Genomic DNA, 71,481 nt, shown 5'->3' with positions numbered 1-71,481 from the left:
TTGTATTTTCTGAGAAGCATGTTTGCAGGGAGCTCCTTCTGTCCCTCCCCACACCGACCTTGAAAGAGGCCCCCCAAGTCCCTCAACCCTCTGAAAGGAAGGGTGTTTTGTGCACAGGGGTATTCCTGATGACTGCTTCTAAAGTCCAATCTACAACCACAGATTCAACCAAATGCAGGTAAAAAGTATTCTGAAACAATTGCATCTCTGTTGTTCATGTGTAGCCTCCTTTTCATTATTCCCTAAACAATGCACTATGACAGCTCGTTACAGAGAATTTACATTGTCTTTGGTATGTTAAGTAATCTAGAGCTGATTTTAAAAATGTAGGAGGAGGTGCGTAGGTTTTATGCAAATGATACACCATTTTTTGTAAAGGACAAGAGCATCTGAGAATCTTGGTATCCAAGAGAGGTCCTGGAACTTATTCCCCGTGGATACTGAGTATCCCTCAATACTGACTCAGTCCTGTAATGGAAGTTGGCTAAAACTTGTTTCCTTGAATAATGCTTGCATTTTCTCCTTCTCCAAAGTGCTTCTAAAATAAGCCAATCCCCCCAAAACAAAGGTTGAATGTTTTCTCTGATATGTGGATGCTAACCCACAAAAGGGCATGGGATAGAAGTTCAGTGGATTAAAGGGGAATGAAGGAGGGACCAGTTAGAAAGGCCCATTCCAGAGCCTGTAGATGCTCCCAGGTAACACGACCTTCAGAGTGCCCCTCAGCTTCTGATGATGGGGCTGGAAGAGGATAAGAACTTACGCCAGGCCAGACGGCCAGTCCAGGAACAGGAACAGGATTCCAATGTGGAACAGTCCAATGTGGGAATTTTTAAATTTTTCTCTACGATGCTGGGGATGGAACCCAGGTCCTTGCATGTGCTAGACAAGCACTCTACCACTGAGCTACCTCCCCAGCCCTTTTAAGTTTTTCTATGGATGAGTAATATTTTATTGTATGGATTTATTTTGAGACAGGGTCTTGCTAAGTTGTTCAAGGCCTCACCAAGTTGCTGAAGCTGGCTTTGAATTTGTGATCCTACTGCCTCAGCCTCCTGAGCTAATGGTATGACAGGCATGTGCCACTGTGCCAAGCCTGAGACAGGGTTTTGCTAAGTTTTTCAGGCTGGTCTCAGATTTGTGATCCTCCTACCTCAGTCTACCAAGTAGCTAGGATGACAGGCATGAGCCACCATGCCTGGCTCAAACACTCTTCTTATTTTGATTTTTTTGTACCAGGGATTGAACTGAGAGGTATGTAACCACTGAGCAACATCACCTACCCTCTTTTATATTTTATTCAGAGACAGGGTCTCGCTGAGTTCCTTAGGACCTTGCTAAGTTGCTGAGGCTGGGTTTGAACTCATGATCCTCCTGCCTCAGCCTCCTGAGCTGCTGGGATTATAGGTATGGGCCACTATGCCTGGCTCCAGCACTCTTGATTATAGCATGATAACTAATGCACTTTCACATTGAAAACCCCTGGTCCAAACCCAGGCAGGGCCTCAGATCATGGTGAGTCATGTATTGCCCACACAGGCTGAAAGCCAAGCTAGAAGAAGAGCAGCAGAGGCAAGATGAAATTGGCCATGAAAATTGGCTCAGCTCTTCCCAGTTAACCTGTGTTTTCAGTAAGATGGAGAAGAAGTGTGTATACCTGGGGTTGTCTCGAAGCAGGATGCACATCTCTCTTCCAGACCACTGTCTTCCTGGACCCTGCAGATGTCATGAAGCCTTTCACTTAAGAATACTGACAGGTGTAACAATTCCAGATTTGGAAGTTGGTATGGTTTTCGAGCTCCTGTGTATAGGTACCATGACAAATCTACTTCTAGAGGAAGACATTCATTACCCACTCCAAAAATTTGTTCCCCTGCTCAGCGATACCCAGGGTTCTCCTGTCAGGGTCTTTGCTTATATTCAGTTATCTATACTTTAGAAAATATTTCTTCATTTATTTTTAGCCTTTTTATTTTTATTTATTTATTTATTTTTGTCCTGGGGATTGAATCCAGGGGCACTTAGCCACTGGGCCACATCCCCAGTACTTTCCATTTTTATTATTATATTTTTATTTTGAAATAGGTTCTCACTATATTGCTTATGGCTTTGCTACATTGCTGAGGCTAGTCTCTAACTCACCATCCTCCTGCCTCAGCCTCGCAAGTCGCTGGAATTACAGGTACGCAGCACCACGCCAGGTTCCAGCCTTATTCTTTACCCTTCCCTGCCCTACCCTTTACCCTAGGGGTTGGAGACAGGCCATCCATTTGGAACTGCCCCACCTGGTCTTCCTTGCATTCTGGTTCTTCATTGAGTTCAATGGGAGGTACTGGTAGGGGATGGGAGGGAAGCATGGAGAAATCAGGGTATTTCCTCCCCTTTCCTTCCCTCACCTCTGGGACAGCAGCTTGGTTCTGGAACTTCCCCTCCTGTTGCTGGCTACACTTCCATATTCAAACTGTCTGGGACAGCAGATGGGCTGGCCTCTCACCCACACACCTGTCCACTGGAGGCCACCTCTTTGAGGTTGTGGTCTGGGAAAACCACCCCTCTCTGCTCTGGTTGGGAGGCAAGAAAACGAAAGGGCAGCAAACCAGCACTTACTGGTTAGAGACCTGGAAGGGAGCTGGAAGCAGAAGATAAAGGGCCTCCATGCTGGTGTGAATAGCCAGGAGCCTCTGTGGGAAGCCAACCCAACTCTGAGGGACCTGGGCCAGCTAGATGAAGCGGTTCTCCCTCTTCCTCCCTTCCTCCTTCCCCATCTGACCTCCCCCTCCCAACATCCTGGCCCTTACGATTATACATGTACTTGCTCACCTGGTGTCACATGCACTGACATACCCAGTCACATGTCTTGCTCAAGCGCCCCTCCCCCTTGCACAGATATTCACACACTGCCATACACATTCACATGCAGTTGCCAACACTGCAGCACGCACATACCCACCCCTTCGTCTAACCCACATACTCCCTCCTGGAGACATGTGCATTCACATACAGACACCGCAGGCCCACACACGTAGCCTCACAGTCACACACACACAGTCACCTCTTGTGAGTTGCTCTGAAAGACCACCCTTCTTCCTTTGCCCCTCTCCAGGGGCTCCAAGCTGCCTCTCCAGCTGGGGACCAGAACTTTGGAAACCAGGCCTGCCCCCAGTCTCAGCTGAACCCCAGGACCCTGCTAGCTCCTTTGTCCCCTGGAAAGTTAGGAAGCAATTACTCCTGAAAGGGACATATAGATTTCAGACAGAAAAGTTACCTAGGCAGGCAGGGTGATGTCAGATATTCCAAGCTGGAAAAGGCCCGGATGGCCCAAGTGTCCTCCCTGCCCCATCCTGACCACATGAGAAGACCTGGAGGTAGAAGGTCATCTTTTCATTCAACAAGTAATTTGGACTATGCTAGGTACAGGGGGTGTGGTGACTAGCAAGAGATGTGGCTGTCCCCCTTGGGAAGTTCACAGTAGAAGGTGTGATGTGTAAACCTGTCCATCAAATCATTAATGACAGTGATTTGTTGGGAGTCCTTTGATGGGAAAGTATGGGGCACAGTGAGGGCATACACTGGGACCACTTTAGATGGTCAGGGAAGTTCCCCTGTGGAAGTGACAAACTAAGAGCTGAAGAATGAGTAGAACTTTTAAAAACTGGGGGAGAGAAGGATATTTCCAGCACATGAGATAGCATGGGCAAATGCCCTGAGGCTGGAAACACCCTGTGAGAAACCCAATGTGGTGAGAGTATAGTGAGAAAAGAAGGGAGCCGAAGTGGGTGATATGGGACAGTAATGCAAAAGTCAGAGGGTGCGGAAACCAAGGTAGAGGACTGACTTTTTCTAAGGGCAATGGGAAGCCACTGAAGAGCTGCATACAAGGGAGTACTATGGCTTAATTTACATTCCAGAACTATCACCTGTTTCTGTATGAAGGATGGATTGGAGGAAGGTAAGGTCAGACACACGGAGACCAATAAGGAAGGTATATCAGGCAGAATCCAGTTAAGAAAACAGAAATTATTGTATTTATTCCAAACAGAGAAAACTTAACAGGGGTATTGAGTTAAATAGTGGATAAAATAGTTGACAAGCATAACCAAGGGAGGTGGCACACACCTGTCATTCCAGCAACTTGGGAGGTTGAGGCAGGAGGATTGCAAGTTGGAGGCCAATCTCAGCAACTTAGTGAGACCCTTTCTCAAAATTTAAAAAAAAATGAAATAAAATAAAAAGGGCTGGAGATGTAGCTCAATGATAAAGTGCCCCTAGTGTTAATTCCTAGTAAGAAAGAAAAAGAAAAGAGAGAGAGCTGATAAGTGAAACGGGATGGTGACACAGTCCACAGTTTAGCATAAATCAGAAGGCACTATCACCCCTAGGCAGAAGGAGTGGTGAAAGAGGGGTTTTCACTGAACCCCAGATACCATGCCAACCCAGTGGAACCTAGAGCACAGTGGGGTCACCTGAAGAGAAATGGAGCTCGGAGAAGACACAGCTGCTGCCAGAGCCACCACCAGAGGCAGAGCAAGGGGGAGGAAGAGCCAGGTACAGTGGTGCATGCTTGTAATCCCAGAGATTGGGAGGCTGAAGCAGGAGGATTGAGAGTTCAAGGCTGGCCTTAGCAATTTAGCAAGAACCTCAGCAACTTGGTGAGGCCCTGTCTCAAAATAAAAAAATAACCAGGGCTGGGGATGTGACTCAGAGGTTAAGTGCCCCTGGGTTCAATCCCTGGTACCAAAAAACAAAGTGGGAAGAAAACTTGAATTATTACTTTATTTTGCTCTCTAGTCCCCCTGCCCAGTGCCTGTTAGCCAAATCTAAGACAATAGAGTGGAAGAAGGGCCAGCTACAAAATCTGAATGCAAACTTGCAAATTACAGGCACAAAGAGACTAGAATAGCTATTTAGGTAAGAAAAGCAAGTGGCCTGATCCAGGTGGGCTATGTCACTGTATGCAACTCCCCCCACCTAAACATCATGACATTTCCAGCAGCCAGTCTGCTCTGGTTGAGTGTGTCCCCTGATTTCATGTTGGAGGTTTGATTCCTAGTACAGCAGTGGGAGGTGGAGGTTCGTGGGTGGCAGTTGGGTCATGAAGGTGAAGCCCTTGTGAGTGGATCAAAATTGTTATCTCAGGAGAGGGTTAATTATTGAGAGAGTGAGCCTGATAAACTTCTTTTTTTGTTTATAAATTTTGCAGTCTGTGGCATTTTGTCACAGCAACAGAAAATGGACTAAGATACCATCAGTTACGGATGAGTGTCCCTGAGTGTCTGGTGGTTAGGAAGGGAGCAGTAATGTTAAGGCACAGAGAACAGAGGAGCCTCCACTCACAGATTGTCTCACTCCCATGATGCCAAATTCCAGAGTAGAGGTTTTGGGTACTCAGGCTCCCACTGCTCTCTCCCCATCAAATCTACAAAACACGAAGTATCCCCAACTCTTCTGGACATCAAGGAAATGTCAGACTCCTCAGAACACTCTAGAAGAGTCAACTATGACTCTGCTAATCTGATCTTTCTAAAACACAACCGTGGCTCATGACACCCCTTGGCTCACAAATCATCAACGGCTCACCAATATCTTTGGGAGAAAGTCCAAATTTAGCCTGTGAGCATCCTTGATTGTCACTGATCTGACCCCATTCTATATCCTCAATTTGACCTCCCCTTCTACTAAGTAGTACTAACTGTGTTTTGAGTGCCTACTATGTGCTAAATGCTATTTTAATATTTATTTGCATTATCTCATCACATGCTCAGAACATCCTTACAAGAGAGATTCTTTATTATCCACATTTTTCAGATGGGGAAACTGAGGCCCAGACAGGTAAGAAAAATTGACCATGGTTGCATGACTACACAGAGTCAAGCTGCAGTTTTCATTCTAACTGATGCCCCACTTGGGGCTCCACCCACCATATCACACATCTTTGAGCTGCCTCTTTGCTTTCCTTGTCCTTGATTTACCTAGCTGAAATTCTACTTTGAAATTCTTTGAAGAAGTCACTTCAGGACCAATATCCTCCTGAGAGCCTTTTCTGATCACCTGCATTTTTACAGCTTTGAACAGAGCTATCTGGAATTCTCCTGGGTCTCTCATGTGGCATGAACCAAGCCTGGCCTTCCAGACACAGACCTCTCTGGAAATATTGTCTCCACCACCCACAGGCTGTGTGATCTTGGGAAAGTCACTCCACCTTGCTGAGCTGCCTCCGATGGTTCATCCATAGTATAGAGCTAACGATAGCATCTTCCTCCAAGACAACTAGAGAGATTCAGTGAGGCAATGGGTTAAAAGAACCATTTGTGTACATTGAATCAAAATGCAGTCTGTAAAAATTAAAAAAGATTTTAATAAAAAAACAACAAATGCATCAAAAATATAAATGTAAACTTAAAATGTACGTACCATAATTAAAGAGAAATGCTATTAAAATAAAAATAAATATGCATGAAATAAAAAAGAAGGCCTCCAGGCTCTGCTTAGTGACACATGCCTGTAAGCCCAGTGACTTGAGAGGCTGAGGAAGGAGGATCTCAGGTTCGAGGCCACTCCTGGCAACTTCTGGAGATCCTGTCTTAAAATAAAATCTATAAAGGGCTGCGGATGTAGGTAGACATCAAGTACCCCTGGTTTCAGTCCCCCATACTGAAGAGGCTTCAAGCACTGGAATTAGAATCCCTTGACTGAGAGCTGACTTTGAATTGCTGGTGAGCTCATCATGGCGATTGATCTGTTTTCCTTGAGGAGGGGGTGGAAAGGCAAAGGCCCTTGAATGGTTCTGTCCCTGAATAGGGAAGTAGTCAAGCACTAAGGCTCTCCTCTCTGTGCTCTGTGCCCTAGATAACTTCTTTTATTGACCTTGACAGCTACCCTGTAGATGGGTGTCATTATCCCCATGTCACACCTGAGAACCCCAAAGCCTCATAACAGTAAGTAAAGTTAGAAAACAGGGGCCAACGTGAGATTTAAGCCCCTGCCCTGGGGAAAGTCCTCAGTGCATTGTGGGAGAAGCTGCTCTATTGCCATAAAGGGTCTCTATCCCTCCTCCCTTCTGGAGTCTTGGTCTAGAAGAGGCACTCTCTCCCAGCCATGGGCAGCAGTGACCTTGTCCTAAAACCTGAATGTGCCTTTGTAGCATCCCTTATAGTTCTGCCATTTACCACACATTCCCAAGAGGAGACCACCCATGGAGTCATTGAAGCTCCTCATATAAACAGATATGCATGAACTATAAAGATGTTTCAAGATGAAGTGTAGCAGAACCACACATCCTGCCCTGGAGAAGTGGAGTTGGCCTTGAATATGGGGGCCAGGGTAGAAGCAATCCAAGGCTGGTGGCACTTTCTTGGACTATGTATTCTTCTCTCTGGCCCTGTCCATGTACTCCAATTATAATTTATATATAATTTTAAATTTTCTGTGATTGATCCTCCCAGAACTCTAGTCTGTCCCCAGCCTGTGCCAGCCATGACCCTGTGTTGCTGAGACTGAAAGTGAAGAAGAAACCAAGCAGAGAAAAGCTAAGTTTCACCTAAAACCTGAATTTCTTTCGTATCCTGGATCTGTGGGCTGGCACTTATTAGCATGTCTGGAATACTTCCTCACAGCCACCTCTGCTCACTAGCTTCTCTCCTAGAACAATGTATTCTATGGTGTACTTCTCTCCCATCCTCCAGAAAGCTTCACACAGCCTAAGCGCTTAAAATATATACATGCTGATGATCACCCAATTTCTACAATCTTAATACCCACCTACTCAGGAGGTTGAGGCAGGAGGATTGCAAGTCAAAGATCAGCTGGGGCAACTTAGCAAGACTGTCTCAAAATAAAATGGGGATGTAGCTCAGTGGTAGAGCACTTGCCTAGCATGTACAAGGCACTGGGTTTGATCCCTAGTGTTATATATATATATATATATATATATATATATATATATATATATATATATATATACACATACACACACATCTCCCCCATATATACATACATATGTATCTATATCTACGAATGTATGCTACATTTAACAGTTTGGAAGTTGCTTTCACTTAAATTATCTTATCAACCTCCCCAAAGTCCTACCAGACACTTCTTAATCTTCCCATTTGACAGATGAGGAAACTAATGTTCAGAGAGGTCCTAAAAGGAGATGTTAAGTAGAATCGCACTGTAGAGATTTGCTAGAGTTCTAGAAACAAGTCCTGGCATGGCTACTCATTCTGTAGCCTTAGGAAACTTATTTCCTACCTCTGTGCCTCAGTTTCCTTAACTGTAAAATGAGATGATTCCATCAGATCAGAAATGAAATGTTAATTGCTGGTTAGCTGGAGCATAACCTGGAGGTAGGTTCCAAATCACAGCTGGGCTAAGGGGGGAAAGTCTCTGATGGGTTAGGGATGTCTGCCATGGGTGAGCCAGAAGGGAGCAATAGCACAGGGACCTTCATTTGCCATCTTGAGACTAGAAGGGATTTAAGAGCCCATTCCAGCTCTGAGAATGTGGGTGATTTGAGTGGTTTGTCCCCTAGCTCAATGGGAGAGCTGGGACTGTGTTAATACTCTGCCTGATATACTTTCTACTTCCGTTGCCAAGCTCCATTGTGGGGTACTGGACTCAGAATCAGTCCTAAGCATTTAATCTAAATTTGCTGAGTATTTGCTGTACAATTTTGGAATAGGCACTTCCCCTCTTTGAACCTCAAGTTCTTTCCTCATTGGCAAAATGGGGGCTAATTAGACATCGTCATAGACTTATGAGAAGTCAATGAGATAAACTAACTGTTCACACCAACTTCTAGCAAGTCTCTCCAGCCATTTTTCAGATGTGGAAAGAGACTCAGCAAGGGGTAAGGCTCCTGGTGGTGAATAGTGGGGGCTCTCAGAGTCGGACTGCTACCCTGCAAATCCCACCCTGGCCACTTTCTCAACTCATGCAAGTTCCCAGGCAGTGCCCCAGTTTCTCTGCTTGTAAAGTCCAGCTATTAACAGCACCCACCTTATAAGGTGAGGACTCATGCTAATACATTCAAAAAAAGCCTCAAGGAATGTTGTTCACTATATCACCATTCAAGGTAACCCAGCAAGCAAAGGGCAGACCCGGCCTCTAGGCCAAGGGCTCCTTTGCTGCATGGCACTTGTTCTGTCATAGGAATGAGCGAGTAGGTAGAGACTGGAATCCTAGGTCCTGAGCTTTGCTCAGAGCTGGCTTCTGACGTAGTGTGCATAGAGTGGGCCTGCACCAGGGCCTGTGGGCCTATGGGGAGTCCAGCTGCATAACTGGGGGAATATTGGACTCCCCGCTACCCAGCTCCGCAGAGCCTGGGCACAGGAAAAGGGGCATTCTGCTGATGCTGGGGTGGTGGAACCACCCGGGAAAGAAAGCCCTTTCTCTGAGACTGTCTCTTAATCTTTCTCTTCTCCCTCCCGCTTCTCCTTCCTTTTTTTTTCTCTCATTGCATTTTCTCAGACTATAGAAGCAACATGTATTTTTTTTAAGTTAGGATTCATCATGCTTTCTAAAGTAACAGCTTTATTCAGGTATAATTCATAATACCACACAATTTATCCTTTCAAGGTGTACAATTTAATGGCTTTTAATATAGCCACAGAATTCTGTAACTATTAATACAATCAATTTTAGAACATTTTCATCACCCACAAAAGAAACCCTGTATTCTTTAGTCTTTGCCTCCCAACTTCCCTATACCCCCAGCTTTTAATTATTTATTATTTATTTATTGGTACTGGGGATTGAACCCAGAGGTGCTTTACCACTGAGCTATATTCTCAGTTCTTTTTGTTTTTTATTTTAAGACAGGGTCTCATTGAGTTACTGAGGGTCTTACTAAGTTGCTGAGGCTGGCCTTTAACTTGTGATCCTCCTGACTGAATGTCTGATAGTGTCCTCTACTCACCAGGACCATGCACTTCCAATTTCCCCTTGACTTTTCTGTCTTCTCTTCCCTATTTCCCAGCACAGGAAATGCAACAGACAAAATACTGATGGGAGTCTGGACTAGTGGCAGAGCTGGGGTGAGGTGGGGCTCATTGAAAGCTTATGTATACTGACCTCTTTGAGATCAGAGGCTAGAAGGAGACAGTCGACTTGGACTTATTTCAGGAGCTGAGGAGAATGCACCTGGGGAACTGAGGGATTAATTAGCAAGGAATCATAGAAGAGAAACTGAGCAGATAGAGAAAGGCCTCCATCTCCCACCTCTTCTATCCGAACAAAGCCATGCCAACTGCTGACATTCTCATAGCAGTGGATGTCCAGCCATTCTTCTGAAGAGGTGGGGGATCAAAGGGGCCAAGAGTAGCATGGTGGTGAAGAGTGTAAGCCTGGGAACCCAGAAGAATGGCGTGGAATCTTGACTTTCTCCAGGATTGTGAAAGGTGCAGCCAATGTTCAGCAACATCAGGTTTTCTGCACTGCCAGAATCATACTGGAGTATTATCCCCACTCTTTTGAAGGTAGATGTAATCTTGTAACTCCTTCTGGCCAAAGAGGTGAGGCCAGAAGGTACAGAGGTCACACCTGGATCTAAGCATTTAATTGCAGGTCCTTTGACTCTCGAGCTTTTGCTTCCACAGTTTTGGTGATGGTGAAAGTCCATAATGAGATAGTGGCATAAGATGATGGCTGCTCCCCCAGATTGGGTCCTAAAACTGTCCTGCTGTCCCATGATGGACATACAAACTGAGTGAGAGAAAACATTTTTTAAGTCACTAAGATTTGGATGATGGCTATTCCTGCAGCATAACCCTGGCCTATCATCAAGATGGAATCTTAGACAAGTTATTTAACCTCTGTATTTAAGTTTCCTCACTTGTTGAAATGGGATTATAAAAGTTCCAATTTTGAGGTTCATATAAAGATTGAGTGGGTCAATAGAAGAGGAGCTTAGAACAGTCTGGGGCATCTAACAAAGCATTCAATCAATGTTAAATTTATTTCTAGTGTTCCATCCTCTTGCTTACCTAGAAAAATCTTCTCTAACTTCATTGAATTAACCAGAGAGATAAAGAAACATAGGGGGTGAGGGTGTAGTTCAGTTGTAGAACACTTGCTTAGCCTGTGTAAGGCCCTGAGTTCCATTCTCACCACCACAACAAAACAAAAACCAAAACAGAACATAGGGAGGCTAAGGCAGGAGGATTGGCAGTTGAAGGCCAGTGTAGGCAATTAAGCAAGACACTGTCTAGAAATAAATAATAATAATAATAATAAAAGGGATGGGGATGTAGCTCAGTAGTAGAGCACCCATGGTTCAATCCCTAGTACCAAAACTGGCATAAACAATGACAACTCCACCCACACACATACAAGAAATAGACACTTAGGGCAGAGAAGGATTTTAAAGTCTTCTGGTCCTACCTTTCTGTTGCATGTGGCTCTTCAGTGCAGAATCCTTGCCAAGTTGTTTCTAGGGATCTCACACCTGGTTCCAAAGTTGGAGCTGAAACCTGTTCACCCATCTCTTCTCTCTCCCCAATGCCAGTGCATCTATAGTAGGGGTGGAACTCAAACCCAGCTGCCTACCACCTCATCTGGTATGTATATGCTGACACCAACACCATGGAAAACACTAGTTTCTGCTGTCACCAATATAGTCATTGTAAGAAGAAACTGTGGGACCTTCCTCTCAAGCTACATGGAAATCATATTGTTATGGTTTAGATTTGAGGTGTCCCCAAAAATCTCACATATGAGATGATGAAAGAATGTTCATAAGTGAGATGATTAGATTAGAGATTTCATGACCTAATCAGTACATTAATCCACTCATATCGAGTAACTGAGTGGTAACTGCAGGCAGGTAGGGTGTGGCTAGAGGAGGCAGGTCACTGGGAGTGTGCCTTTCAAGTTTTTGTTTTATCACTGGTGAGGGAAGTTTTTTCTCTGCTTCCTTGTTACCGTGCCCTGAACTGTTTTCCTCTGCCATCCCCTTCTGCCATGATGGTCTGCCTCACCTCAGACCCAGAGCAATGGAGCTGGCCATCTATGGACTGAGACCTCTGAAACCATGAGCTCTCAATAAACTTTTCCTCCTCTTTGTTGTTCTTCAGATCTTTTGGCCCCAGAGATGAAAAGCTAGCTAAAACACATATCATCCCCTCTCCTTGTGGAGACTACTACCTGAGTCTGATCCTGAGAAACTCCCTTGACAATGTCCTCCTTGAGCATGCTTCCTGTGCTCAGAGCCCCTCTAAGGACTTCCCTCAGTGGCTCCATCCCTTTTCCTTCTCTTTCAGTTGTTATATTATATTATTATTGCAGTACTAGGGATTGAACCCACAGACTTGCCCATGCTAGGCAAGGACTCTACCACTAAGCTACATCTCAAGCTTTTCCTTAAGTTCTTTTTGAAAGGCTGTTCCTGTTGTCTTCCTCCACCAAGCACTGCATGGATTCATCTCAGACTCCTGAATGTTGGCTGCTTGCCTCGCTCCATGACCTCTCCCTCAGTGGCCATGGATTTTCCCACACACCCACAACTCCAGGCAGGATTGCAGCAGAGACTGTGGGCAAACAAAGCTCACTTAACTCAAACATTAGGAGAAGGACAAGGATCGGTACTTTAGGCACCCCTGTGGTCACCCACATGAAGTACCATCTGAGAGGTGGAGAGGCTGCATCCCAAATGTCACTCCCACCTGTTGCTCACACTGTCCCAACTGCCAACTTTGAGGATAAGGTACGGACTTGTGTTAAATTACAAAGAACATAGGAAGCCTACAGTGCCCAATCATGTAGATGAATTGGGGTGGGTGTTCTCAAAGTCTGGTCTGAGGAACCCCTCATTGAAATCATCTGGGTTCATGTTAAGTGCAGAGATTTTTTTTAGATTGGTTCAGGGAGGTGAATGTCCATTACATTAGCAAAAGGGCTGCTAAGATCTTATCTACAACTTCTGCCATGACAACATGGCAGAGGTCTGAAGTCAGACTATGTCCCCTTGAGTTTCTTTGTTTAGAGTAAAAGAGAGAGTGGGGTCCATAACTCAGGGTCACAGTTAAGTGTTTGGAGGACACCATGTTCTGCCTCAAAGAACAAGGACTTTAAGAGGAAATAGTAAGTCCATGGTGAAGGCAAGACTGCTGGTCAGACAGTAGGAAGAATTTCTGCCAATAAAACTTCCTCCCAGCTGGTGTGGTGGGCACTTCTGAAATCCCAGTGACCTGGGAGGCTGAGGCAGGAGGATCACAAGATCAAAACCAGCCTTAGCAACTTAGTGAGGCCCTAAGCAACTCAGCAAGACCCTGTCTCTAAGTAAAAAAATAAAATAAAGACTGGGGATGTGGCTTAGTGTTAAAGCACCCCTGGGTTCAATCCCCAGTACCAAACCAAACAAAACCAAACAAAAAACAAACAAAAAACAAAAAAACAATTTCCTCCCAGCCAGGCATGGCTATGCACATTTGGACTCCCAGCAACTCTGGAGGCTGAGACAGGAGGATTGTAAATTTGAGGATAGCCTCAGCAACTTACTGAGACCCTATCTCAAATTTTTGGAAAAATAAATAAAATGTCTGCGATGTAGTTTAGTGGTAAAATGTCCCTGGGTTCAATCCCTAGTACCAAAAATAATAAATAAATAAAACTTCCAGGGCTAGGGTTGTGGCTCAGTGGTAGAACATTTCCCTAGTATGTGTGAGGCACTGGGTTCAAGTGCCAGCACATGGGAACAAATAAATTAAGTTCACCAACAAAAATATTTAAAAAATAAAACTTTCATTTGTGTGATGGTTTACAATTGACACAGCACTTTCACCTTCATTCTCTTTTTAAGGGCCCCACATCACGGTGAGTAGATATTAATTATTCTATTTCACATAATTGGCTATTGAGGTTCAGAAAAGTTAAGTAACTTGCCTGAGATCACACAGTTACTAAATAGTGGAGGAGAGATTTGACCCTGGCTTCCTATGCCTATGATAATTATGGGAGATTCTGCACCAGTTGGGTGAATCCTAGCACAGATTTTATGCCTCAGAGATGGCATCCAGCAAGTTGGGGGCTTCAGAGAGTTCCTCATCCACCTTGTGATACCGTCTTGTTCCCTATGGAGGGTCTATGGGACATGGACTCTAGTCTTTATTGATGATTGACTTTTATTACTCTCCATAGGGCAACCAGTTAATAGCAGACATTGTTTGAACAAGGGTGTCCTCCCAGGAAGATCTCTGGGCTGGTTGATAAGGCAGCCATATCTATACTTGAATGAGAGACTATTGGAGTGGAAGGCACCTATCTCCATTCTCCTCCCCTGGGCTGCCAGGGAATGTAGAAACATGATTGATTTACCACTTGTGATGTGATATTTGCCTCTGTGAGAATGCAATGGGAACAGAGGTCAGCCCAATACAACCTTGATCTCAAAGCAGGACATCCAGCGGCAACTGCACAGTGGCTCTGCTGAAGGAGTTGGGAGGAAGAAATTCTAAAACTTCCCTTATGTCTTAGCAGCAAGTGACCACCCTCTCCATTTGCTCCACATCTCAAGACCCATTTTTAGGTCAGAAAGAAGCCACTGTATGTACTTGAACCCAGCCTGGCCACCAGAAAAACCATGGCCTACTTCCCTCTCAGCTATTAGCTCAAAGTGTGACCTTGGCAACTCACTTCCCTTCTCAGGGCCTTACATTCTAAGTCCTTCTATTTAATGACTTTAAAAATCCCTGCTCAAATGGTGCTGTGCTGAGAGCTAATATGTACATCTGCAATTTAAAATTCATAATAGGGAAGAGATTGATAGGAAGAGAATAACATTATTGGATGCTCCAGATAGTCCCTGACTTAGGATCAACTTTATGATGGTATAAACACATACAACATTTCTGTTTTCACTTTCAGTACAGTGTTCAATGAGTTACATGACACCTTCATCATAAAACTTATAACACTTTATTATTACGCTTTATTATCAAGTAAGCTTGGCATTACATGATTTTGATTTGTTTTGTCTTGCAGAGCTGGGGATGGAACCCAGGGCCTCATGCATGCTAGGCAAGCACTCTCACATTAGTTGATTTTGTTCAGATGTAGGCTAATGTAAGTGTTGCATGCACATTTAAGGTAGACTAGGCTAAGCCATGATGTTAAGTAGGTTATGTGTATTAAGTGCAATTTTGACTTATGATATTTTCATATAGGATGGGTTTATCAAGATATAACCCCACTGAAAGTCAAGAAGTGTCTGCATGCAGTTGTACTCAGATGTGCTTAGGAATCTTCACCTGTGATGGACCAGAGAATAACATAATGGTCGGGAGGTGGACAGACAAGCTGATGGCCTCAGAAATATGAGGGAAGAAGCATAAACAAAGAGACTTGGTGGGCATGACAGGGGAGGGGGTGGAAATGATGAAAAGAAGTAGAATCTAAAGATAAACAGGACTGAGCTACTGGAGGGATGTGTTAGCACTCAAAAGTCTACCTGTTGGCATCCCCCCCTTGAACGTCACATGAGCACCTCAATGTCACATGGTCCCAACCCAAATTGGTCTTTCTCTCCTTTGGACCCATGTTATCCAGCTCATTAATTCCCTAGTGCAATGGTTTTCCCCTCCTTCCTATCTCTCAAGTTCAACCCCTCCTCCATATCAGCACTGCCACCACTGGGCCACCATCATCGTTAGTCACTCACCTGGAATACCATGGTGCTTCCTAATTGGTTTCTTTGAGCACATTCTTGCCCCTCCATCCCATGCTCCATGTCACTTAAATAGCCATTGGCAGCTTCCTATTATTCTTCAGGTAACATCCAAGCTCCTCATTATGGCCTCTGAGACCCTCTGCACTCTGACTTCCAGCATCTTCCTCAGTCTCATCTCCTTTATCAGTTGGTAAACTCCTTCTCACCCCTGAAGTCTCAGCTTATCCAACCTCATCTTCTGTCACCCCATCTGGGCTGGGGCTCAGTCCTTCTAGGAGATCCCACAGCCCCTGAGATTCCCTTTTCACAGAACTGATCACACTGACTAGTATTTATCTCTTTAATCTAGAATCCTTCACCAGACTAGAAGCTCCCCAAGGACGGGAGCCATGCTTTTTTGTTCCTTGTATAGCATCTTCAAGATGCTTAATAATTATGTGTTGAATGAAAATCCCAGAAACAGACTGGTACCTTGTGTACAGTAAGCCAATGTTTGTTGGGTTGAATGTTCAGAAAAGAAAAGAGAAAAGATGGAGATCACAATAAAAAAGAGAAGAGCTGGGAAAGTGTTTCAGGTAGTGGAGCACAGGGTCAACAGGAACCGGAAGTTGCTGCCAGGAAGCACTAGGTGAGCTGAAAGAAGAGGAAGCCCATCCAGCCCAAAGGGAGGGATGGGGTAGAAATGAGGGGTGTGACATGGAAGCTCTAAGGACCAAGCCCAGCTTTAGTGCTTCAAGTGGACCAAGGTGGGGGGTTTCCTGCAAATACACCTTACCTTTGCCCATACCACAGCAAAGGAAAAAATAAAGAGTGTGAAGCAAGAGCCTAGAGATTGGGGCCTGATCAGGTACACTTTTGACAGAGAATTAATATTCAGAATATACAAAGAATTTAAAAAACTTTGTAAACACACAAAAATATAACACAATCCAATCAATAAATGGGCAAATGAGGACTGGGGATGTGGCTCAGTAGTAGAGTGCTTGCCTAGCATCCATGAGGCCCTGGCTTCCATCCATCCCCAGCACTGCAAATATAACTAACTAACTAAACAAGTAAATGAACTAAAGAGTCATGTCTCAAAAGAAGAAAAGCAAAGGGCCAACATATATGGAAAAAGTCCTAATATTTAAAAATGAAAAGAAAGGAAAACTCTAGGAAAATAAAAGCTGTATAGGAAGGGGAAATGTTTGCAGAATAGATTATTTGGGTGTAAAAGAAGCACAATACACTTAGTCACAACAATGCAACCATTATTTTCAACTTTTTAAATCAACTTATAGTGCTATTGTGGAAAATTTAATTATGCTTATAGATATACAATCAGCCTAGATGGTGTAACATTAAAAGTATAGGTAGTAGAAGATGGGATGTACAGAGGAAGAGAGGAGCTGAGAAGGGAAGCAGGGCTATTAGTATTCTCATTTCATAGACTGCGGAGTCAAGAAATACTTTCTAGCTGGGTGAGGTGGCACATGCCTGTATTCCCAGCCACTCAGGAGGCTGAGGCATAAGGATCATAAGTTTGAGGCCACTCTCAGCACCATAGTGACAACCTAAGAAACTTAATGAGATCCTGTCTCAAAATAAAAGATAAAAAGGGCTGGGATATGACTTAGTGTTTAAGTGCCCCCACTACCCTCCCAAAAGAGGGAGGAGAGAGAGAGAGACAGAGACAGAGAGAGAGAGAGAAAGAGAGAGAGAGAGAGAGAGAGAAAGGCTGTCTAGACTTGACAAACAAGAAACACAGGTACAAATATATCATCTGAAGCTTCACAGAAAAGCAAGGAAAGAAATAAAGATAATATATGTAGTGCAAAGATTGCAGAAGAGGAGGTTATGTCTTCAACTGATAGATCAAGAAATAGCAGCTTATGCATATTTATAGGGATAAATGAAGGAACTGACTACCAAGAAAAGCAACTAAAAGAGGAGAGGGTCAGGCCAGATGTGGTGGTACACGCCTGTAATCCCAGCTACTTGGGAGGCTGAGTCAGGAGGATTGCAAGTTTGAGGCCAGCTTGGACAACTTAATGAGACCCTGTCTCAAAATTTAAAAAAAAATAATTAAAAATGTAGGGATGTAACAGTGGTAGAGCGCTACTGGGTTCAATCTCCAGTACCAATAAATAAATAAATAATAAATAAATAAAATCTGGCATGGGGAAATTTGGGGCAAGGCCCTGTTGGTTATCATAATAAACACTTTTGCTCTTTGGTTTTTAGCCATATACACATACTAATTTTATTTCAAAAGTACTTCTTGGCCCAGCACAGTGGTGCATGCCTGTAATCCTGGTGATTCAGGAGGCTAGCATGAGGATTGCTAGTTCAAGGCCAGCCTGGGCAACTTAGTGAGACCCTATCTCGGGAGGAAAAAAGGATTGGGGATGTAGTAGCTTAGTGGTAAAGCACTCCTGCTTTGCATCCCCACGTTTTAGTCACCTTTTTCTCTGCTGTGACTAAAAGATTTGGCCAGAAAAACTGTAGTGGAGGAAAAGTTTATTTGGAGGTTCAGAGTTTCAGAGGTCTCAGTCCATAGACAGTCAGGTTTATTCCTCCAGGCTTGAGGTGAGGCAGAACATGGTGGAAGCAGCTCACATGGTGACCACGAAGCAGAGAGAGAGAGAGAGAGAGAGAGAGAGAGTTCACTTTCCAGATACAAAAATGTACCCCAATTCCCACCTCCTCCAGCCATACCCTACCACTTCAGTTACCACTCAGTTAATCCACATTGGTGTGTTAATGCACGGATTAGGTTAAAGTTCTCATAATCTAATCATTTCCCCACTGAACATCCTTGCATTGTCTCATATGAGCTTTTGGGGGACACCTCACATCCAAACCATAACACCCTAGTACAAAAACATTCTTAAACTCTGTAATTGAAACCATGCTGTTAGGTTTAGACCTGAGGCCTCTCCCAATAGCTCATATGAGACAATGCAAGAATGCTCAGAGGGGAAATGATTAGATTATGAGAACTTGAACCTAATCTGTGCATTAGAACACCAATGTGGATTAAGTGGGTGGTAACTGCAGGCAGGTAGGGTGTGGCTGGAGGAAGAGGGTCACTGAGCATGTGCCTCTGGGTCAGCGAAGCTCTTTCTGCCCCCTGGTTGTCATGTCCTGAGCTGCTTTCCTCTACTGCACCCTTCTGCCATGATGCTCTGCCTCACCTCAGGCCAAAGACCTGGAGTCTGCCAACTGTGGACTGAACTTCTGAAACTATGAGCTAAAATAAACCGTTCCTCCTCTTCAGTTGTCTTTGTGAGGTCTTTGGTCACAGGAACCAAAAGCTAACTGAAACATGTGTCCACTCCTGGAATTAAATCATTCTAAGTCTCTCATTGATGGAGGTTAAATTCTGAGGTTTTTCTTTAGTACTGGGGATTGAACCCAGGGTCTGATGCATGTGAGATAATTACTCTATCCCTGAGCTGCGGGCCCAGTCCTAAATCATGAATTCTTTCTGTGCCACTCAAAGCCCTTCAAAATCCTGCCCTGGCATATATCAGCAGCATCATAACTGGCCTCTGCTTAAAGTACCTGAGACTCTGGCCTTGCCAATCTATCTACAGTGCCATAGGTGCCATTCTCTTTTATCCCCATGCTTTTGCATGTTTTGTTGCCTCTGCCTGGTATGCTCCTCCTTCTCCTCCCCATCTCCCTGAAGAACCCATACTCATCCTTCCAGGTTGTTAAGGTCACCTCCCCCAGGAAGCTTTCCTACCACTCCACAGGAAGAGTTTGCTCTTTCCTCTGTGTCCTCTCAACTGTGTGTCCACCTGTCTACTATTACTCAGATCACAAAGAATTTAATTTGATGTGACATGTGTGCTTTTCCTTCTGGATGGGGGGTTCTTGATGACATTGATTTGCTTCTATTCATGTTTGCAGACCCAGGGCTTAGCCCAGGTCTTATTAAACTAAATACATTTTTGAAAGGATAATTGAAAAAAAACCTTACTAAGAAAATAGCCAAACTATGGAACCAACCTATGTACCCTTCAACAGATGAGTGGATAAAGAAAACGTGGTATATGTACACAATGGAATATTACTCAGCCTTAAACAAGAATGAAATTATGGCCTTTGTTAGTAAATGGATGAAGATGGAGAATATCATGCTAAGTGAAATAAATCAATCCCAAAAACCAAAGGCCAAATATTTTCTCTGATATGTGGATGCTAATTCACAATAAGGGGGCAACTACAGAAGAATCGTTACTTTGGATTAGGCAGAGGGGAGTGAAGGGAGGGGAGAGGGTCTGGAGGTAGGAAGAATAGTAGAATGAATTGGACATTATTACCCTTTGTGCATATAATTACACTCCCGATGGGACTCTACATCATGTACAACCAGAAGAATGAGAAGTTACACTCCATTTATGTATGATGTGTCAAAATGCATTCTACTGTCATGTATAACTAATTGGGACAAATTTAAAAAAGAGACTAGGGTAAAACAATGAAGAAATTCTCAGAATTTCCTCTGAGAACTGCTGCAGTGGATTGTAGTACAGCATCACCATAACTAGGAAAGAAGAAATGTAGACAGTTTGGCTGTTCCTCAAAATATGAAACCCAGAATTCACATATGACCTAGTAATTGTACCCCTTGGTATACAGAGAAATGAAAATATATGTGCACACAAAATCTGATACACAAATGTTCATGACAGTATTATCCATAATAGCTAGGAGAAAACAATCCAAATGTGTATCAATTGAAGACTGGATAAATACAATATGGTATATTTTATTTATGGTAATACACCAAAATATTATGTGACCATGAAAATAATGAAGTGCTGACACAGACTATAATATGGATAACCCTGAAGTCATGCTAAGAGAAGCCAGACATAAAAGGTTGCACATTGCATGATGTCATTACAATAGAATATTCTAAATAGGCAAATCTACAGAGGAAGAAAGTAGACTGATGGTTATGTAGGGTCTGGGGTGGAACGGGTGGAGGGAGTGGGAGTGACCGCTGATGAGTACAAAGTTTTCTTTGAGGGGTATGGAATGTTCTATAACTAGTTGTGGTCATGTGACTTTGTGAATTACTAAAAAGACCACTATCTTGTAGACTTTTAAGGATGGACTATAAGATATTAAATTATAACTCAATAAAGCGAGTAAAAGTAAAAGAAAGAAAATCTTGGAACAAAAGTCTGGAAGGAAATACACCAGAAGGTTGACAAGTGGTTAACTTTGGGCTGTGGGATTTTGTGAGTGTGATTGTTATTCTTTTATTTTACCTTACAGCAGTGACTTCCATATCTTTTCTCTTCTTTTCTTTTCTTTTTTTTCTTTTTTTGGTAGTGAGGATTAAAGCCAGTGGTGCTTTACCACTGAGCCACATCCACAGCCCTTTTTATATTTTTATTTTAAGACTGGGTCTTGCTACATTACTTAGGGCCTCACTAAGTTGCTGATGTTAGCCTCAAGCTTGCAATCCTCCTGGCTTAGCCTTGGGAGTAACTGGGGTTACAGGTGTGTGCCACCACTGCTGGCTGACTTCCATATATTTTATGATGGATATGAATTATTAAAAGATACTTTGAAGTCATATGCAGTGGCACACGCCTGTAATTCCAGTAGCTGGGAGGCTAAGGCAGTAGGATCTTGAGTTCAAAACCAGCCTCAGCAAAAGCAAGACTCTAAGCAACTCATTAGACCCTGTCTTTAAATAAATACAAAATAGGCCTGGCGATGTGGGTCGTGATTGAGTGCCCAAGTTCAATCCCTCACAGCCCCCCCAAAAAAAGATACTTTGAAATATGAAGGAGGGGAAACGTTCTAAGTACCTACCATACACTGGCTAAGTATCTTAGTCTGTTTTCTGCTGCTATAACAAAATATCACAGACTGAGGAAAATTATTAACAACAGAAGTTTGATTGGCTCATGACTCTCTAGAGGCTGGGAAGTTCAAGATCAAGGAGCCATATCTGACATGGGACTTCTTTCTGCACCATAATATGGCAGATGGGGAAGAAAGCACATGTGAGACACAGAAGGCAAGAGGAGGCTGACGTGATGGCAAACCCACTCCCAGAATAATAGCTCTAACTCATTCAGGAGGGCAGAGCCCTCCTTGCCTAATCACCTGTTAAAAGGCCACCTATTAATGCTGTAAAATGACCATTAAATTTCAACAGGAATTTTGGAGGGGCCAAACCATAACACTAGATTAATCCTCTAGCATTACTGTGAGGTTGTTGGGTCCATTTCAACTTCATTTGTGTGACAGGGAAAAATGAGATGTCTTCATTCACCATCTTTGCCCCATTTTCTCCTGGCTCCAAGCTTCTTGACTTGCTTTGCTTGATTTGGGGCCTTCAGATTTGTTGACCTGGTCATGACTAAAGGAAAACTGAAGGAAGTCTTGAAAGCCTGAACTGATTTACTATAAAAGTAGTAGAGAGTGACCAGAGGACGGACAGAAAACATCTGGGGAAAGATCAGAGGAGGACAGGGGAAAAGAAGAGATGGCAAAGGCTCCATGTAGGTGATTAACCTTGGGGTGTGAAATGTGAACCTCACGAGGGCGCCTGGCTCTTTTGATCATTCTGATCTCAGCTCAGACATAACTTCTTTGGGGCACCCCCAAATGCCTGGCTTAAAAGGGACCCTGTCCACTCTGCCTCCATCTTTTTCCATTCCATTTTCCTGCATTATCCTCTCCAAAGTACTTATTACTTTCTGTAAGTATCTGTATCCCTGACTCATTTCTTTTTTGTCTCCTCTTGCTGGGCTCTGAACACCATGCCACAGCCAGAAACTTCTCTGGCATTTTCTTTGCTATGCAGGGCTGAGCAACAAGTCTGGCAGCCAGGTGGCTATGAAACGAAAATTGCTGTTGCTGTGCTCAGTCATTGGTTCCTCCCCACTCACTCGTTCCCCTTTCTCAAATGCCATTCATCATTCAGAACCTTGTTCGTAATGCACAGAAAATTCTAGAACTCATATATCTTGTCTAAAATGGAGCTCCTGACTACTCCCACACCTGTCTCATCTCTCCAATCAGATAATGAGCTCTTTGATGCCAGGGTCCATTTCTTGTACTTTGCTTCAACAAATTTTACTGAGCTTTTCAGCCGGGTGTCAGGACTATGGTGCATGCCTATAGTCCCAGCATCTTGGGAGGCCAAGGCAGGAGAGTTGGAAGTTCAGTCAGCCTCAACAACTTAGGGAGGCCCTAAGCAACTCAGTGAGAACCTGTCTCTAAATAAAACATAAAAAGGTCTGGGGATGTGGCTCAGTGGTTGAGTGCCCCTGGGTTCAATCCCCAGTACCAAAAAAAAAAAAAAAAAAAAAAAAAAAAAAAAAAAAAAATTACTAAGCTTTTCTTGTGTATTTGACAGAGAAAACATTTTAAAATGTAAATTTTAGACTTTGATAGGTGTTACAAAAAGTAAAATAAGCTTGGCGTGGGGTACATGCTCATAAATAATCCTAGCAACTTGGGACATTGAGGCAGGAGGATCTCCGTTTGAGGCCAGCCTCAGCAACTGAGACCCTGTCTCAAAATAAAATAAAATAGACTTGCAAATGTAGCTCAGTGGTAGAGGGTTTGTCTAGCATGTGTGAATACTGGGTTTGATCCCTAGTACGGGAAAAAAAAAGGGGGGGAAAAAGAAGAGAGAAAAGGAAGAAAGGAAAAAATAAGAAAGCAAGTTAATGGCCTAAACAATGAGTAGGCACCAATTTAGCCTGGATGATTGGAGAGGGCCCCCTGAGGAAGTGGCAACTAAGTTGAGACCTGAATGATGAGATCTGATTATCTTTCTGTATCTCCCACAAGGCCTTGCATGCGGTACACGGTATATATTTGCTGATTGATCTATCATGGTCTCAGCAAGGTTCCTTAAATATTATCTAATCCAGGTCCAATCCTACATAAGTTAATCTTTTAAGAGTAGTATACTGCTCTCAAGTAGGACAACCTCAGCCGGGCGCAGTGACACATCCCTGTAATCCCAGCAGCTTGGGAGACTAAGGCAGGAGAATCACGAGTTCAAACCAGCCTCAGCAACTTAGCGAGGCCCTAAGCAACTCAGTGAGACCCTGTCTCTAAATAAAATATAAAAAAGGTCTGGGGATGAAGCTCAGTGGTTAAGTGCCCCTGGGTTCAATCCCCAGTACTCTCCCAAAAAAATAGTAGGACAAGCTGCCTAAAGGTGCTCCAAAGTCCCCACTGAATGAAGTTCTCAACACTCTCTACTGGACAGGTAGAGAGCTGCATTGCCCAGGCACCTGCTGTGAGTCAGATACTCCCATACCCAGAATGTGACTTCACCTTTACCTGGTAGTACTATTATGCTCACTTGAGCCACATTTATTTTGCAGTGCTGGGGATTGGATGTAGGCCTTGAGTATGCAAGGCTGCTGAGCTCCATTTATTCCCATTTGAAAGATGAGGAAACTCAAAAAATTTGAGTAACTTGCCCAGGGCCACACTGCCAGCAGGCATGTAGCAAATATGCTTGACTCCAAAGCTGGTGCAGTTTGCTACCATTCTTGGTTCCCTTGATTCTGAAGTTTACACTGCCTACTTCAGGTGTTTTGAATTCTTTGAGACTTCAAACCTCTCAACTGACTTGATTCTTTCTCACCGGAGATATCAGCTCAGTCTTTTTCATACAATGACCCTGCAGTGACATGAAGTTTCACTGTCTTTATTTTTCATAATCCTAATATGAAAACTGAGATCTTGGATGACCCCAAATGCTCCTGGCTAGACAATCCCATACTTCACTCAGGCTCCCTTCTCCAAATCTGGCAGTCATATTTCCTGTGGAGTGGGGTGTGTAATAATCTAATGATGCATACTTGCCTTGTTCCCACGCTAAGAAGTCATTTGAATCCCTTGCATTATGACTTGGTGGGGTATTGGTGATGAAACCCAGGGGTGCTTCCCCACTGACCTCCATTCCCAGCCACTTTTATGTTTTCTTTTGAGACGGGCTCTCGCTAAGTTCCCCAGCCTGGCCTTGAACTTGCCATCCTCCTGCCTCAGCCTCTTGAGTCACTAGGATTACAGGAATTCACCATTGTACCTGGCTGCATTATGACTTCCCTCTCCCATCCACCCGCAAATCTGTTTAGCCTGTCCTGCTTGCCCTTTTACTCTCTCGTGTAGGTCAAAAAAAGGTATCCATTTTTCTGTGTCCCAGAGAGGATTCTGTTAATCTTCTACACCTCTCTCTCTCTTAGGCTCCTTCACAGGGTTGAGTCTGCTGTCTATCCAGAAGAAAACAAGAGAGCGGCGGCCTGAGCCAGCTTGTTGTGAGAGGCGTGCGCCCTCGTGTGTTCACCTTCTCTAACTTCACACTAAGGTTAGCACCAAGGGCATTGCTGTAGGAGCCTTCTCAGTGACTTGACCAAAGATCCTAGCCTTTGCCTGCCTGTGTCATTGGTTCCCTGACATTTGAATTAGTCTAGGTATTAGGAACTTCATCTTGGTCTCACTCCAAACAACGCCTCCTGGTCTCCTGGTTACCCCCCCCCCCCCCCCCCGCTCAAAACTGCAACTACAACAACAGTAGTAATTGTCATAAGCTGGGGATGTGTCTCAGTGGGTAAGCATTTGCCTAGCATGTTCAAAACCCTGAGTTCAATCCTAGTACCACAAAAAAAAGGCCACTGTTTCTATCTTTGCTGAGAATGTAGTACATGCCAAGAAAGTTGTCTAAATTAGCAATTAGCTCATCCATTCTTCACAGTATTCTGACGGGTGTCACCTTCTCAACACATAGTAGGAACTTAGTAAATAAATGGATTGTTTCTCCCCAGTTCATCAGGATAAACAGAAGCCCAAGGTGGTCACATGGGTAATAAGGGACAGAAAGAAGAGAAACCCAAGTCAATTTTACTTCAGAGCCTAGGTTTCCAATAGCAGTATTAAATACTTGTAAAACCGCTGCAGCTCTGTGCACCCCAATCCTCAGGCCTGTTTGAGGGGGAAGCTAAGGGTTGTGCTTAGGGCCATTGGATTTGAAATTGGACAGCAGATAATCCAGGTGCACCACTTCCTAACTGTGTGAATGTAGACAGGTTACTTAATCTCTCTGTACCATAGGTTTCTCATTGGCCAATGGCAGTAAAAATAGTAACAACTCTGATGGTTGCTCTACTTAATGAGATAATGTACATAAAGGGTTTAGCATGGAGCCTAGCACATAGTATTCACTCGATGAATATGTGTAAGGCAAATGGTGGTACCTGAGAAAAACACATCATGACAACACTGTATCTGTTCCTTGTTCTTTATCCTGTGCCTTACAACCCTTTACCCACTCTGCTAAGTGAAAAGCACCCCCAAAAAATGTCCATTTCCTAAATGCTAGAACCTGTGAATGCTATCTTATTTGGAAAAGCATTTTTTAAACAGATTTTTTTTAGTTGTAGATGGACACAGCACCTTTATTTTATTTATGTTAATGCGGTGCTGAGGATCAAACCCAGTGCCTCGCATGTGCTAGGCAAGTGCTCTACCACTGAGCTACAACCCCAGACCTGGAAAAGCATTTTTTTTGCACATGTGACTACGTTAATCATCTTGAGATTAATAGATCATTGTGGATTATCTGGGTACATACTAAGCCCAGAGGCAAGTGTTCTTAGAAGAGAGAAGCAGAACAAGATTTAATTTGAATACCATAAGTATTATACAAATATTGTTAACATTGTGACATTTAAGTGATGGTATATCAGGAGAAGAGTAAATATCACTCAAGGAATTTACTTCCTCTTCCAGGGAAGGGGCTACTGCATTTTTGCTTGTACACAGGATAGTTGTATCATGGTAGTGGAATTATGACCTTGCTATTGTGTTTGGAGATTGAATATGGTTTGAGGAGATGCATGTGGGTACCAACTTGACAAGGGATGGATTTTTGATGGTTACTTTTTCATGTCAACTTGACTGGGTCATGAAGTGTCCAGATGTTTGGTCAAACATTATTCTGGTTTTTTCTGTGAGGTTGCTTTTGGATGAGATTAAAATTCAAATGTGTAGATTGAGTAAAGCAGGTTGTCCTTCCTAATGTGGATCCTGGTTTTGTCCAGTAAGTTGAAGGCCTGAAGGGAACAAAAAAAGCTTACACTCCCTGAGAAATAGAGAATTCTCCTGCCTGATGGCCTTGGAATTGGAACATTGGCTCTTTCTGGTTCTACAACAGCCAACTGGCCTTAGGACTCAATCTAGGCGATTGCTTTTCAGATTTTATTCTCCATAATCACATGAGCTGATTTTTAAATCATCTATCTATTTATCTATATCTATCTATTTACTACACCTCCTGTTGTTTCTCTCGAGAACACTGGCTTATACAAGAAGGAACTTCTTCCCAATTCATTCTATGAAGTATTACCTGACTCCAAAGTCACACATCTGAATGTCAAAACTTACTACAAAAATTCAATAATCAAGAAGTGTCATTGGGCATGATGATGCATGCCTGTAATCCCAGTAACCCAGGAGACTGAAGCAGGAGGATTACAAGTTCAAAGCCAGCCTCAACAATTTAACAAGGCCCTAAGCAACTTAGTGAGACTCTGTCTCAAAAGGAAAAACATAAAAAGGGCTGGGAATGTGGCTCAGTGTTTAAGGGGCCCTGAGTTAGATCCCTGGTACTCCCCCAAAAAAAGTGCATCAAACACCTAAATGTAAGAGCTAATACTATAAAACTCTTAGAAAAAATCATAGGGATAAATCCACATGACCTCAGATTTGGCAGTGGATTTGTACAAATGACACCAAAGCACAAGAAACAAAAGAGAATATATGTAAATTGAGTTTCATGAAAATTTAAATCTTCTGTGTTTTCACATTATTAAGAAAGTGAAAAGATAGCTGGGCTCAGTGGCACATACTGTATAATCCCAATGACTCGGGAGGTTGAGTCAGGAAGATCACAAGTTCAAGGTCAGCCTCAGCAATTTAGAAAGAACCTTGCTCAAAATAAAATTAACAGAGCTGGGGATGTAGCTCTGTGATAGAAATTCCCTGAGTTCAATCCCCCGTACCACAAAGAAAAAGAAAGAAGAAAGACAACCCACAGATGGGAGAAAATATTTGTAAATCATGTATCTCAAAAGGAACTTATATCCATAATATTCAGAATACTTACAAGTCAACGACAAACAATAATGCAATTTAAATATGGATAAAATACCTGAATAGGTATTTCTCTAAGGTAGATTTATAAATGACCAATAAGCATGTAAAAATATTGTCAACATCTTTAACTATCAGGGAAGGCAAATTAAAACCATAATGAGAAACCAGTTCACACCCACTACAATCACTGTAATCATAAAAACAGAAAATAATAAGTGGTTGGGAAAATGTGGAGAGATTAGAACAATCATACATTGCTGGTGGGAATATAAAATAATACAGCCACTTTGTAAAATAGTTTGTAGTTCTTCCAAAAGTTAAACATAGTTACCATATGACTCAGCAATCCCACTCCCAGGCAGGTAACCAAGTGAAATGGAAATGCATAAGTCCGCACAAAAATTTGTACATGAATGTTCATAGCAGCATTATTCATAACAGCCCCAAAGTAGAAATAATCCAAATACCCATCAACAGATGAATACATAAAATTATGAAGCTGGAAAGTCACCAGAATAACCGAAAAAGAATCACAGTATAAGGCTTTTTAGATTTTTGGCACATACATTAATAATTGTGTGCAAAATGAAAATTGAACTGATCCTCAAGAGAACCAATAAAATCTCAATTATTAGAGAAAAAGTACATGAAGTTAGGGGGCATCGCCATGCAACGAAACATTATGTAGCCAGCGATACGTGCTGCAACATGTGGAACTCCAAAAATAAAACTCTGCAGAAAGATCAGGATTGTAGAGGGAAGGGAACAGGGGCGCCAGGCGGGGAGGGAAAGGGGAAGTACTGGGCACGGAGTTAGAGTCAATTATATTCTATGCTTTATAATTATGTCAAAATGAATCCTAATATTATGCATAACTAAAAAGAACCAAGAGAAAGGAAAAAAATGCTATGTGAAAGAAGTCATTCACAAAAGACAACGTAGTATATGATTCCACTTATGTGAAATGTTCAGAATAGGCAAATCTACGGAGAAATGGTAGATGAGTTGTCTCCAGGGACTGCGCAGAGTTAGGAATGAGAAGAGTAGCAACTGTGAATGGATATGGATTTGTCGGGGTGCTGGTGAAATGTTCTGAAATTAGATAATGATGATATTTGTATGACTGTACAAATGTACTGAAACTGCTGATCAGTATACTTCAAAGGGATACATTTTAGGGTATATATTTTATCTCAATAAAGTTTTTCTAAAACAAGGAATAATTTGAAATATGGTAACAGGATAAAATAATTTTGGCTCCAAACCCCAGGCAGTTCTGATGAAAAATGAACATTCTTATATATGAATCAATATATACTGGCATGTATATAATATATATAACTATATTACTTATAATAATATAAGAATATTATATAACATATATTATTAGAAAAAACATATGGGTAAATCCACAGGACCTCGGATTTGGCAATGGATTTGCACACATGACACCAAAGCACAAGAAACAAAAGAGAAAATAGGTAAATTGGATTTCATGAAAATTTAAATCTTCTGTGCTTTAAAGCACAGAATAAACATATATTATTCTTATAATATATAATATGATATGTATTATTCTTATATTTTTTCTTACAATATACAATATAAATTATTCTTACAGATTAATAAGAAGAAACACAAAGGCAAAGACGACAAATATGCAAAGCAGAGATGAGATACAAGTGGGAAGTAAATATTTGAAAAGGTCAAAAGGACAGCTAAACCAGGTGTGGTAGTCCTCGCCCTAAATTCCAATTACAAGTTCAAAACCAGCCTCAGCAACTTAGTGTGAGACCGTGTCTCAAAATAAATTTTAAAAAAACATCAAAAAGAGCTCGAGATGTGGCTCAGTGGTTAAGCATCTCGGGGTTCAATCCCTGGTACAGGGGGAAAAGGACAGCTAATAAGGGCTCACACTTCTGTGGCACTTGCTGTATAAAGCCTGACGTAACTCACTTAACCTTCACAAGGACCCTATGAAACAGGTGCCTCACAGTGAACACCACAGCCTACTCAGGCCTAGGTGACAGCCCTGTTCCATCCATGGTCTCCACTGACTTTGGGTGGCATGTGCCCCCACAATGCCCATCTGTGAGCCCACTGACTCCAGTAGCCTGACTTTATCCAGGGGTTCATCAGAGGTGTCAGGAGAGCATGCTGCTGGGGACATTCTTTCCAGAAATGCAGGTTTTGTTGTGTGCTAGTAGGCATCAAGTGAGGCCATCTTGTTTAACGAGCTCCTGCAGACGCTCTGGGTGGTAGGCAGGGTACGTGCACACCCATCAACCTTAGCAATCAGCCAGGCTGGGAGGGAGGTTGTCAGTGGCTGAGTGCGAGTTAAGCTGCCTGGAAAGGGCACTTCAGCTCCCTGGGGGAAGACCTCTGCACACCTCCCCTGGGAGGCCCTGTTGGCAGGGCCAAGATTCCCTATAGGAAGCAGTTCTGTCCCACACGGGCAGAAGGAATAATGGGTGATCACAGCCACTGAGTCCTCGGCCTCAGTGCCTGGGGCTCTGGTAATTTCAGCTTAGTTGTTTTTAAAAGCAGGTGTTACCAATCTTCTACTTTGGTCATAAAACCCCTTAATAAACTGCCCATGGAAAGTCCAACATGAAACCTGCTAGCTTTACTCCTAGCAGAATACACCTGGGAGACCGAATAGACTGCCTGCTCTCTGGGTTTGCCATCTCTAAGGCAGGGCATTGGAGCTGAAGAAATAGCTCCTTTTAGAGAGCGCTGGCCTAGCATGGGCAAGGACCGCAGTTCGAATCCCCGGCCCCTCAGGCGGCGGGGGAGGCGGGGGGGACAACAAAAGTGTAAGGCAGGGCCTTGTTGGAAGCCCAGTGGGAGGGACAGGAAAGGGAAGGGGCTGGGGGTCCCACCACCTCAGATCCTCACAGTGGGCTCCTTTCCTCTTTACCATGAGCAGACACTGTTCACACCAAGGACTACTAAGAGCTGAGTGCTTAAGAGTCTCAGGTGAGTGGCTTACTTGGGGAAGAGGAGAGAGCAAGAGTGGCATGCCTCAGTTTCCTCCAAAGGTCAAAGACTGGAGGAAGATTTCTAGGCGAACCCAGATAAGAATAAGACTCACGTTGGTGGTTCCTCTACTCCAAGGTGCTTCCTGACCTGGAACTGGTAGCTAACTGGCCAGGGCATGGAATGAAGGGAAGTAACTCGACATCTCTCTTGTCTTAATGTCTCAGAATTCAGAATGTGCCAGGTTCCCAGGGGAGGCCCAGCCGTATTTGTGAACAGACTGACCCTTACTGATTCCTGGGAGACACTGGGAGGAATCTGATGAAATCTCTCTCTTTGGCCCTGGATTCTTGACTTTTTCAGGTACCCATTGTCTTTAGGCATCTTCTATTTGAACTCAGCTTCCTTCTGTGATAGGATCTGGGAAAGAGCCCATCTGAGTTGGGCAATCAGTCCTTCTGCTAATGCATCCAACTTGCCCTGGGATGAGGGGAGAGGAGAAAGAGGCAGGATGCAGGGCTAGCCCCTCCATGGTATTTAGAATATACAACAGGTGTTCTCTGTGGCCCACATCACACCATGTGATCAGGAACTGAGTCATAGTCATCCCCGTGTCCCTTCCAGGAATAAAGGAAGTGTCTGGCACATAAGAGATAAAGATGCCTGTGACTTGGAGCCAGAGAGACCTGCATCAAACCTCAGGTTCTGCATCTTTTATTAGATAGGAGATGTTATTTAACATCCAAGAGCACCAGTTTCCTTGTCTGTATATAAAATGGATGAAAAAATGGATACCAGGAATGTAGTAGGTTCTCAATAAATGGTTATTTGCCACCACCACCATCACCATCACCACCACCATACAGTGCTCCCTATGTGCCCGTTCCTATGCTTGGCCTTGATGCAGAAGATAAAGGGTCAGTGGCCTCTGCCTCAGGTTAGTATTTAGAGGGAGAGCTAAGATGCACACACATGAGATTCCGAGTAGCCATTTCAGGAAGTAATCTCAGGATATAGAGCTCAAAGGAGGGAACAGACCTATGACCTTCAAGAAGACTATCCAGAAGTGGATGCTCAAGGGTCACCTGGAAAGACTGGAATTTTACTTTGGGGATGGAGGAGGAGAAGGAGGGGGATTCCTGACTTCTTTCTGTCCAAGACAGAACCAGAACTTGACAATCTTGTTCTGTTGGCTACCTGGGGGTCAGGCTCAGTGCTGGGTCAGCTTTGGGACTGCAAGTACTGATATGGCCACTAGAGGGAGACAGAGTTTGGGGAATAGGGAGGGGACTAGGGCGCAGAAAAGATTTCCTTAGGGATTCCACTTTTTTGATTGAACAAACGCCTAAAGTCTCCCTTCCCCCACTCTGAGCCCCACCCTTCTCCTCCCCAATCTTGGGACCTCTAATCTCTCAGGCACTCTACATTCAGAAACTCCCAAACTTCCTGTTTTCTGCATCTCTGCCCAGGACACTAATCCTAAGAAGAAAGTTTGCTCTTTCTCCATGCCCCCACCCTTCCCATAAGGCTGAGGCTGCCCTAAACTTGCTTTGTGTCCTGGAGAGGGCTTGTGAAATACAGACCAACCAAGCCAGGGAGATTTCTATGCCTCTCAGCAGCTGGAATTCTGGCCAGGAAGATGCTAGGTGGTTTGTCAGGGCCTTAGCCTCACCCCAAGTCCTCCTTGGGGAAGCCTGGGGAGGTGGAGGTCTGGGGGCAGATAGGAAAGGCTCGGTCGGCAGACTAAAGGCTTAGGAAGAAACTGGGTTCCCCAGGGTGGTACACTGAGCCGGGACACTGGGACCTTCCAGGACTCAATTGTGTTGGGGAAGGGGGGTTTCAATGCCAGTGATTCTGGCTGAGTTGGCTCGAGGGAAGCTGGAGGGTGGTGGGCCTGGGTGCTATCTGACCAGTTGGGTCCAGTCCCTTATCTGTCCTTGGGATGCCCCCAGGGGGCCCATGACCTGTTTCCCAGTAGGCCTGAGGTTATCAGTGGAGAAAGTGCAGAACCTGACCCTTTAGCCTTTGTGGTAGGGGGAAAGTAGGAAGCTAGCGGGTAGCCTTGTGAGGGCTCACAGCTAGTAGGGCTCCCTCTGATCCAATGCCCTGCTCCTTCTGGACTATTCCTCCATGGGAACTTTATCCCCTGTGTTTATGGGGCCTGACATGCTCAGTGTGTGCACGAAGAAGCCACAAGTAGGATTGGGCAAAGATGCCATTTCTTTAGCCAGCATCCTCCTCCTCTAGACCGACAGGCCCTCTGAGATGGGGACCTAGGCTGGGGCCAGTGACAGGTGGAGACAGCTGCTGCTCCTCCCCTCCCCCAAATTCTTGAACTCTTGACAGAGATGAACGACCCAGCCCCTCCTTACACATTCTCCAGGTAACCAGAGTGAGGGAGGGACAGGTGGCCTGGCCCAGAGTACCCCACCTAAGCTACCTCCTGCTGGGCCACAGAGAACACAGGACAGGGGGAACTTAGAGAGGAAGCTGAGTCTAGACCAGTGAAACAGGGGGTCAGGGATGTCCAAAGCTGAAGCCTCTGAAGAGCGTGGGCTCTTGGCCACAGTTTGTAGCCTCGTTGACCTCATATGTGCACTGAGCCATGCTCTGGTTCTCAGATGACCTGTCCTTGGCCCTTGCCAGGAACAGGAAGAAAGTTATTTGCCTGCATGGGGCTTGAAGGATTGGGACAGATGTCTAGGAGTCCAAGGTAGGAGTAAAAGGGCATGAGGAGGTGATAAAGAGAGAGGGAGAGGACCAGGCCCATCTCAGAGAGCAAGGGGCTTCTCCCATCCTTCGCATCAACGTGCAATCAGCCTGACACAGGTCAAGCTGGCAACTGGCGAACTGAAGTGCTATCAATGCAAACACCCATAAAACAGGCATGTGGCTGGGGCAATGATGAAGAGGGGCTGGGTAGAGTGAGGTTGAACTTTTGGCCTTTGGGACCAGCCTCTCCAACCCCAGCCACTGCCATTAAAGAGCTGATCCACTCTGGACTAGATCTAATCTAGCCCTGGAGCATAATATGGCCAGTAGCAGGGAGGAGGAAGACCGTAAAGACTCAGGTCCCACCCTGCGATTGCCCTGAGACTGACCCAGGGAAAAATTGGTTTGGGAAAAGTTTGAGATATTCTTGGAGGGAAGGCAGACCTGAGCTCAATATGGGCTCCAACTGGTCTCAGCTAGGAGGCAAGTAGGGGCAGTGGGAAAGAGCAGGGAGAAGCTGGTGGTGGAAATTAGCTGGCTGAGCAATAGTGACCTTTGCAAACTGAGGTTGGTGGGGGCAGGGGACACAGTTAGACTGAGCCTGGAACCTCAGTCTTCTCATGTCTAAAATAGGTCCATCAAAAATAACCTTAGAGCCAGGTGTGGTACACGCCTGTGATCCCAGCAGTTCAGGAGGCTGAGGCAGGAGGATCGAGAGTTCAAAGGCAGCCTTAGCAACTTGGTGAGGCCCTAACCAACTCAGTGAGACCAAGTCTCTAAATAAAATACTTTTTAAAAAACAGACTGGGGATGTGGTTCAGTGGTTAAGTGCCCCTGGGTTCAACCCCAGATACCAAAACAAACAAACAAACAAACAAACACACAAAAAACCTGAGAGACATTGTGAGAATTAAGCAAAGTGAATATAGCACCAGATGAAAGCACTCAGCCCAGCTTCTTTGTTTAAGAAATGGTAGCTCTTGGTGTGACGTGGTGGCAAACACCAGTAATCCCAGCAAATCAGGAGGCTGAGACAGATGAATGGCAAGTTTGAAGCCAGCCTGTGCAACTTAATAAGATCCTTTCTTAAGATTAATAGGGCTGGGGATGTAGCTCAGTGGTAGAGCACCCCTAAGTTCAATCTCCAATACTATAAAAAAAATAAAATGTAGCTTTTCAGCTCCCTAGAGGGAACAGATGCCTGTATTTGTGAGGCGGGTGCAGGCAGAGGAAGGAGGCCTTCTAGGGGACAGACAAGAGGCCTAGGGCAGAGAGGGATGACAACAGAAAGGAGAGACAGTTACTAGCCTCACTGGGTTGGACTGTCCCGGCTGGCCCTGGCCCTGGCCCTGATGTTAGGATTCTTGCTCCCTGACCCTTCATTCAGTCTGCATTTCCCATTGTTGACTCTGACTGGGTCTGGTGGCTCACCATGACCTACACTTTGGCACATGCTCATTTCCAAAGCCCATAGATATCATTGTCGAATCATGATTAGAAGTTCAAGTTGTTTAGCCAGGTGACCTAGGTTTGAATCTGACTTTTTGACTTTCTGGCTGTGTGCCCTTGGTTACTTCACCACTCTGTTTCTCAGCATATAAGGCAGGCAGGGAGAGGTCAAGGACAAGGGCCAAAAAAAGAGAAAGGAGGTGTGTATATATTCAAGCATTTGTGTGAATGACAGTGAACATGAGCAAATAAGGGGGTTAGATTCTAAGTTCCATGAGGGTAAAACGTGGGCTTGCCTCCTGGCCCTGAATGAATGGTTAGGTAAAAATGAATGAGTTTGTGTGTTAATCTGTACACGTGTGTGAAAATAGGAGAGGTTCAGAAAACTACGTGTGTGGCACACAAAGCATGTGTGAACGGGTACAAACGTGTGACTGAGAATGAGAGCGTGTCTATGGGAAGCTTTGTGGAAGAATAAGAGTTTCCATTTAGTAAGCACCATGGTGGGCCAGGCACGATGCTAAGCCCTTTACGTGCATTATCTCATATGACTCCATGAAGGAAGGATGGTCTCCAGGTTACAGAAGAGCAACTGAGGCACACCAGAATGAAAACACAACTGACAAGCAGTGAAATCCCTGGCTCTGAGGATTAGCCTTCCCTGCCGCCCATGGGTGTGGGCAGCTGAACTCAGAAGGAGCTATTCTGTAGCTTTCTGAGGAAGATGGGGGTGGCTGCACAATACCCGAGACTTCCTGCAGCTGCCGGATATTCTTCTGCATCCCTGGGCTCCACATGTAGAGTTTGGTCCTGGGTGCTCCTTGGGGTCAAGGTTTGCAGGAGCTCCTCTTTGGGACACTAACACTGCTCTAGCTCAGAGTCCAGGACAGAGGAACCATCAGTGGACTTGACTTCTGAGGGATGGGGGGCGGTGACACAGTGACTTGGCAGTCTTGGGAGGGGGAATAACAGCCAGTGGAGTAGGGAGGGCTCGGGTAAGAGAGGCCCCCCAACCCCCATAGATTCTGACCTCCTCTCAGACTCCCCTGGTGAATAATTTTTCCCTACATCATAATTTTTCCCTACATCATAATTTTTCCCTACCTCAGGGGACTGAATCACTATATCTGAGGCCTCAACAAGGTGGAGCAGGAGGTGGGAACTTGGAGTCACTGGTCCTGCCTGTGGCATGGAGTAGGTTTAAACCCTGCTGCTGAGGCCCCTGTGGGCAGGTTGAGGCAGAAATGTTGGGCCATGACCAGGGGTGACCAGCATGTGGAGCAGGCCTAGACATAGAGTCTTCTCACTTCCTCTTCCACCCTCCCCACCCAGGATTAGCTGTTGGCACACTCAGGAATTGCTTCCATTCCCCCCCCCCCCCATTTTCCATGTTTTGCAGCATAGCCCCATCTCCCCCAGCCCTCACCTGGCTTGGGGCCATCCTCCAGAGGGGCACCATGTAGACTGTGGAGAGAAAAAAATCTGAGGCCAGTTCTGGGATTGGTAGAAGTGGTCTTTAGCTGAGAAGAACATTGGGCCGTGACCAGGAACATAGATGGCCTTTCCCAGGCTTAGGAACATCTTGGAGGACTATGAGTGAAGAGTAGAGTCCCAGCCATCCTGAAAGCTGTTGCTTTCCAGACAAGATCCAGTCCTTAATTAGGAATGAACCAAACAAGCAATTAAGCAGGAAGGGGCTGGAAACGTGGCAAATCAGTATGGTACAGGGGAATGGGACAGGCTTTGGGGATAGATACACCAGGAGTCAAATCCTGCTTCCCTTACAGATCAGTTCTGTGACCTTGAGCCATAGTTTCCCTCTTAAGTAAAATGGACACAGTGGAACTCATTTCAAAGATTGTGAAAAGGAACACATTTAACCCGGCTCTTGACAGATATTAGGCACTTACTACACATCAGGCTGCTCTCTATATTCAGTTTTCATTGTCCTGGCATGTACTTCAGGGATCCTAATTTCCCAGTGGGACTATTGGTATGTCCTTGTACTTATTTTTTTAAATTTTGTTGTTGGTGGGCTTTGAACCCAGGGCCTCATACATGCTAGGCAAAGTGCTCTACCACTGAGCAACACCTCCAATCCCCTAGTTTACCACCCAGTGGAAGGTCCAGCTAGGAGCCAAGAGCTTCTAAACTATTCTTGCTCCTCTCTAAGTAGAGCTATTTCACCATCAAAGCCTTGTCTCTGAAGGTGGGAAGAGCTCAGCTTCTTCCTTTTTATTTCCCCCAAAATAGAGACCCACTCTACAGCCACAGAGATCATTAGAGGATGCAGTAGCAACTCAGTAGCTCAATCTCCCATTAAGTGAGATAATGGACATGAAACTGCATATAAATGGTAGAGCATTTAGGGAATGTTGCTCACCTAATTATCCCCATAAAGAAACAGCAGGGAGACTTTCTATCCTTGGCATTCCCAAGGCCAACCCCCAACCCAGCTCTTTCTCATTCGCCTCACACCTGGGGGCGGTTCTTGCCAAAGCCACGCCTGTCCCAGGTCTAGTATTCAAATGAGCTTCGGTTTGTCCCAGACGCCGGCAGTGCTATGGAAGACCAGCAGGGGGAGACGTTAGCACGTGGGTACCTCTCCTGGGGTCCGACTGAGGAGAGTGGGTCGGACCGGGAGGGTCTGAGCTATGGGAATGAGCCAAGTTATAAGCAAAGAGGCAAGGAGGGGCGGAGAGAATGGGCCAGGGCTTGGAGACAAAGACCCAGATGGTGTGGTGAGGCCGGGAGAGGCTGGACTCCGGCATCTCATGGCCAGCATGCCTGCTTTTGCTTTTTCAAAAGGCTCCTGCCCTGCGCCTTTTCTTCTCGAGTTGTCCTTTTCTAGTCCGTCTTTCTTCTGGGGATCGAACCCAGGGCATTTATGCGTGCTAGGGAAGCGCTCCGCCACTGAGCTATAATTCCCAATCCTCGTGCTGTCTTTATCGAGGTGCCCTCTTATCTCCGCTTGCTTATCCCAGGGCCTTGCCCGCGCCTCCAGACAGGACGGGATACTAAGTCTGTGTCCAGGGATTCCCACAAGGCTCCCCCTCAAAGCTGATGTTCTGAAGGCCTGGTATCCAGGTGCAAAGGACTCCCTTTAGGCTCTGGACCTGGTACTTTTTCTGAATCTTCACCACCCACTGTAACCGCTTTTGTTATGTTCTGTGTAAGTCGAGGGGCACTTCCAGGGCCGAAGGAGGGAAGCCCACCAGAGCCCCACATGAGACCGGTTAGAGGAGCAGACAGGCTGTCCTTGCCCACCCAGTACTTTTGTCCCACCACCCACCGTTGCCCCTTTTGTTATGTTCAGAGAAAGCTGACGGTGCACTTCTAGGACAGGACAGAAGGAAAGCCCACCACAGCACAGAGCCCGACCTGAGACTGGACTGGGAGCAGACAGACTATCCTTGCTCACCCAGTGCTTGAGCCTCTAGCGCTTTTGTTACGTTCAGTGCAACGAGTGCAATTCAAGGGAAGGAGGAAGGCCCAGCAGAGCCCCTACATGAGATGGGACGAGGAGCAAACAGGGTGTCCTTGCCACAGAGGTGGGCACAGAGTAGGACTTCAGGACTCGTGTGTGTGTGTGTGTGTGTGTGTGTGTGTAAAACGAAAACTACTGAAGTACTGTAGTTTCCCGGGGTACTTGGGACACAGCTTGTCTGGCCCAGGTCAGTCAGTGGGTCGGCGTTTTGACTAGACGTGCAAGGAGGAGAGCAGGCCGGCAGCTCTCGAGTAGCGCCAACTTCCCACGGGCTGAGCGCTCTGGGAACCGAGCTAAGGACCCAACCCTAACCGCACGAGCCGCACATTCAGATTGGTGCCATCGGCAGCGCGGCGTCCTTAAGAGCTCCCTGAAACCCCGCCCCCTTCCTGCTAAGAGGGCGTGGCATGGGGCAAGGACCCCGCCACGGAGCTTGCTATTGGCTAGGAAGAGCAGGGTTGGCCTTGCGTTCGCCTGAGCAGGGGAGTAGACAGCTCAGCGGCAGCGAAGAGAGTCTATGCGCGCTGGACAGCAGTGGGAGGTGTGTGAGGCTTACTCTGGCCGCAGACCCTAGGGCTTAATTGCCGGGGAGCAAGGACTCGCGACGGGGCTGCCGGGCTACCCGGCTGAGGCTTCATAGGCGCAAACTGATGGGACTGGCTCGCTCGGCAGCATCTCCCCGCTCTTTTAAGTACACTGAGTGGGGCCCGCGCTGAAGTAGAAGCTGTCGGGGGGCGCGCAGCCCGGCGTCCCAGTGTGGCCCAGAGGAACGGAGCCCGTGTCAGGGCGACCCAGTCGGGAGCCTGGGGACCGAGCTCGTGTTGTGGGGATACCCCCACTTCTTCCCAGGGGCGCCAATCCCAGGACGGTCGAGGCGTCGGGGCAGGCACCGAGTGCCCCGCGGGGAGACCCCGTCGGGGAGAGAGCGCACATTCCCAAACTGTCTCGGGGAGCCGAGCAGAACAAGGCGGAATCACCCGGGGGCGCAGAGCCCCCGTCGCGCCTCGTGCGGCAGAGAGGCCAAGGGAGCTAGCCCTCGGAGGCCGCAGCCCATGCCCGGGTTGGGGGCGCCTGCCCAGTGAGTCCTCCTGGCCGGCCGGGCGGAGAAGAGCTACACCGAAGCCGGCGGGAGGGGAGCACTTCAAGGCCGGCGGCTGCGGAGGATGGGCGCCTGAGTGGCTCAGAGCACAGCGCAGCACGGGAAAGCGAGGCGAGCTTTGCTGAGGAGACGCCAGGGGATTCCGAAGTGCAGCCTGCCCCCGGGAAGATGGCCCGGCCTGGGCAGCGTTGGCTCGGCAAGTGGCTTGTGGCGATGGTCGTGTTGGCGCTGTGCCGGCTCGCCACGCCGCTGGCCAAGAACCTGGAGCCCGTATCCTGGAGCTCCCTCAACCCCAAGTGAGTAACTTATCTGCTGTGATCCCTGGGGGTGGGAGGCACTCTAGGGTGAGGCCGCGCGCCCCCGAGTGCGTGTGGGGAGGTGTTCGGAGGAGGAGCGGCGCCCCATTTTGTCTCCTGCTTTTTCTAGTGTTTTCTTGCTGGCAGGCGGGGCAGGGTGCGGCGGGGTGCGGTGGGGTGGGGGCACTTGTGACCCTTCGGCTTCCCAGCCTTCGCCTCCGCACGTCCCGGATCAAGTAGAGATGGTCGCACCAGGCAGAGCTGGGGAGTCCGGGCGCTCAAGAGCGCACCCGAGAGCTGGGTGGGAGAGAGAACGCAGTCCCCTCCAGGGCCCCTGGGAACGTGGTGGTTTTCTCCGAGAGCCGCTCCGGGGGTTTAGCTTGACCTGGGTGGGGGACGAGGCCGGAACACAGGTTCCTCATTTGTTTAGCTGTGGGGGTAACGCGGTACGGGACCCGGCGCCTTGGGCGAGTGGCAGCGCCTGCATCCCCACTCCGGCTTCTCCCATTTTCATTTCTTTCTTCCCTGTTTGCCTCCCTGGCTTTTCGCTTTGCCGTCTCTTCTTGAACACCCCCCCTCCCTGCCGGAGCGGTAGAAAGGCGGGCGCCGCTCCCAGGCTCACAAAGGCGGCGGGTGGAGAGGGGCGGAGTGGGAGAGGGCTTGTTTGTGGGGCGGGGGGGGAGGTTCGATCCAGCGCCCGTCGGGGGTCCAATGGAGCCGGCAGCGGAGCTGCTTCGAGGGCCCGCTGGGGCGAAGAGTGGCGGCAGAGCGGGCAAGGGTGGTGGGTGGGGAATGAGCGATTCCTGCCCAGGCAGGTTCCTTTGGTCCCCGACTCTGTCCCCTAGATTGGGGAGCTGCGCTTAGCTTTCTTCAAGGGGTTAGGGGAGCGAAATAAAGGAGATCCTTTCTTTTCTTTCTTCTGCTTCCCTCCACAACTCTCTCCCACCTCCAAACAACACACACACACCTTTCAGGGCGGTGGCTCAGTGGTTTCTGCGCAGTTAGTGGGGAGTCGCTGGGGCTGTTGTGGTGACCTCTGGACCTTTTTCTCTGCAGGCCTTACGTTGGAACCCGGGGTCAAAATCACTCTTCTTCCCTGTTTTCTGGAGGTCCTGGCAGTGTGTGGCCAACCACACATAAGGGGAAACTGAGGGCTTTGACCTGCCCATCCCTCCTCTGGAACCCCTGTATCTGGATTTTTTCCTGTCCACTATTGCGGGCTCCAGGCTAACTTCCCAGGCTACTGCCTGCCATGACCTCTTGGCTTCCAGGGGCCGTGTATCTCTCAGCCCTGGAGTTGGAGAAAGAGGCTTCTTTAGTTCTTGTCTTGGGTTAAGATATAAAATAGGCTTTTTACTATGGTCACTGGGATGGCTAAACTAGGATCAGGGTGGATGGTTCTGCTTTGATACAAGGAAAGACACTGGCAAGAATTTCTTACTACCTAGAAGCAAAATTGAGAGTGCAATGCTCTTCTAACTGTAGAGGCTCAAAATGGTCTGGGGACCCTGGGCTGCTGAGCCCAGAGGGGAAAGGTTGTGTGAAGTGCCCAGTTACCCCCTATAAGGATGGAAGCTGGAAATGCTCTCTTGAGCCTGGAGAGTTGAAATCCGCCTGGGGTAGCCCATCCTAGGGGCTCATGGGAGTGACCTAATTGCTCTCTCGGGTCTCTAACTAGAGATAGCACGGCAGCTCCACAGCTGGAAAGGAGCCCTCCTGCAGAGTTGGGGGTGCTGGAAGAAACAAGATCTCTCCCGAGCTTCCCCGTTTTTTGTGTTCTGAGCCTTTAGTGCTCTGGACCGGTTCACGGGTTTGGGGTGGGGGTAGGGGGGTGGTAGCAGACTCAGTAGAACCTGCCCGAATTCCATCCTGCAATTGAGTGGATCCTGGGAATGGCTGGGGACTGATCCTGGTGCGCTCCCCCACACCCAAGAGTTCCATCTACGCTCAGGGGTCTGGAATGCAGCCGCCGTCTGCGTGTGTTGGCGCGGAGTGGGGGGGCAGGAGCACAGGAGGGAGGCACTGCCCTCAGCTCCACTGGAGCTCTGGGGGCTGCTTCTGCCACCGCGCCCAACCCGCAGGCTGCCACAGCCTTTCAAATAAACAGTCTCTCTGTCTCTCTCCCTCTGTACCTCCTGCCCGAGTTCTCTCTCCCTGGCCCGTGTCGGTCGTCCTCTCACACCCTCCGTGAGCAGCGCTCACCTCCCCTCTCCAGCTAGGCTCGCCTGCTCTCCCTCTTTTTCACACTCCCTCTCACTCTTAGTCACTCTCTGCCTCTTTTTCTCAAGTCCTTTTGTTTCTCGCACATGCCCGTGCTCTCCCTCGCAGGCTCATTTTCTCTCTTCCCTCCCTCTTCCTCTCCTGGCTTTTGGTCTCCTCAGCCCTGTCAGGAGCTGGCAACACCCCCCCCCCACAAAAAAATCTCCCAGCGCCTATAAACCCTGCTTAATTGCTTCCTCATTGGGAAAAAATCAAAATAAAGAAGTGATGGGGCTGGGGGTCTGCTTCCAGGTTCCAGGGCGCACACAGCCCCAGCCCGAACTGAAAAGGGGAGCCGAATGACCTGGCTCGAAACTCCCAGTTTCTGTCCCAGATTGGTGCTGGAGACTTAGGGGGTGGCAATCCCTGGGTGGCAAGAGCTACTACGTCCTGGGCCCCTCCTGTCAGATTGGCCCCAAGAGCACCAGGTGGGGAGATGGGTTTGGTTCTTGAGTTTGGTAGAAACCAGAGTGTTGTGTCCACACGCCTGAGTCGGGGGCTGTGATCTAAATGGTCCCAGAGCGGCCCCCTCCCCCAGCCTCTTTCCTGGGAGACCTTGGGGCAGCCGGCAGGCCTCACACTTGAGTCCTCAGCCAAGTCCAGCTGCTGCAGTTCAGTCTCTCAGTCCTGTTCTGACCCCTTCCTGCCCCCCACTCAGGTTCCCCCACTTCCAGGAGGGGGGGATGTGCCTGAGATCACATTACAAACCTTCCGTACGTGGGGGTGGGGGTTCAGCTTGACATGTGGGACCCTTGACTCCAGCATGGGTGGGGGCAGCTGCAGACCCCAATTCTTGCTTGCCTGCTACAAGCCAAAGTGTTGGTCCCAGCCCCCTCACAGCTGTTCTAGCTCAGAGTCCTGGGGAGGCCAGCCCAAGGGGCCCCTTTCCGGGGTGGCTAGAGACCTGACCTCTTCTACTCTGGCTGATTGGCCACAGGTGGGGGCCTGAGAGTGATGGGAACCCAGCAGTTTATTGAAGTTCCCTGTTGCTCTGCCTCTCTACCCGCACCCAGGGCCACAAGGCAAGGGCAAGAAGGGCCTGTGAGGTTGGGGTGAGGGCTGAGTTGAGGGTTCCTTTTCTTCCTTTGGGTTCTCTGCTGCCTTCCCAGCTCAGGTAAATGGGTTCTCCTGGATACTACTGTGCACCACTGTTTTCTGGGGTTAGGAGTGTGGGGAGAGCAGGCCAGCCAGCCGGGAGGCTGCTGGTTGCCATGGGAACTCTAGGTTTGGGGGAGGGTCCACCCTGTGATTATTAGTGGAGCTGAGGTGGGGGATACTCACCAGCCGCATTCTGGAATCTTGGCTCTATGAACCTTAGAAGCCCCTACTGGGTGCGTTTTTGTTTTCTGGGTTTTTTGTTTTTTGTTTTGTGTATAGTAGTGGTTTTGGATCCAGGTGCTAGCAGCCAGGGGTGTAAGCACTCTCTACTTCTAGATGATACTGGTTGGTATGCTAACTAACAGGCAGGCAGAACCTTGCTCCTTACTTTGCGTTCTCCTATATGATCTCATCGGATGCCCCCCACAGCCCTGGGGAGTAGGCATTGGTCCCATTTTCCAGATAAGGAGGCACATGCCCAACAAAGGGAAGTGACTTGTCTGAGGTCAGTTGGTGACTTGTCTAAGGGGGCAGAGCTGTGCTGTGTGCCATTCTTTCCACATTATCCTGTTCCCCAGAATGTAGGAGAGACAGGAATTTGAGGTGGGGTTCTACAAGAGGTGCTGGCCCCCTGCTGCCCCTGGCTTCCCCTCTCACCTCACAGGTACACATGCATCTGCCTTCTGTGACTCAGGCCCTGCCTGTGTAAGGTGAGCGGTGCTCCAGCTTCCTCATTTAACTCCCTAGGCTACCTCCCAGGGCAGCTTGCTGGGGCCACCTGAATCATGGGGCAGCCAACTAGCAGTGTGACACTCCCCGCTGAGTTCTGCATAGCTCCTTGCATTCCTCTCTTGGCCAGGAATCTGTCTTCCTCTCAGGGACACTATGGAGAGCAGACAACCTGGAGGTGGTGGTAAACCTTCCCCAGTGGATACTAGTTTTGGCCAGCTGGGGCAGAGGGGAGGACATAGTGGGGAGGGTGACTTCCTCTGGGACTCTCCTGGCTTCCCTGCCTCCGACAGAGCTGTGTGTGTGCCAGGACCCAGCTGCTGTTCCTGCCCACCCACGCCTGGGCGGGCACTGCTGGGACACGCCAGGCCTGCTCCTGCTGCCTTGGGGGCTGGGTGGAGCTGGGGGAGTGAAAGAGGAGCCTTTAATTTGGGGGCTCCCCACCCTAGCTGGGATGAGAGCAGACTTGAGCTCTAGCTTGGGGTCTGTCCTCCACTGATCTTGCCACCCTGAGGGAACAGGCACAGTAGTGGTAGGGTCACAAAATCAAGGCTGTGTGTGGCTCAAGTCTTCTACTGAACTTGTACTTGCATGGCCTTCTGTTGTGCTCCCCCTTCGCCACTTTCTGACCACAGGTCGCTAGAGCCTGAGGGAAGGGTAGGCGGGAAGGGAGTATAGACCTGGTGGGACGCGGGCAGCTTTCTGGGCATGACCGTCCCTGCTGCAAGATCTCCCCCTATAGATCATCTGCATAAGGGTGGAGAAGGCCTCATCTGGACAGAAGGTACATGAGGGGAGGGCAGGTAGACATTGGTTTCTAGCCAGTCCAGGGCCTTGAGGGCTGCTACTCAAGGCTTTTCATATACCAGGCTTCTTTTGAGCAGTCTTGATACTACCTCTAAGCTCAGTAGAATGGCTGAGGGAGGGACTTGGACCAACCATAAGACAGGAGCAAGAATAGTTCAGGCTGCCTTCCCCAAGTCCTTTTACACCCTGGGGTGGCTCCCTGGGGTCCCCAGGCTATCAGAGGCTAGGGAGCAAAGGCTTTAGGGGTTACCATGGCGACCTGCTTCAGGCTTCCTGCTGGGCCATGTCAATCCCCTTATTTTCCAGAAAAGGGCTTTGTCTGGGGGTGGCCCCAGGCAGGAAAGCTTGACTTGGTAATGGGGGGGGATAATAGTTTTTGAAAGGTGGAGGATAAAGAGTTTAACTTAGAGATATATTTTCCTCCTCCTCTCCTACTCCTAAACTGGGAAGAAACAGAAGAGACATAGAGGGTCTCCCTGTAAAGCGTCATAAGCATTGCACCCGGCTTGGGACTTCACTCTCAATGTCCACCCCCAGTGCTCCCTCACACTTTTTTAGGCTTCTCACAGGCCAAGATGAAGTTTGCCTAGTGCTGGGGAAGAAGGAGATGCGAAGCATTTACCAGTATGGGGGATCAGGGTCAGGGACATCAAGTCTCATGAGGCTCTGCTCCCTTTCCACACTTTAGGGGAAGGTGAGTTTCCCTCTGCCAGCTGCTATGCAAATGAACTAATGAATATTTATGAAGTTTGTTCACTGAAGTTGGTGAGACTGAGGGGTGTTGGGGGCAATAGTCCTCTCTCCCCTGCTCTTACCTTGTAGACTTCTGTTTCTTCAGTGTCCCTAGGTTCGAGGTAGAACACTGAGTAGATAGAACCCCTGTTCCATCTGGGGCTTCCAGAGCCTGGGTGGCAATGGGAGACTGCACCAGGACAGACAAGTCTCCCCAGTGAGTAAGCCAGAGCCAATGTTTAGAAAGGCAAATTGGCCTGTTCCTCTTTCCAGTGCCTTCTGTGTCCTTTTGAGGTACAACCAATGTTTTAGGTCCTCTTACACCCCTATGAATTATCATCCTGGTTGGCTTTTGGCCCCTCTAGTTGGCTTCGAACACCTCTCTCTTCAGTGGGAACTTTCATCTGATCTCTGAAAGTCTTTAATGTTCCTTTGGACTCCAAGATGTTTAGAAATTGTCTCTTCCTGCCATCTGGATACAACCAGTATGGGCACTGGAAAGTGAAAGATGCCTTGGGAACTATAAAAACTTCAGTGAAACTTGTGGGCTTTGCATGGTGCACAGGGAGGGTGCATTTCCTCTCAAATGTTCCTTTGGGCCTCTGTCCTTTCTGGCATTTACCCTCCTAAGCATCAAGATGGCAGCTTCCAGCTTGGTGGAGCACCACTTCGAAAGGAAGGAGGGCTGCTTTTCTTCATCTACTCCATCCACCTGATCAGTTCCCCTCCTCACCTACTGGGGTGTCAGTTCTCTCCCTTGGATGAAGACACGGGGTTTGGCCATGTGAAGGTATTTGCCCAGATCTCCCAGTAGACCCTTGTCGCTTGTTCCCACTGTGTGTCATGGGCCCTCAGGAAATGGAACCACTTTCTTCCCAGATGCCACAGGAGCGCATGAACTGGTGCTCTTCGTCCACACAGCTGGGCAGCACGTCTGCTTCATCCTCCTTTTTAAGCACCACCTTCAGCCCTTCACTGCCCTGTTAGAGGGGTTTGTCACCAGGGGAATGAAACCCACCCTGCTTGTCCTGGCCCTTGAGGCCTTTCAGTCTGATCCTAGCTGATCATTTCCACCTCTTCTTTCATCTCTCCCCTGTCCTAGTCACTGCCATCCACTCTTGCTGTGTGTTGGCTTCTTATTCTTCACCGAGGATCCACCTTCAATCTGCCCTTTCTATGGAACCATCTCTGATCATCCTGATGAGCCATCTTTTTTCCCCTGACTGCCTCTGTGTAGCCCTGGCTGCTTGAAACACCATCCTCACAAGTAACCTGCAGATAGCCTAGGGCTATCTTTCACTAGCTAGATTGTGGGCCTTTAACTTTTCTGGGCCAGACCAGACAATAAAGTCCTTGATAGTGGAGCTGTTTCTTCTCTTCCTATTTCTAGTCCAAGAAACAAGACTAGACTCAGAGGTACTTAGTGTTAGTATCTGATCTGCCTCTTGGCAGATTATTTCTAAGAAGAATTTGGAAATGTTGAGTGCCTACTATGTGTACAGTGTTCTCCAGGTGCTGTCTTCTCCCCAGCACATCCCTGGGAGATAGGGGCTCCTACCACTCCCAGTTTACAAGTGAGGAAACTGAAGCTTGGACAGATCAGGCAGCTCAGCCAAGGTCACAGTTCTAGAAAGGCCTAACATTGGGATCTTGTTCCAAAGTCTGTTCTTTTTTTTCTATATGCTGCTGCTGCACTCTGAGCTCTAACCTGCCCAGGCTCAGCTCTGCTTTCTTACTGTGCTTAGGCAAAGACAGAGCTGAATGCATAAGTGGCCCTGAGAAGCTACTCTTCCCTGTTAGACTCTGGTGCCTGGTCTCCTAGATTAGAGCATGAACTGTGGCTCAAAAGACATCTGTCTGTGTACTCTCAGAATATGGAATGGGAGCAATGTGGAGGTGAGGGGTCAGAACAGATGAATGGGGTTCCTGGGGCCCTGTCTTATGTGATCTGATGTCCCTGGGTTGGGCTCCTTCTCCCCTCCCTCTCTTCTCGGATTGAGACTGCCCATTTGTGGATTCAGGCTCTTACATTGGGGGTGGGTTGGGTCACCAGTAGGACATTCTGGAATTGAACCTGGCCAGAAACTGTGACCATCATCCTTTGGCTCCAGGCAATGCCTGTTCCTATCTCCTCATCACACCCAAGATTAGCAAGGATGGGGGAAAAGGCATGGGTCCCAGACAGGTTGAGCTCCCCCAGCTTTGGGCTGGGAGCTGCGGGGGTGGTGGCGAAGGCATGTGTGGGCTTGCTGTGTTTGTGTGTGTGTGTGTGTGTGTGTGTGTGTGTAGGAGAGAAGGTAGCAGTGACCATGAGGGAATGTGAATGTGTTGGGGAGGCGGGGGGGGACAGGGTTGCCACCTCCAGACAGCCTGGGCCTGACACCTTGGTGCCCAGCCCATTTGGCCACGTCAGCCCCCTGCGGAAATGCCACATTAGGACAAAGGGCTCCCCCAGCCAGGCAGTGCCCCACCCTGCCAAGCACTCAAAGCCTGGCAGCCTTGCCCATGGGCCACCCCTTCCACACCCTGCTGGCAGTGTGATTCTCTCTCCCCACCCCCAGCCTGAGAATGGAGGAAGGGCAGAAGGCCTACTCTCGCCATCTCCACCCAGGAGGCCCAGCCTGGCTCTCATTGCCTGCTCCCCTAGTACTGGGATGGCCTGGGCCCCTACAACCCTGAAACTGACCATCTCCTCCCTTCTGGGCAGGTTCCTCAGTGGGAAAGGCTTGGTGATCTACCCAAAGATTGGAGACAAGCTGGACATCATCTGCCCCCGAGCAGAAGCAGGACGGCCCTATGAGTACTACAAGCTGTACCTGGTGCGGCCAGAGCAGGCAGCTGCCTGCAGCACTGTGCTTGACCCCAATGTGCTGGTTACCTGCAACAGACCAGAGCAGGAAATTCGCTTTACCATCAAGTTCCAGGAGTTCAGCCCCAACTACATGGGCCTGGAGTTCAAAAAGCACCACGATTACTACATTACCTGTGAGTCCTCACCCGTCGTATGGCTCTCTTCCTTCCTGCCACAGTGGGAGCTTCTAAGTGGTGCAGTGAAAAATCACACACATACCCTTTGAAGACTAGTGTGCTCCACTCCCAGCCTGGCCTTGGAATTCTGGCCCCGACATTCCCCACGTGTCATGCTGCCAGCTTGCCTTGGCTCCAAGGGTTGGGTGGGAGAGGCCTCCAATTCCTGTTGCTTTCTCTCTTTTTTCTTTGCCCACCTGAGATCTAATCTTGGGAATGGCGCAGTTGGCAGAGCCGTTTGGGACCAGCCAACTCTTTGAGGCCACCAAGAGACCTTAGATCATATAGAGGGTTAGGGATAGGATTGGGACTCCAACCTGGTTCTCCCGACTCCTGATCTTGAATTTCTTCCAGTCTATGTAGAAGCCTCTCTCATGATGCCAGTTCTAATTGCTTTGCCTCTGAGCAATATCTCTTAGTTGGAAGGCATCTCTTAATGTTGTCCCTGAGAAAAGAGGGGCCAAGGTCTGGGCATGGGAGACAAGCAGTGCCTCTTGGGGAAGGACTCATTCTTAGCCTGGCTGGGCTGGGCTACAGTGTTCCTTGTGGGAGGGAGGGACATAGAAAGGTTCACAAGCTGCTTGCCACTCCCCACTCCCAGTTCTGTCCCTGTTGGCTGAGGCAGCATTGAGGTTTCTGGGTAATGCTGGCAGACATTCCCTTCTTCCGCACTTCTCTGACTTCTCTGGCTTCTCTGGCTTCTCTGGCCTGTTCCTGCAGCAACATCCAACGGGAGCCTGGAGGGACTGGAGAACCGCGAGGGAGGTGTGTGCCGAACACGCACCATGAAGATTGTCATGAAGGTTGGCCAAGGTGAGCAGCCAATGTGAGGGTCCAGTTAAGCCTTTGGAATGCATATTCCTGGCTGGCTGGGGAGTGGAGAAGGAACACTGGCTTAAAGTAGCTGAGGTCTCACATTCAGGCCTTTTTTGGCCCACCTAGATGACCAAGGGCATCGATGCTGGCAGGGCCCCTCCCTCTCATCTGTTCTATCCCTGCCCTCAGATCCTAATGCTGTGACACCTGAGCAGCTGACTACTAGCCGGCCCAGCAAGGAGGCAGACAACACTGTCAAGACAGCCACACAGGTCCCTGGTCGGGGCTCCCAGGGTGACTCTGATGGCAAGCATGGTAAGTGTACATAGGTGTCTCCTAGGGGGTGGAATCATTACTCCACTGCCTTCTCAGAAGAAATCCAGGCTGGGCCCATCCTGAAAACTGCCACATGTCTGTGGCAAGTGTGGGTAGCATGGTTTGCAGCCATCAGTGTCAATGGCATCATCTTTCCCTGGCTAACCATTCCCCCCTCCCTCCCCCCTTCCTCAGAGACTGTGAACCAGGAAGAGAAGAGTGGCCCAGGTGCAAGTGGGGGCGGCAGCGGGGACCCCGACAGCTTCTTCAATTCCAAGGTGGCACTGTTTGCAGCCGTGGGTGCTGGCTGTGTCATTTTCCTGCTCATCATCATCTTCCTGACGGTCCTACTACTAAAGCTCCGCAAGCGGCACCGCAAACACACACAACAGCGGGCGGCTGCCCTCTCGCTTAGTACCCTGGCCAGTCCCAAGGGGGGTAGTGGCACAGCGGGCACTGAGCCCAGCGACATCATCATCCCCTTACGGACTACAGAGAACAACTACTGCCCCCACTATGAGAAGGTGAGTGGGGACTATGGGCATCCGGTCTACATCGTCCAGGAGATGCCACCCCAGAGCCCAGCGAACATCTACTACAAGGTCTGAGTGCCCAGCGTGGCCTCAGGCCCCCAAGGGACAGACGGCCTGGACCGGACCTCTCCTTTCTCCCCCACGCCCCTCCCCTTGCCAGCTGTGCCCACCTTTGTATTTAGTTTTGTAGTTTCTTGGCTTTTATAATCCCCCATTTTCCCTGCCCCCTGGGCTTCGGAGGGGGGTGTTTGTGCCCCCAACCCCCATGCTCTTGTGCCTTCCCCCTCTGGCCAGGCCTCTGGGCTCCGTGGGGGCGCCCTTTCTTGGAGGGCAGGGTTGGACGCTGATGGACAGCAAGCAGGGAGACGGCCCCCTGGCCCTGCCCCCTCCCTTGCCCCCTTTCCCTTTTCCCAGGACTGCTCGTCCACTATCATCACTGTTTTTAATGCTTTTGTGTTCATTTTTTTAGCTGTCAACTCATTTTCATCTGTTTTTTTGAAGAAAAATGGAAAAATGTACAAGGCAGCCCCTCCCCAGGCTTCCTGAGCCTGGCCTGACCCAGTATTAGAGGGCCTGGGGCAGGACGTGGCCAGCCAGGAAGCAGAGGATGGCATTTCTTTTATAGGCTCCTTGGTATTTCAGGGGGGGTGGGAGGGAGGCAGGCCAGGGCTGTTCCTGCCCACGAGGGAAGAGGAGAGTGCCATTGTGCAAGGTGTCCCACCCTCCCCTCCTGACCCTCCTTCTACAAAGCTGATCCTGGCAATGGGGTAGTGGCTGCCACCCTTCCACCAAAAAAAAAAAAAAAAATCCCTTCCTTGTGGGATTCTTGGGCATCTCCTGCCTCCCTCACTCTCACGGTAATTAATGTCTTAATTGGCTGTTGCCTGGGGAACAGGAGAGCTGCTGCAGGCAGATGACCTCATGGGGGGTGGAGGGAGGTGAGGTGCCCAGGTGGCTATTTGCCCTGCAGAGCTGGGAGTTCCCCCAGCCCTGTTCTCTCCTCACCTTCAGCATCCTTTGGCCTGGTGGGGAAACAGAGGCCCAGGGTGGAGACCTAAGCGGGTATAAGGCTAGGTGGTCTGCTCCTTTTCTGGGCTCTAGCACAGTTGGGTGGCCCCGACCCAACCCAGCTCCCACTGTCCCTGCTCTCCAGTCTTGGGCTGGGGCCTGGAAAGAGGAAGAGGCTGCCCCAGGCTGGGCCAGCCCACCGTGCACTTTGACCCCGGCTCCTTGCCAGCACGGCTGCTAACAGACTGCCACTTGAGTGCACCTTGCAGGCACTCCCAGAGCGGCCATGGAAGGAGCTGGCCTTACACCATCCACCTCCACACTGCCTCCTGGCCAGCCGCCCACCCCAGTGCCAGGTGGGAGAGGGAGCAGAACAGCCAGCCCCTTCCAGGTGGCAGTCGGAAGGGTTTTTTTGTTTTTGTTTCTGTTGCCATTTGTGTAAATACTAGTCTTTTTGGAAAAAAAATAATGTAAAGATGTTTTGTATAAACTCTGAATTATTTTCTTGTTGCTTTTTTCTTAGAAAAAAATGAGAACTAAAAAAAAATTAACCACATGGAGAAATGGGTGTAAAACGGTGTCATGATGTTGGGGAGTGGAGTGTGAGAGTGTGCACGCCTGCGTCTGTGTCCATTTGCGTGTGTGCATGCACATGTGAGATTTCCTGTGCCCCTTGTCACCGGTGATGGGGCAGTTATGTGAACAGGGTGACTGCCCTAGCCAAGCAGAATATTTCAAGTGTCCTGTGCTCCTGCTGCTACCCTTTCCCTAGGGTTTCTGTGTCCCCTTGTTCTGCCATGGAATCTGGAACCATTTTCTCTTGTCCATCCTGTCACCTCTGTGGCATAGGCCATGGACATCTGCCCAGTCTGACACCAGGCTCAACTAGGAAAGATTGGTGGGGGCGGAGGTATTCCCACGGGGACCTGGGTGTGTCTGCAAGTACTGCCACCACCTGGCTGGGGCTAGATCTGGGACCTGCTGGCAGGCCCAGCCCTATTCTGCCTGAGGACACCTGGAGGTCGCTAGAAATAACTTCCCAAGAACTGAGCTTTGGCCACAGCCCACTTGGTACTGGGGTGGCTTCAGGCTGCCTTTCACCTCTCAGTCAGAATAATCTACCTTCACCTTAGAGCTTGGCCACACCAGAGCCGCCACCATGGTGTATACGGGGCTTCCGGCTGACAGTGGGAGCCCTCAAGCGAGGGCAGCCTTGAGCACCCAGCCTCCCTCCCACAAGCTGATGAGTAACTTGCTCGGGTCAGAGAGTATGGAGAAGGCCCTGAAGTGAGTTTGGCCTGGATCCCGCAGCAGAGACACAGACTGGCAGGGCCTTTCTGCTCTAACCTGGAGGAGCCTGTGGGCCTTGTGGGGGGACTCCCTATGGAGATGCTAAGACAGATGTCAGGGGAGGAGGACAAGTGAGATCCTAGCAGCTAAAAATGGGTAAGAAGGCAGTAGAGGAAAGGAGGAGGAGGAAGGAAGGGGAGGGTGAGTAAGAGATCCAGAGCAGGAAGCCCCAGCAAACCAGCCAAGGAGCAAGCAGTCCTCTGCGGGAAGTGGGGAGTGCATGGAGAAGGAAGGGGGAGGAGAGCTCTGGGACTTACAGGCAAAGGGAAGGGAGGCAGGGCTTGGGCTGGGCTGGGCTGGGCTGGGGTGCTCCTGGAGCCAGCTGGGGCAGAGGCTGTTTATTTGGTTTCTCATTAACCAAAGGAAGTGCCTGGATCAGATGTGACCTCTGTTGCTTGACTGCCTGCCCAGAGTGGGGCCTGGCCTGGGCTGTGGGGGTCTCTATCCAGGGCTGTTTTAGGCCAGATTAGTGCCTCCAACTGAGGTAGAACTGGACCCAGGTTGAATAAGCCCATCCTATACTTCTCCAACTGAGTCCTTTTGTGATCTCCCACTCAGCCCAGGATCCCAGCTGCCTTCCTCTGACAGGTGGGGGATGGAGTTCCTGGGGCACCCTGGGAGTATGCTGTGGGGATGTCAAGTAAAATGGGAGTGAGAGGGCCAAGAAGAGGATGGTGCAGTCCATCAGATAACTCAGAAAGGTTTGTGACTAACTCGCTGTTCCTTGGCGTGGGCATTGTGACTGGCACTAGTTTAAGCTCAGTGCCTGCATTGTGCCAATCACACTGTGGTGCTTAGTAGTCCCTTATGGCATAGCACCTTTCACCTGGCAAGCCCCTGCCACTTCTACCACGCAGTTTTGATCCACTTTATCTCATGGAACCTTATAAAATTCCCTGTGAGGGTGGCAGTTGGGGAATTATTTGTGTCATATTAGCGATCCTGCAAGGGGCCGCAACTTGCCAAAGAACAGATGTCAGGTGAACAGGAGCACTAGGATTCAAGCCTAGACCTTGAGTATACCGTAAGAAATAGAAGAGTGAGGGGCATGACTCTCCCCACTCCCCCACTTCTGGCCTCTGAGAGGTGGAGGTAAGACAGCAAGTGTGCTCCTTGGGGATATTAAGGAACAGGAGCCCTCCGCACCTCAATTCCCTTCCCAGCCACCTAGGTCAGGGCGGGACCGAACTTAGCTAGCTGGAGGCAGGAGGTATGAGCCTCCAGTCTAGGGCCCCAGACCTGCCCCACCCTCTACTTTCCTTCCTGTCCCAGCTGGGCCCAAGTGAATGGTGAGTCAGGGATAGAGGATGCTTCCCAGGTGAGGGTGGGGCTGCCTGGCTTCCTCTGCAGGCTGAACCCAGTTCCCTGATAAAGTCAAACAGCAGGTGCTAACCAGGCCTCAGTTTCATTGAAAGGACTGGCTTTGTAGAGCCAGAAGACCAAGGTTCTTGAAACCTTACTATACCAGTCAAATTTTAGCTCCCATAAGGCTTCTCAAACCGGGTGTGTGTGGTCTGACTCTATAGGCAGGGTCATGAGGGTGGGCTGAAGAACCCAAGAAAAGACCCTGACCCAACTGGGGCCATTCTAGGGTGAGCCCTGCTGAGCAAGCGGCCCTCTGGCCACCTGGCATCAGTCACTCTGGGAAATCCGGCCCGCCTGCCTACCTGGCCTCCTGGCCTCCTATCCTGCCCGGGCACGTCACAGTCCCACTGACACCCCAACTGAGTCAGCCCCAGCCTGCCTGGGGACCCTCCTCACCCATCTGCTGCCAGCCTCCTGTACAGCTGGCCATTGGATCTGGGGGTTTGGGGCCCCCTTCGTAGACTGCTGAGGGGGTGGCCAGCCCCCACCCAGGACAGGGATCACAGAGCCTAAAATGAAAGCAATTTAAGGACATAGGGGAAGCAATAATGGCAGGTTCTGTTTCTAATGGTTAGTTATCCAGCTGGCAAAGAGAAAGGAAAGAGGGAAGGCTGGAGATTGGAGGGGAATAAGGAACTTGGGAAGGAGTTTGGGAAGGTGAGAGAACTTTGCCATGGGACCCTTTAATACAGGGGGAAGAGCCCCAGGCGAAGTGCCTGGAGACCTGAAGGGTCTCTGCTCTGCCATGATTCCCTTTTCAGGCAGGTCCCGGACTCATTGGCCTTAATTTCCATGTCTGATGAGGGGGTAGTATTCAATTTATTCATTCAGAAAATATTTCCTGAGCACCTGCTCTACGCCACCTCTGGGCACTAGGGTACAAGTTCTTTGAGTGCTTAGCTAACTGATTCACTTGTGTGGTAACTGGGTCGTGGGAATGTGGGAGGCAGAATGGAGGATACAAAGATTAAGAACTTGGGTTCTAAAGTTAGTCTTTCATTCATTCATTCATCTTTTTTTTTTTTTTCCAACAAACATTGAATGCCTGGCACGGAGTATAAGCACTAATCAATGGTAACTGTTGCTTTTTCCGTGAGGAATGGAGCAGATACTTGGGCTCTGGGGTTGGGCTTCCTGGGAGCTCTTTCTGTTTTGGTAGTGGACCCCAAGGTCTGGCTGTCCCCCCTCATCACCTACCAAAACTGACCTTCTGCAAAGTTCCTTTTTTTTCGGTACTGGGGTTTTAACCCAGGGATGCTCTAACACTGAGCTACATTCCCAGTCCTTTTTATTTATTTATTTTTTTAAATTTGAGACAGGGTCTCATGAAGTTGCTTAGGGCTTTGCTAAGTTGCTAAGTTCAAGGCTAGCCTTGAACTTTGGATCCTTCCATCTCAACCTCCCTAGTTGCTGGGGTTATAGGCCTGTGCCACCATGCCCTATGCAAAGTTCCTAAGCCTCTACATAAGAAGCTACCCTGCAGCTCCAATGCCAGCCTGCTTCCTCCAGTCCTGGGCACAGGTTTCTGTGCAAAATGTCCCCAGGATAAACACTCCAAAGCCTGTAAGCAGAAGCTTCCCAGGGTAGAAGAGCTGACCTCAGCCTTTTCCTATTACTGTGACCCCCCAAGCTAGTCTCCCTAGGTCTTAGGTGGTGGGTGAGGAGCTGGCTTCTGAGGAAGGAGATTTCCCCCATTCTCTGATCCCTGACTTCTCAGATTCTGCCTGAGTGGGCAGGTGGGCAGCTAGTGAGGCCACCAGCTAGTCCCCAAGACAGACCAGAAATGGTAGAGCCAGGACTTTGAGAGTTCCTTTCCTGACCAAGCCCCTCATGAGGAAACTGAAGCCTAGAGGCTGGAAGGGACCTACCCAAGGGCACACAGGGAGTGCCCGCAGAGGCAGGCCTAGGAACCATCTTCCTTGCCTTACAGGCAAGAACTGGTTGCCCTTAAACACTGTGGCTTTGTTCTCTAGAATCCCCAACAGAGTGTGTGTCTTGCGTGTGTGTGATTCCAACAAACCTACATATACACGATATTTATATTGACAAACTAAGTTTACACAAGGCAATTACTAAAACGACACAGCATAACCCTGAGGAAAAGATGATCCTGGGAGTTTCTGATTCACAGCTGACCTCAAAAATGCACTCACAGTCTGCCCCTTTCCCTGGGGGCCCCTCTCCTGGAACATCTCACAGCTTTGAAGCCACTTATCAGCACAAGGACTTGGCGCACCAGTAGGGTCCACGGCCCACACCTAGAAGTGGGCATCTCGAGCGTAAGCGGAGGCTTAAAGGTCCAGCTGCTTCACCCTTCTGGATGTTGAGTGTGGCCGGCCAGCTTTCCTGGGCACACCTCAGGCCCGCCTTCCCTCCCTCCCCAGCACCAGGCTGCCAGGGCCCTTCCGGCCTGCCTGACAGTTAGCTGTCCTTGCCCCTCTTCAGCCCCCTGCACACACTAATAGCCATGGCAGTAACATGCTTTCACATGCAAATTGCTATGGAATTCTCAGCCCCTGCCGGTGCCCCAGCCCCCAAGGCCTCCCCCTGGGTAGATTCAGAGAAGAGAATGGAATCTTTCAAGCTGTTAGGGCGTTTAAAGACCTTGAAGTCCAGCCCCCTTATTGGAGGGATGGGAAAACTGAGGCCCAGAGAGGGGAGGCAGGAACTGCCCAAGTCACGCAGAGAGTTCACCGGGACTGGCCCTCACCCAGGTCTCCTCACTTCCAGCCCATTGCCTCTCTCAACCCCCACACAGCCCCGCTACCCCTACCTCCCCCATCATAGGTTGCTTACTATGAACTCTGGGGTCCCTCCCTCTGGCACAAATGCTTATCCCGGGCACCCCTCTGTGGGGCCTGGGAGTGTGAAATTCAAAGAAGAAAAGGTCAGAGGTGTCCATGACTTAGGGGCCTTGCCCAGGGACAGGAGCCATTGTCCTTTGAAACAGGCAACAAATTTTACCTTACTTCACTCTCTACCCCTCTCCCCTGATCCTGGCCAAGCTGCTCGTCCAGTACCCCGGCAAGCCCGCCCAGCTATGCCCAGCTCTCCCCTGGGCCCTAGTCTTACAAGGTCTCCCAGGTTTGCTCATCTTCACTGTGCTCCAGTTGCAACTAACAAGTCTGGGCCATGGGAGACCCTAGGAACCGTGGTCCCAGCTAGGGTATGGAAAAAAGATGTCCCTTCCCTTCGGTTCAGCTAAAAAAGATGGGGGTATTTTCTGAAATGAACTTTAAAAGGAAATGAGAGGAAACAAAAATAAACACCAAATGGGAAAATGATACACGTTTACAAAGCACAGGTGCCTGCTTCCAGCTCAGCTGAGGTCTTACCACAGATGGGCCCAAGCTAGAAACATCTGAGTTAGCCTTGAAATCTGCCTTGGGTTCTGCCTCTGACACAGCATTTGATTCTCCATTTCTGACCGCCCCCAATACCACTAAGCATCCCTGGATCAAACCGCCTCCATCTCTTGCCCGGACTGTGGCAATCACCTCCTAACTGCTATTCCACCCTGCTGTCTTGCAAAATGGTTGCCAGAGTGATCTTTCCAAAACTTAATCCTGATCTGGTCTGTGTCTGCTTATCTTTCAAATTTGTCAATCCTTTCTCAATTCAACATGTCCTTCAGGGTCCTGGGTGATTGGTCCTTGCCAGTCTCTTTAGCATCTCACTTCCGCCCCTCCCCACCACACACATTTTGCACCCCAACACCACCAAGTTACTCACAGCACCTGAACCATAAACCTAACCCTAACTCTAACCCTAACCCTTAAGCCTCTGTGCCTTTCTGGGTGCACTGTCATCAGGCGGAATTGCCCGGCCTGGCCCCTTGTCCCTGGTCTGACAAACTCCTGTTGATCCTTCACGGACACATTTGACTTTGAAGCAGGCCAAATTGGCGCCCTCTTGTCATCTCTTGCTAATAGCCATGGCACTCTGTGCCTGTGTCTGTTTCCCCCACTAGACTGTGAGCTTCTGGAGGGCAGGGACTGTGCTTCCTTTCTTTGTCTCAACTGGAGTGATACCCAGCGCAGAGTTTAGCACGGAGGTGACATCAATAAACCTTTGAAATGTTGCTCCAATTGAAGGGGCTCGGCTGGGCTGGAACAGTCATCCCAGGGCTGTCTTCCTGCCTGCCACTGCCCACATTACTGCCCAGCCAATCTGGAGGGTCAAGGTCTTGTTATATTACCCTGCAATATACACTAACATTTATTGACTACTTATTATGGGCCAGGCAACTTGCTCAACACTTCATGTGTATTACTTCATTGACACCTCCTGTCATTGTGATGTCTCATTGAGGTTCCTATCTGGGGTAGGACTATGATTATTCCTGTTTTTCAGATGAGGAAATGGAGTCTCAAAGAGGGAAAGTACCTTGCCCAAGGATACATAGCTGGGAAGTTGCCAATCAAGGATTTGAACCCAAGAAGCCTGAATCCAGAGTCCAAATGCTTAGGTACTTTGCTATGATAGTGAGATGAAATGGTGGTGCTAGCTGCGGGAGAAATGGGGATCTGTACCCTTGATGTTGGCCCTGGGGTTGCAGAGGTGGTCTAATACAGTAGTTAAGTGCCCAGATCAGGCTGCCAGACTTTCCATCCCAGTCTTGGTACTTTCTGCTTATGAATTCTCTGTGCAGCTTGGCATGGTGAAACTTGCCTGTGATTCTGGTGACAGGGAGGCCGAGGCAGGAGGATTGCAAGTTCAAGGTCAGCCTGGGCAATTTAGTGAGACCCTATCTCCAACTAAAATCAAAAAGGGCAGGGGATATAGCTAGGCAATAGAGCACCCCTGGGTTCAATCCCCAGTACAGGAAACACAAACAAACAAACAAAACCACCTCTGTGCTGTGCTGGGAGTATGGTTCCATGGTAGAGTTCTGGCCTTGTATATGCAAGACCCTGGTTTCCATCCCCAGCACTACAAGCAAACAGAAATTTCCTTTGGGCTTCTGTTTTTTGATCTAAAACATGGGACTGAGAAGAGCAGCCATCTCATGAAAGTACAGTGAGGATCAAGTGAAAGAACTACATCAAGCCCTTAATACAGTGCCCAGGCCGATAATTGCTCGGTAAATGCCATTTCCTACCCTTTCAGTCCTGAGGCAAGCAGCCCAATTCCTCACCAGGTTGGTCTCTGTTTGGACACATGAATTGGAAGGCTCTGCAGCTAAGATTCTCTGACCTCAGCCTCAGTCTTTCACCCTGACACCTGGAGGGTCCAGTCAGTGGTGGCTCTTCTAGGCTCTTCTAGGCCCCAGCCCCAGAGTTTGTTAGCCTGACATGGACTCCTGAAGACCCAAAGGGAGGAACACCCAGGCCCAACTGTGTCCTCTCCAAGGATCTTGGAGTTCAGGGTCCAGAGAGTTGCATTTGAGGCTTAACTCTGCCACTAATACTGGAATATGTCATCTCCTCTCGAGTCCTGTGTTTCTCCTTCATCTGTTGAACATAAATGGAATGATGTTAGCAAAACTGCTTTGTGGAAAGCCAGTATACTTCGATGTAAGGAGTCATCATTTCCCATCAGAATGTATATTCCTTCAGGCAGTGAGCCTGGGCCTCAGCAGAGAGCCATGAATAATGAACCAGCAAAGCCAATGTTTCCCCTACCCATAATCTGTGCCCCTCCCGGCAGGACTCCAGCAACCAGAGAGCCAAATCCCAAGCAGGAATATTCCCTCTGATGGTGGCCTGGAACACTTCTAGAAGGGGAAAAAAAAAAAAGTGTGTTACCATGCACGGGAGAAGCCCACTAACAAAACCTGGGATTCAGAGACTATTTTGCTCCTGTTCTCAGCAGGGTGACTGTGGAGTATCAAGTACTATTGAAAGAAGAACAGCTACATTTTTTTTGATACTGGAGATAGAACTGAGGGGTGCTTTACCACTGAGCTACATTCCCAGTCCTTTTAATTTATTTATTTTTTTTATTTTTTTTTGTTACAAAGGATTGAACCCGGGGGAGCTTAACCACTGAGCCACATCCCCAGCCCGTTTTTAATTAATTAATTTTTTGTCTTGAGACAGGGTCTCACTAAGTTGTTTAGAATCTCACTAAATTGCTGAGGCTGGCTTTGAACTCAAAATTCTCCTGCCTCAGCCTCCTGAACTGCTAGGATGACAGGCATGCACCACCATATCTGCCAGTAGAGATTCTTTCAGCCCAAAACTGCAGACCCTTGGCTCAGAAATTACAATGTGAATGAAGGCTCTGGGTAAAGGACTTTCATCACAATCTTATGGATTTGCAGTAGTTTTCTAACATTGAAAAATTGGGAATTCTCGTAATCCCAGCTACTCAAGAGGGATGATTGCAAGTTCAAGGCTACCCTCAGCAACTTAGCGAGATATTGTCTCAAAATAAAATTTTAAGAAAGGGCCCGGAGTGTACCTCAGTGGCAGAGCATCTGCCTAGCATGCATGAGTCTCTGGGTTCTATCCCCAGCACTGCAGAAAGGAAAAAACTTGGAGTGCATCTTGAATGCCACTTTCCTTGGTACTTTTCGTAATCTACACATGTGCACACACAAACATCTCCAGGAACAATGAAAAATTTTCCGAAGATTGTATATTGACTGTATCCTTTAAAAATCTTGCCCATTTTCCCTCCAGAGCTTTACATGTGTGTCTCTTGACTCTAGCACATTCGATTGCGAACATAGGCCTTCACCTCTCAGTAACAGTTTCCTCATTTGTAAAGCAAAGATGTTGATACCATCTATGGTGTGTTGTTGAGAAGATGCCATGAGATACTATATGCAAAACCTTTGGAGTGCCAGACACATCAAAACTGCTCAATTTTATTATTACAATCACCATCTATCTCCACATGACACAGTCACACATCTGCCTCTATCATTAGATCAAGATCTCTACAAGGATGGCGGCTTGGCTTTATTTTTTCTCTCTGGATCTCCAGTGTCCAGTACAAAAATTGGTACATAGTAGGTTCTGAGTGACTGGTGAAAGAATAAATTTTATCCAATGCCCTCAATGCAGAGAAGAAGGCAGGTCTCAAGAGAGGACAAATCATGAGTTGGGACTAGAACTCATGTCTCTGTCCACACACTGTGGTCCCTTGGGGCAATGGGAGGGAAGGTGGGATTGGGAGAAACTTTCTAGATTCCTGGAATTGGACCGCCTGGGTTTATTCCAGGTTTTGGGTCTGGGATCAGATAGTCTCCAGGGTCGGGGCAGTTGTGTTGACCCCCTCCTATTCTTACCCTCAGTCCCTCCAATTTGGGCTCTAGTCTGGTCCAGCCAAACAGGAAGATTCATTAACCGTCTAAATATACAGAGCCTAGGGGCCATGTGCAGCCTGCAACAGAGCTGGGGTCCCAGCAGGGCCAGAGCCTGAGGCATGGTGCCTGCAGAAGCATAGGGCTGGCTGGGCGGGGGGCCCAGAGAGGGGAAAGCCCAGAGAACAGCTAATGTGATGATTGATGGGGAGGTGAGTGAAGCCAGGCCAGCCCCAGGTCCTCAGATTCCCCAGGTCCTCAGATTCCCCAGTCTCCAGTCCCATTTTTTGCCAACTATCTATGTAGCCCCCCCAAAGTGGAACCCTGGTCCCCCCCACCGGTAGTGGTACCATGTCTCTGCAGTCTCCAACTCTTCGTTCCAGGTTCCGGAGCTTCAGAAGGATGGAGCCTAAGAGGTGGGCGGCCAGCGGTGGGGGCGGGTGTCCCCTGGCTCTTGCCTGCTTATTATTGTAAGGGCTATTTCTCTAATCAAAACTCCCCAATTACCCAAGGGCCCCTCTGATTAATATTCCATGATAACAGGAACAGGTCACATCTGGCTACAGGAGCTGGAATTCGACACTCCAGGAGCCCCATGATTGGTCTGCAGGAAGAATAATAAACTTCCTTTCTCTTGCTCCGCTTTCCCTTCCTTTTCATTCAGAGGTTCCTTCTTCTTCCACCTCCTTCCCCAGCCCTGCATGTGTCCCCTTCCACTCCCCTCCAAAGTCCCTGCCTCGCACTCCACCCTGCATTGAGGTAGAAGTCACCTCTCCAGTCTCCACCAGCCTCTGGTCACTGTTGTCCCCTTTGCCAGGATGGCTTTTTGGCATGGGAGCATTTTATGCTGGGTCACGGGGAGCCCAGCAGGGAGGACATTTCTTTCTGAGTGAATGTGGGTACTTTGAATGTATCATCTCAGCAAAATTCTCCTTCGCCTCCTCTTACCTGGAAGGTAGTGTTCTTTGTTAGAAAGGGGTCTGGGGTGTCTGAGAAGCCATAGGACTTGCCAGGCGTTGTACAGACTGAACTGTGATTTCAAACCCAGGGCTTTCTGCTCCCACCCCACCCTGTTCTGCTAAGGATGGCTTTGTTCCCCGGAAGCTTGGATTCAGACAGGACCCATTATATGACACAGAATCAAAGCTTGGGATAACTAGACTCCCAGGCCTTCATTGGATAGAGATGTTTTTAGGCAAGAATGATCTGTGACCTTATAATGGAATCCAATAGCCCAGACAGAAGAAAAGACTTGCCAATGTTCATTGGGAAGATAGTAATAAATAGGGACTAGCCCCCGACTTTCTGACGCTCAGATGAAAACCCCTTCCATATGTCGTCATGTGGGTGGCTCTGAGTGGGAGAGGTTTCCCGACACACCTGCGTGCAAGGGACTGCTAGTCACCCCCTATTCTGGCCTAACCTAGAGACCCTCCAGATATGGCCTAGCTGCCTGAGTTTGTTCTGTCTTCCCCAGGAGCCTGCTTGGGTGGGGGCAGGGATGGCAGGGGAGGGGTTGCAGCCAGTGCTGGCAACCAGAAAAGATTTGCCCTCCACCAACCTTACCCTAGGGTGCTCCTTCCCATCCTACTGTCCCACCTGTGGCTTAGTAGCTGGGAGGAGGGCAGGCCCTTGAGTTTGGGGAGTACCATCCTCCATTCTTCTTGCTCCCTGCTCACAGCAGTGAGGTGCAGGCTCCATCAGTGCCTGGCAGTGGGACACCAGTTTGGTTTGCTGGAGGGGTACCTGGCAGGCACTTTCTTCAGACTCACTCTCTCTCTCTCTCTCTTTTGGTATCAGGAATTGACCCCAGGGGTGCTTAACCACTGCGCCACTTCCCCTGGCCTTTTAAATATTTTATTTAGAGACAGGGTCTCGCTGAGTTGCTGAGGCTGGCTTTGAACCTGTGATCCTCCCGCTTCAGCCTCCCAAGCCACTGGGATTAAAGGTGTGCACCACCTCACCCAGTCATCAGACTCTCACCTTGCTCCTGCCTCCCTGATGTGATACTTTGCTCAGCTCTACTCAGAAACTCCATGGAGTCGTGTCCCTAACTCATAGCTAGGTAAACTGAGGGCAGTGTGTGAGGAGACTAAGGCCTGACTCAGTCAGTGGCCCCTGGCTCTGTTCCTCCCCCTCCTTCTGCCTGGGGCTGTCCTGGCCAGAGGGCTAAAACATGGAGCTCCCTAATCCTTGTCCCGCCCCTTGGTGAGTTCTGAGTCTCCCTAGCTTTTGTAGGGAGCCACGAGGCACAGCAATGTCTACATTAATGGACACCTACACAGACCTTACAAGACCTCCAACTCTGCGGGGAGGAGCAGGAACTCAGGCCTCTCTCTCACTCCTGCCTAATTTCTCTCTGCTGCTGCTCTTATTGTCCAGATCCCCACAGCCTCACTTCAACCCCTGCCTCTGTCCCACCCCAGTTGCACCCTACCTCCCAATTGTCCCTGCGATTCATCTTTTCCACACTGAGGTTAGGCTGACCTTCTTCAACTCCACATCCTGGTGAGTCTGTGCCTCAGCTTCCTCATGGGCAAAATGGAGAGAAGAGCTGCACCTAGCTCAGAGGGTGGTAAGGATTCACAGAGAGTATGCGCTTAAAGTATGTAGACCAATGCTTGGAGTAGACTGAATGTTCAGTAGCTCATCTGATCTGCTAATGCCAAGTGAGAGGAAACTATGTGCCAGGCAGTGTTCTAAACACTTCATACGTGCAGTAGTTTACTTAAGCTCCAACACTGTGACATGGTATCACAGCTATCATCCTCAATTCACAGATGACTCCCTGAGGCACAACCATATTATGCAACTTGCCAAAGTTCACCTCGCTAGTAACCTGCAGTTCAAGCATTGAACCCACATCTTCTGAATCCAACTTTGGCCTTTCAACCACTACTGTAGGGTAAATTCTAATCTCTCTCTCTCTCTCTCTCTCTCTCTCTCTCTCTCTCTCTCTCTCTCTCTCTCTATCTCTGGTTTGATTGAACCCACGGATGCTCTACCACCGAGCTACCATTCCCAGCCCTTCTTATTTCTTCTTTCATTTTGAAAATCTTTTATTATCATGAGGTATAGTTGAAATTTATCTTTTTTTGCTATTGGGGATTGAACCCAGGGGCACTTAACCACTGAGTCACATCCCCAGGGCTATTTTGTATTTTATTTAGAGACAGGGTCTCACTGAGTTGCTTAGGGCCTCACTAAGTGACTGACTTTGAACCTGTGATCCTCCCACTTCAGCCTCCCAAGCCGCTGGGATTACAGGTGTGCACCACTGTGCCCAGTTGAATTTATCTTTTTAATGGCCATGCAATATTGCATGTTGTGGAGTGCTACAAGCTAGTGATGTTTAATTTAATGGGCAGTTTCTTTATTTTTCAAATTTTGAGACAAGGTCTCACTGAGTTGCTGAGCCTGGCCTCCAACTTGCCATTCTCCTGCCTCAGCCTTCCAGTCACTGGGATTACAGGCACGCACCACTAGTATCTGGTTTAAAGTCCAAATTATTTAAATTACCACTATAGGTTCCCCACCCCTTTTTCTCCGTACACTCCACTGCACCTTGAGGGCCAAATGTTTCTAGAACATTAAGAGCACTTACCTGCTTCCAAGTCATTGCTTAGGCAGTTCCCTCCTTTTGAAATGACCTCCTCACTAAAACACACACAAACCCTCCCACAAACAACCTTTTCCTGGGGCTTCACCTTTGGAGATGGGTTCAAAATAAACAATAGGAGGGATGTGGTTTATGGGAATGTGGGGACTTTGGAGCGGTTAGTTTTAGAGGGTCCCTTCAGGTGTGACCATCCTTGTGAAGCAGGATGGGGCCTTAGAGGTACTCCGAGCCAGTGGTTCCTAAGCATTCGGCCACCTAGAAACATCCTTTTGAGTATCTCCCTGCTCCTCTCTTCCCCCTGCCCTGCACCAAGGCTCTGAAAGATCTTGTCTACCAAACACCCTGCATTTAAAAATTATAAAAAAAGGTTTAGCAGGAAAAGTCAGTCTTCTGGGAAACCAGACACCACGTTTGAGAGGTGTATGGATTTTGCCTTCTTCCGTTACCCTGCTTCTTGTGAACTTGAGTTTGAACAACTCCTTGTGACTTCTGGGCAAACTGGATGCCTGCACTGGGCCCCCTGCAAGTGAGAATAGACAGATCAGATGGGTATTTTTCTCTCCACTCTTGATATGGTTTTACTGTCATGCTTTAGGATTGACTGCAACAGACAATTGATCTTACTGCCCAATTATTGTCAGAAAGCAGGACTTAAGATCAACTACCCGAAAACCCAGATCAGCAGCATTGGCAGACGGCCCCCAGCATTCAATTGGTTTCTCTCCAACAATTTAATACAGCAGGTCAAATCATTCAGTTACCTGCGGGTGCAATTTGCAACTAATTCATCTTGGAGGGTTCACCAGGAAGCTATATTGCCTAAATTAGATGTTCTAGGGGTGTTTTATTGAGAGTTTTTAAATGGCCACAGTGGCAATTGGTAACGCCTGCTTTGAAAGCGTTCCAGACAGAAATGGCTGCAGGCCTGGCTTGATGGCAGAGAACTTTGCACATGGAAGGGGATTTAGAACTGTTTTCGGTGCGGGAAGGGGGAGACTGCCCTTGGTTGTGGGTGCCCCTCCGGGCCCCTTTGTGAGAATCACCCCTAGGCCTTCTTGATCCCGTTAAGCCCTGCTTCTGCCTGGCTCTCTGGCCGAGTGTGGGGGCTCTGCCCTGCATCAGCAGCTCACAACTGTGACAGCCCATGATCTTACTCCAGAAAACTCGGCCCTGAAATGCCTGACAGCGCAGCTGCACTGAGAGCTCAGTTGGGAGAAATAATATGGAGGATGGACTGTCTGACAGGCAGACTGTCTAGCCTCATTCCTCGAGTCTCCCATTATCCCCAGCTTAAGGCAGCACATTAGAAGGCTGGGTATCAGGACCATAGCACTGTGACCTTTCAGGAGGCAGGAGAGTTTAGTGGCTAGGAATCTGGGCTCTGGTAACAGAGACCTGCATGTGCTTCAAGCCCTACCACTTCCTGCCTGTGTGTTGGTGGACAAGTCATTTCACCTGGCCTCGGTTTTCTCATTTGTAAAATGATAATGGCAGTGTTCACCTCCTGGCTTTACTTGGGGGATTCAATACCTAGTATATGGTAAATGGTGGCTATTATTATTTATTGTTATTCTTGGGAGTTGCCACAGGCCCTTGTAGTAGGTGGACTGGAGGGAGAGTCCACCCATGGTCCTTGTAGGAATGTGGTTGAGGACATTGTGTGGTTGTTTCTCCCAGGGTCCTCTTTGTGAAGGACCAAGAGAAAGATGTGATTCTTTTGCTGACGAGCAAAAGCTGTGCTTCTCGGAATCCTTGGTTTATTTTTATGTTACAGATGTCTTGAAGCTTATAATTGATGATGTTTCCCTCTTTTATGTGGCTACCAGGGGAGCTGAAAGCCAAATCAGGCCCTAGTAACTGTATAGAACTTTGCAAAGCATTTTATGTGTGTGTCAATCTTACTCCTGGATTTATTATTTTCCTAACCTTATTTTTCTTTATCATGATTTCCTTCAAATACATATTTTATCATTTTAGAGTTTATGGCATTCGTTCAGTTGTTCCAAATCCTTTGATGAATAACATGTGATATAAATGATCGTAAGAGACACCATCCTGTAGAGAATGCTTACTGTCACTTGTGCTTACAGAGAATAAGTTCTCTGACTCTCATGATGACCCTATGAGGAAGGGGCCATTATTATGACCCCTGTTTTACAAATGAGAGCGTTGAGTTTCAGAAGGGTTAAATTACTTTCCTCAGGTCATATGGCTCAGTAGGTCTGGGAATGAACCTGTGTCAGCTAAGTCCAGAGTGGTACCGGCTCTTAGCTGAAGTGCTTCTGATAGGTAGGAGAAAGATAGGTACCTAGGGGATGCATGTGCACAGATGACAGACTAGATAACTCAATATGGGCAGGCATGATAGGCATAGATCGCAGACAGTGAGATGAAGATATGATTGGTTTTTCCATATGATAACCAGAGTTGCTTCATCGAGGTGATATAATTCTAGCCCAAGGCAAAAGAACTTGAAGTCTTAGCATGCACTACCCTACCATGAGAAAATGTTTTTTTTTTTCCCCCAGAGGGTTTTGCAAATTGAGATACAGATGGCTGTACATTAATGTATTTCTGAACCCCTATTCCTTCTTTTTTAAAATTTATTTGTTCTAATTAGTTATACATGACAGTAGAATGCATTTTGACACATCATACATAAAAGGAGTATAACTTCTCATTTTTCTGGTTGTGCATGATACAGAATTACATCAGTCATGCAATCATGTATGTACATAAGGTCATAATGTCCAATTCATTCTATTATCCTTCCTACCCCCATGTCCCCTCAGCAACTATTATGTGGCTGGGTACAGGGGATGCAGAAATAACTGAGACATGGGTTCTCTGCCCTCAAGGGGCTCCAGATTCACTGTGCAAGACATGTAAGAAGACTACAGATTATGATACAGAGGCAGTGGAACTGAGGTCTCTTTGGGGGGTTTGGGTAGCACCAAGGCAGTCAAGGTGAGAGACTCGAAGGGCCTGAACTCATCATTTCACTGGGAGAAGTTTCCAAGAGGAGAGTGGAACAGAGCAGAGGATGACTAAGAGTTTGCTAGGCTGCTGAGTTGCTGGAGGACAGACAGAGCCACATGGGTGAAGGCACAAGGCAGGCACGTGGGAGAACCTGCAAGTAACCTCTTGTGACTGGAGGGCAGAGTGGGTGTTGGTGGCCAAAGAGGTGAAGAGAGGAGAGAAGGCCAAATCAAGCAGGACCAAGGCATTTGAAGTGTATCATGTAGCTTATGAGGTGCCCTTGAGAGGTTTGAGGCAGGGGAGGGAGCTGTTCCATTCTGTTGTGGAAAGTCATCCACACCCTCGGAGCAGTATGGAGGGTAGAAGCAAAGAAAGTAGCCAAGAGGCAGATTTTTTTTGTGGGTGGGGGGTGTGCAGGTACTGGGGATTGAACTCAGGGCCCTCTACCACTGAGCCACATCCCCAGCCCTATTCTGAAATTTATTTAGAGACAGGGTCTCACTGAGTTGCTTAGTGCCTGGCTTTTGCTGAGGCTGGCTTTGAACTCCAGATCCTCCTGCCTCAGCTTTCTGAGCCACTAGGATCACAGGTGTGTGCCACCACACCTGGCTACAGATTTCTTTTTTATTTTTGGTATCAGGAATTGAACCCAGAGGCACTTAACCACTGAGCCACATCCTCAGTCCTTTTTATTTTTTATTTTGAGACAGGGCTCACTAAATTGTTTAGGTACTCACTAAATTGCCAAAGTCAGTCTTGGACTTGTAATCCTCCTGCCTCAGCCTCCCATTTCACTGGGATTACAGGCCTGCACCACTGTGCCCAGCTGCCAGGAAGCAGATTTCAACCCTGCCATGCCACTATCCTATCTGAGCAGCTATTATATATGTTGCTCCTTTAACAAATACCTGGTGAACACCATCATAGTCTGTTTTTTATGTTTGTTTGTTTTTTTTTTTTTTGGTACTGGGGATCGAACCCAGGGCCTTGTGCTTACAAGACAAGCACTCTACCGACTGAGCTATCTCCCCAGCTCCCATAGTCTGTTTTTATATAACAAAATACCATGAACTAGGTAGCTTACAAACAACAGTGATTTTTTTTCTCACAGTTCTTGAGGATGGAAGTTCAAGATCAAGGTGTTGGCAGGTTCAGTGTTTGGTGAGTGAAAGAAGCACACGGAGCCACAGTCCAAAGCAAATCACCAGAGAAGGTCCGTTTTATTTTAAAAATGCACACACTTATATAGGGCCGGGAAGAGGCTGATTGGTTGGGGCATGAAACAGGGTGAGAGTTGATTGGGAGAGGCTTGTTCCTGGGGGGTGGGGCAATGGTTGATTGGGTGAGCCTTGTTGCTAGGGGTCTGGGCGGGGCGTCAAGCACCGATTGGGTGCCAGTTCCCACCGGCAGGAAGAAGTTATGAGGAGTAAAATCAGGAAGAGAAGTTTGGCCAGCGCCATGTTGGCACCTAAGGGGGGGTGACCTTATAGTGAGGGCCAGCTTTTTTGTTCACAGATGGCACCTTCTTGCTGTGTACTCACATGGTAGAAGGGACAAGGGTCTCAGGTCTTTTTATAAGGGCACTAATCCTAATCCGCTTCCAACAGCCTCACTTCCTATTACCATCACCTTGGTATTAGGTCAGTTAGAATTTCAACACATGAATTGGGGGAACACATTCAGACCATGGATAGTAAGCACCTGTTAAGTACCAGGCACTATGCTGGGCATTGGCGATGTCATAAGAAACAACATGGACAAAACTCCCTGTCCACAAAGAGCTTATAATCTGAGTGGAAGGAGATAAAGAATACACGACAAACATAATGCATAAACAATTTACATAATATGTTAGAAGATGATAAGGGCTACAGAAAAAAATAAAGAACAGTAAGGAGAATTGGAATTGTGAGGATGGAGGTGACTTGTGGCATTATAGAGAAGGTGACTTAAAAGCAAACTTGAAGATAAACTAGGAGCATTAGAGCACACCTGTAATCCCAGTGGCTCTGGAGGCTGAGGCAGGAGAATCACAAGTTCACGGACTGCCTCAGCAGCTTAGCAAGGCCCTAAGAACTCAGCGGGAACCTGTCTCTAAATAAAATATAAAAAGGGCTGGGGATGTGGCTTAAGCACCCCTGGGTTCAGTCCCCAGCACCAAAACACAAAACAAAACAAAACAAATCCCTGACTGAAAATGAAATAAGGACTGGGGTGTAGCTTAGTAGTAGACTGCTTGTTTAGCTTGCATGAATGAAGCCCTGGGTTCGATCCTCATCCTTGCCAAAACTAAAAATAAAAAGTTGAAGATAGAAAGCACAGGCATTGCGGAGACTCTCCTCTTGTCTGATTCCCATAGACTTTCACAGCCGAGGACAGTGGACTTGGATTCTGGGATCTGACTGTCCTGGCTTCAAATTCTGGTACCTTCAGTGAGAAACCACCTCTGAGAGTCTTCATTTCTCTGTGCTCCCCATTGCCTGGGTCTATGGTGAGATGAGGGACATAATGGTGTAGGTGGACAGGCAGGGCCCAGAGCTGAAGAGGTTATCATGGATCTTCTCTCCTGTATCCCTTCCTAACCCTTTGTTAGTCCCAAGGTTCTTTGCAGCTAAGGAGCCCGTAGAAGAGAAGGCAGTGGGAGAGTTGCTGATAGTCTCTGGTTCAGAGGAGGAGAGTCTCACGGCTCCAGTAAGGATGAATCTGGGCCATGGGCTGGGCTTGTAGAACTGTGGCTGTTGCCTCTGCCATGCATCACTGGGAATGAATCCACAGTGTGACATAGCTGGGAGGAAGGCTGCAGCTCAGCTCCTGTGAGACAGATGGGGATGCTGAGGTCCAAGCAGGACAAGGGACTATCCCGAGGGTACACAATGAGAGAGTGAGAAACACACCTGGAACTAGGCAGGGTGATACAGTCCTGTAATCCCAGATACTCTGGAGGCTGAAGCAGGAGGATCACAAATTCAAGGCCAGTCCGGACAGTGAGACCTTGTCTCAAAATTAAAAAAAAAAAAAAAAAAAATGGATGAGGATAGAGTTTTGTGAAAGGTCCCACTGTACCACAGTACCACAATCCCCAGTACCACAAAAACAAAACAAAACAAAACAAAACATCCTCCACCCTGCACACACACCTGGCATTGGTGTCTGGTATGGGATCTAGGTCTTCTGCCTCCCAAGTGTGTCATGGCTGACCTAGGAGGTTGTTTGGACCCAGCTGAACTTATTCATAGTTATGGCCTAACTTGGGCCAGATTCACAGTCTACTGTTCAAAACTACAATAATGGATAACAATTTGTGTTCTTCCAAGGATTTCCATTTGTTTTCTCATTGAGTCCCTCAATAAGCCTATGAAGTATTATTTCCACTAATTTCATTGGTGAGGCACAGAGAGGTTAAGTGACCTGTCCAAAGTCACACATTTGGAAGTGCAGCAGCTGGCTGATCCTGATAGTTTTACTCATTAGCCTTTGTAGTTAGCTACTAGGTCATACAGGTGTGAGATAGGTGTGTGTGTGTGTGTGTGTGTGTGTGTGTGTGTGTGTGTGCATGAGTGTGCATATGAGTGTGGCTGAATGCATATATGTTGGGAGGGGTTCCTGGATAACTCCTAATTTTTCTTTCATGTTCTACCCAGAGGTTGCCTGTGGGATAGGACAAACCATCTAACAAATCTCTCACTATAGGTCCCCATAGGAATTAAGGGGGTGCCTATGGCTCAGAGTAGCTGTGATTTCATGTAAAGATCCTCTCATCCCTCTGTTATA

General features: G+C 48.0%; 1 protein-coding gene across 1 annotated transcript; it reads left to right on the top strand.

The window, feature by feature from the left end:
- The first annotated feature begins 38,902 nt into the window (after nucleotides 1-38,902).
- EFNB1 (ephrin B1) lies at nucleotides 38,903-51,647 on the top strand. The gene is made up of 5 exons (XM_079124358.1): nucleotides 38,903-39,821; nucleotides 48,154-48,431; nucleotides 49,194-49,286; nucleotides 49,479-49,604; nucleotides 49,800-51,647. The coding sequence occupies exons 1-5, from the start codon at nucleotides 39,694-39,696 to the stop codon at nucleotides 50,210-50,212; spliced, it is 1,038 nt and encodes a 345-aa protein (XP_078980484.1). The 5' UTR covers nucleotides 38,903-39,693; the 3' UTR covers nucleotides 50,213-51,647.
- Nucleotides 51,648-71,481: the final 19,834 nt, after the last annotated feature.

The sequence above is a fragment of the Sciurus vulgaris genome, assembly GCF_902686455.1.
Source record: "Sciurus vulgaris genome assembly, chromosome: X".
NCBI lineage: Eukaryota > Metazoa > Chordata > Mammalia > Rodentia > Sciuridae > Sciurus > Sciurus vulgaris.
Note: the sequence above shows the minus strand (reverse complement) of the source record. Positions and strands in the feature narration are given on the sequence as shown.

Excerpts from the sequence above, each read along its gene's own strand:
- EFNB1 (XM_079124358.1), top strand. The coding sequence starts at position 39,694 with ATGGCCCGGCCTGGGCAGCGTTGGCTCGGCAAGTGGCTTGTGGCGATG. Across the intron at positions 39,822-48,153 it reads TGGAGCTCCCTCAACCCCAA|GTTCCTCAGTGGGAAAGGCT; the intron begins GTGAGTAACTTA and ends CCTTCTGGGCAG. Across the intron at positions 49,605-49,799 it reads TGACTCTGATGGCAAGCATG|AGACTGTGAACCAGGAAGAG; the intron begins GTAAGTGTACAT and ends CCCCTTCCTCAG.